Source organism: Benincasa hispida, chromosome 5 (assembly GCF_027475165.1).
Source record: "Benincasa hispida cultivar pf3 chromosome 5, pf3_genome.v1.1, whole genome shotgun sequence".
Lineage (NCBI taxonomy): Eukaryota > Viridiplantae > Streptophyta > Magnoliopsida > Cucurbitales > Cucurbitaceae > Benincasa > Benincasa hispida.
The window spans coordinates 52,308,336-52,380,424 of NC_143482.1; the positions used below are offsets into that span (position 1 = coordinate 52,308,336).

A 72,089-nucleotide genomic window follows, 5' to 3' on the forward strand; every position below is an offset into this window, starting at 1 on the left:
GCATGCGATCGATTCCTACGTTAGCTACAAAAATAAACAATTGAATGCATAATAACGCATAATAGTGGGTTAGCCGAGATTCTTAATGTCGATAGATGCAAACTCATTTTCTCATGAATTCTAAGTATAATCGCCGCATCTTCTACTTAACAACCCTCATAATTATAAATAAAAGGCCTATAATGACGTGCATTTCTACCCATCATCATTAACTTTGAATGTAAAATAATTAAATAACCAGAGGCATCATCCCATAAACCTCCATTAATCCACAAAACTATTTAACACTTAAACAGAATGCAGACATGCTTTATCTACCAAGAGTGTAAATGTTATTCTATACAACAATGGATTTGGAATATCAAAAACTGACTCTGATACCAATTGAAGGAACTCTTATCAAAGAGTACCTATGAGCAGAAGCAAGATCGTTCCAAATTTATTATGACAGAAATACAAGCATTCACAAATATACATACACGTTATGCATTTTAGAACAAATTACGGCATGCTTTCAACAAATTAAATACAAAGGAACAAAAGACTCACATTTGAAGAACTTTTCCTCTATTTATCTCTCGCTCTGGTCAAGAATAGCACCTCTCACTGTTGCTGCAACGCCAAGCCAATCGTTTACCAAATCTCATTGTCGCTCAGCAAACGAACAGTATTCTACACAAACAAGCAGTAATTTGGACACTACCACTCATTGACCTTGGTATTCTCGGAGTGAGAATCCAGGAGGTGTGGGCTCTGTTGGATTTGGTAGAGGGAAAAAGGAAACACGATCGTATTCAACGACCAAGCAAGTGGGAGAGTTTAGAGTCTATCATATAGACTGGTGCTTGATCATTTAGTAAAAGGTACACGATCGTTTAGGAAACAGGTTTGATCATTAAGTAAATCTTGCTCAGGCGCGCAATCGTTTAGTAAAAGCTATACGATCGTTTAGGTAGATGCGTGTGTACACAATCATTTAAACAACACGTTGAGCTGTCATGTAGGCTTTCGTTAGCTAAATGATATGCAATTATCAAGCAATACAACGATTCTCTTGCAAAATGAAAACATTTTTCATTTTATCCTTTCAGTTATGAAAATTGAATGCAACCTCCCACTTTGACGCACGATTATGGAAAAAACAGCCAACAATTATCTTATAATTGTTTTAATTACAAATAAATATAATAACTAACTTATCATATTATATTTATAACCTATAGTTTTAATATCACATCATATACAACACTTAAACCATAGTCTTTTTCTCCTTTACTTGATATAAATTATATTTATATCCTTTTTCTTCAATTAATGTATCTCATACATCATGTCAACTATATCATATATAATTGAACTAGTTTAATCATATCATATATAATCAAACTTCCTCTTGTCAATTTGAATACTTCAAACTGACCCAAAAACTGATTCTCAACTTGAATCCATTGAGCTACCAAGGGGACTTTATGGACCTGTAGTTTAAAGGTCCAACAGTACGTGAATAGCTAATTAAACTCTTTAGCCACGAGATCCACCATCTGTTAACTGCCGAGCACTCCACTAAAGACCGACAGCTGCACTCTTCTCACCACAGATATATTTCTGTGTCCATCGGATATAACCAGTCAATAGTACGATAACCCTTCAATGATGCTCGTAAGTACAGCTGGGCCAACTTACCGTTTTGCCCCTGTAGTTACATCTAACTCCTTAAGTACTACTGGCCCTTCTAATGAACAATACATCATAGTCCTACTATGAGTGGACACCTCTCAGGCCATGAGAAGGTGTGTGGCACTACATCGTTCAAGCCTTGGAATTAGCCCTTAAGGGAGCAATCTATCTACTTACACCTATTTCGGGGAAGGAGTGAATTCCATCTTGTGTAGCTGAGTTTCCATCTCCCCAATCAGACGAATCCACAAAGTGGTAGTTTTGAGTCGGCAATCTGGCCTCTTGTACCATGCAAATCAAAGGATCGCCCTCAAAGGTAGAAGTTCCCAACTCACTCAGGATTAAGGTCATTTTACCTATGGTCATCCTAGTGACAACACTTCGTGGTCCAATCTTATACAAACTCCTTTGTATAGGACACCTTCACTCGCATGTCTCCACATGAATGATCGAGATTAGACCATCTGTAGCAGGTTACAACACTTATAACTATCCATAAAGCGGGTGCATCTGTAGTGTCACTAGGATAAAGTTTCCCTCCTATATCCATATACTACAAACCATTTTAGTTATCATTTAAGGCATGATCAACCTATATGCCTCCACATACATACTTAAGTTACAACGACAACTGGAGATCTTAGCTTATTAGTTTGTGGTAAAGCAAATAAAACATCTCATGTTTCATAGACAACAATGAAGAAAATATCATATATTATTATATCATAAGCATTTGTTCAATACAAGTGTTTACAAACTACAGTACCTAACGAGAGTTTAGGGTATCAACCCCAACACCCAACTCCCCAATTAAATGAATCCCCAAAATGTTAGGCTTATTGAGTCGGAAATTTAACCACTCTCACCCATACAAATCAAAGGATCGCCTTCATAGGCAGGAGTTCACAATTCACTCAAGATTCAGGTCATTTCACCTATGGTCATCTTGGTGAAATGTAAGTCTCTATTATGAACGACATTATATAACGAGACTAGTAATTTCATGGTCTGGACTTATACAAATTCCTTTGCATAGAACTCCCCCGTTCACATGTCTTCACATGAATGATCAGGATTAGATCATTTGTAGCACTTTACAACAATTGTAACATCTACAAAGTGGGTTGTATCCGTAGTTTCACTAGGATAAGGTATACAGTCTTATCCATCTATTACAGACCATTTAGGTTATCACTTAAACATGATCCACCTGTATGTCTCTACATACATGTTTAAGCTACATATGATAACCTTAGATGTTAGTTTATTGGTTTGTGGGTTTAATGCTACTAAATGTCAAATAAAACATCTCATATTTTATTAAATAAATAAAATATTTGTACAATACAATTATAAACTACAAGACCCTACGAGATTTGAGACATCAACCCCAACAAAAAGACTTTATACAATTGTTCTAAAAAATAAGAGATAGATATTAAATTCTTTCTCATATCATAAACATAGTATACATTTTCAAGTAAAATGAATCTATCTCCGAAAAAAACTTTAGGTCTCCCACTGCTTTCACTGAGATGACTTCTCCTGTTCCAACCCTGAAAGTTATCTCGCCCTCTACAATCTGTGTCTAGGAACTACTTTTTTAATAAAAGTACAAATATGGTTAGTGGCCCTTGAATCAAGTATCCAGGTAGAGTTATTATTCTCCATTAAATATGTTTCAACAACGAGTAAATTATATTTACCTTATTTTACCTTTTTAGCTTTCTTCCCAATAAGGTATTTGGGGTAACTCCTTTTCTAGTGCCCGTCTTCGTTTAGTAGAAACATTTTCCTTTATCTGCAACTTTTCCTTTGCCTTTACTTCTTGTGGGAGCCTTTCTTTTCCCTTTGCTCTTATTCTTCATTGGAATACTCTTATTTTGTGAAGTGGAAGGTCCAAACTTTGTTTCTGAGCACGATCCCTTTTGGAACTTTTTGGAGATAACAACATTAGCTTATTCTTCTTGTCCCTTACTCTTCATAAGAGTCTGGTAAGTTTGGAGCTCGTTTAAAAGAGTTGTCAGATTATATTCAATTTTATTCATCATTACATTTGTAGAATTGCAGGAAACTATTCGAAAGAAATTCCATAATGAAACTGACTTGACTTTTTTCATTTATGACAACATCGTTTGCCTTCGCCACATTAAAGTGGACCATCATATTTAGAACATGTTCTCTAATAGAGGTTCCTTCCTTCATGCAGGAGTTGTAAACGTACTTAAGAGCATCGTGTCTGATAGATGTGGATGGTTGTCCGAACATCACTTGCAACGAATCCATGATCACCTTAGCGGTGATCATGCTCTCATGTTTTTTAGTCAAAACATCAGATATGCTTGCTAAAATATAGGCACGTGCCTTTTCATTTTCCCTTATCCATTTGTCATAGGCATCCCAAACATTTTTGTTTGCTGATGAGCCGAGACTTGGAGGACATTCCTCTATTTCTCAGATCATCAAGTACTAGTATTGTGTTTATATTTGTTTTCCATGTTGAGTAATTTTTCCATTAAACTTATCCGAAGTGAGTAGTTGATTGAATTAGACATGCTGAAAAATATAAACAAATTCTATTAATGAATGATATTAAATCCAATCAAGTTTTAGAAAAAGTAATAATGTACCCCAGTAACTCATTATTAATTTGCAACGATACTTCAATGAGTCAGTATAATCATTACCAGGGGTGGGTCAATTGTTCCTTCATTGAACCAAGAAACGTTTGACTAAATACTAATAGCAGAATAACTCTTATTCCTATAGCATTTAGTTATCGCTTTTTTGGTCAAGAACTTATAACACTTAATTCTTGTAAATGTAACACGTCATTTTCAGATCCCAATAATCGGTATCAATTAGCTATCGAGGGGCAGACAATGCTAAAGATGGATCTAAGAGACCCTATCCATTTCTGGAGTTTGCATTGTTTTGATCCCCATGTCATAACCTTTCGAATGGGTGGTTTCCTAAAAACGACACACATGCGGAATATGGGTATCTCATGGTGCAATTTAATGAAGGAAACCGTGTGATGTGTTTACATGAACAACTTCCCTTATTCACCTTGCTATTGATCCATGCAAACACTTTTTGAATGAAGCGGTTGCATAAAAATGACACGAAGCTGAGCATGAATCTCACGTTGTGAACTCTCAGGGACATGAGAGCTAAAAATAATATATCATATATATCTCCTGTTGAAGTGTTCTAGACGGTTTGGGTAAACTTTTACTTAGGTATATTTCGGTTAGTTAAATACAACCTAAGTTTAGTGTTTATCAGAGCATAACTCTTATACTAGATTTAATCTATGATGTCTAAGGGATAAACCTTTTATTACCTCATAACGCCCACGCATGCTCATAAAATTGGGTTAACATAACTCAAGAACCAGTTCAATCCCCAGATAGTAGGTGTTTTGTAACCCATCAACTTAAGTACCTCCAGCCTTAAATAAGATCTTGTCGAGTGAGTTTGTAACCGAAGTTTTACAAGATAACGACCTATCTTAACTATTAAAACAAGTCGTCATTTGTCAACCCTAGGTAAACATGTATTTATCTTTGTTATAGATTTTAAATATCAAATTTTGTAACAATTATAACTTAGACATTATCCATAACATACATCATACATTTCATAATTTAACATAACAACTTATATTAAATCTCATGAAAAACTACACATGCATACTATATATTATAACACTTAAAACATACTTTCTATGCATGTAACACGCTTTCCTATGGTGGGATTTTAAACCTACATGACATATTTTATGCAAAAACATGATTTAATTTAATTACACGTACATTCATAATGCATTATTAATTAAACACATACTGAAGTGGACCGATTTTGGTATCCTAAGTAAGCAAATGGCTAAATTATTACAATAATAAATCGATACTGCTCTGAACCACTCCCAAACACTTCGAACAATCCAAACAAGCTGAAAAACCCTTGAACCGCCTCCCATGCACCAAACCAGCCTGAAACAGACCAGAAAAAGTTGAACCAGGGCGGATTGGTTCAGTTGGACCGACTCCCTCGCCTGTGCACGCATTTTTAGAAAAAATGAAGAACAACGTCACGATGCTGTTAAAGGAGCGCCACGACACCACTTGACAGAAGCAGCAACATGATGCTTTCTTGTTGTGCTTTGCTTCGGTTTCTTCCAATTAACCTAATATCAACTTTAATGACTCTAGCAAATTTACAGGCCCTTCTTCACTCATTAAAGCCCATAAACAAGGGGCCAATTACAACAAAATTGAAGGTAAATTTTGATACCAAAATCGTAAGATATCCACTTCGGCAACTATTATGTTCATCACATGAATTAATACACACCAAGCTAAAATTAATGCAAATTGAGTGCTTAAGTCATGCTCCGATACCAATTGAAAGAGTATACAATGCATATGTGGAAGCAAACAAGATTCTAAGTACTCTAAATACATTAATTTTAGAATTAAAGTATGCATGTTCATAACAAGTAATTAAGGTTTCAAAAATACAACCTTTGTAGATTTCTAAATTAATGCAATCCCTTGCTTAATTTTGATCATGAACTCATCATTATCTATCGGAACGATACTCTTATTGATCTATTAACAAGAAGAAGATCTACGCTAGGAGAATGGACCACCATTAAAGTCTTCTCCATTATTCTCCGGCCTTAAAACAGATTGTGGGATCCAAATTGTGATTAGATTGAAGGGAACTTAGAATGAGGTCATAGTTTTTTTTTATTATTATTATTATTGAAAACGTTGGGAGAACAATGCTCCTTCAAACTGCAAGCAGAAAGGAACCTTTTCCTTATTCATTTTTCTTCTATTTATAGAAGAAACCATGCAAAATGAATTGTATCTCAAGTTGACACCAAATCAACATGCAAAATGAGTGGAATTGTTAGGTGTTCTTAGATAGTGGAGAAAATGGGAAAATCCCACTTAACTCTAATTTTAATTTAAAATAGAGTTTCATAAATTCAAATTAAAATGAAATTTAATTTAAAATAAAATTCATTTATTAAAACTAATTTAAATAAAATTAGTTCTAATAATTAATTTAAATAAAATTAACATTAAATAATTAATTAAACAAAATAATTTAATATCATATGTTAAATTAATAAAAGACCAATCCCAAACGTGAAACTTTATTCACGCGTACAATATTTAATCAAATTTAAATATTTACAACTCTTCAATTTCGTTTAATTCAACAATTCAACTATATATTATGTTATCATATCACATATAATTAACTATAATTCCCTAAGTCGAATTTGAACGTTTCAGATTCTCTCATCATACCGTCCTAAGGTTTAGTCTGATATGAGCTAGTAGAGAGATCTAATGGACCTATAGATCATGAGCTCTAACAATTCGAGATTAACCGACTAAACTTTTTAACCTAATTAACAAACATTTGTTAACTACCGGGATACTCCACTAAAACCCAATAGTTGCACTCTCCTCACTATAGATATATTTCTGCCCACTTGATTTAACCATAATTAGTAAGTCGATCCTTCACAGGTTGTTCGTAATTACAACTAAGTCAAAATTATTGTTTTACCCCTGTAATTATATCTTGCTCCTTAAGTACCACTAATCCTCTAATGAACAATTAGTTTGTGGTCCAACCATCAAATCGAGTCCCTCTCGGGCTAATGAGAGGACGAGGCCCCTTGTTCAAGACTCGGAGTTAGCACTTAAGACAATAACCTATCTATTATCCCTAGAATCGGATAGGAGTGAATTATATCTTGCAGGACTATGTCCTCAGCTATCTACCCGCTCTTACCCCTAAAATAGGAGGCTCATTAAGTTGTTGAACCACTATCACCCATGTAGATTAAAGAATAATCCCGAATAAACAGGAGTTCATAGTTAGATCAAGATTTAAATCAAGTTATCTAGGTCATTGAATTGAAATAGTCAGTCTTATCAGTAAACAGTCTTATAAAGTAAAACTGACTATTTCGTGGTCTGGTCTTATGCAAACTCATTATATAAGATGCCACACTTGCATGTCTTCACATGAACGATTTAGGATCACATTGTTTGTATCAAATGCAAAGTGAGCCACATCCATAGTATCCCCAGGTTAAGGTACCCGACCTTATCCCTATACTATAGACCGTTCTGGCTATATACTCAAACTTGATCCACTTTTATGTCTCCACATATGCTTCAAGTATTCATGCTATAGCTAGAGGTTCTTTAGTTTATTGGATTCAGGGTTAAAATAGGTGCAATTCACATATTCAATGACATTTTTACTGAATAATTGACTGCATGTCATCTTAGGCCTTTTACTTAGAATTATGAAGGTTATTAAGCAGAATATGCACAAATCATGATAGGAATTCGCGAAAAAATGAGCTTGAGTCGATCAGCATGTTAAATCTCAGCTAACTCGTTATCTTGCGTTATTATGCGTTCAATGTTCTATTTTTGTAGCTAAAATAGGAAATGGACGCAAATGCGGAAACCAGATCACCGCATGCCGAGAAACACTCCATCTCAAAGGCAAACGCATCGATAACGCATGGATGTTGCGATAATCAGCCGTATGCGTCCATCGCATGGGAGTTGAGCTCGTCAAGCGATTGCGGTCATCATGTAGAATTGTGGTATTAAGCGAATGCGGCCATTGAATGATTGCGGCTATGCGACAACGCATACTAATGGGATCAACACAAGGTTGGTGGAATGAACGCATCAATGAATCTACCTCGAGAAAAACCAAAAGATGATGCTGACATTTCACCTACCACGCCATTAGTGGCAGAGGTTCAGAAAGGACTAATGCGCTGAATGTCAGACCCAGAGAAATCCAATTAATGCTGTCGGCGACCCAAGCTCTATAAATAGAAGATGATGAGTAGAAATTCAAGTCATCCAAGGTTTTCGCCTGAGGTTCGCCTAGGGCGGATCCTTGCAATCCAGACAAACGTATAAGAAGAAAGTTGAGAGTTCTTCACTTCATTCATCCATTCTGAGTGACGATCGAAGCCTTCGACCGGAGCTAGATCTCGAGAGAGTCAGTTCCTTCGCCCATCCATGGCACCACTGGCAGACAACGCACATCCGCTGGGAGCAAGTTTTTGCTTCCAGCCAGTCATTTCTTTTTCCTTTCTTTTGTATTGTATGACATTTTGTGATTTAAGGAATTAATACAATTTATTTCCAATGCATTTCTCTATTCCTTCGACTCCATCTCCATCTTCTTTGCTTAGCATCTTTACTTTCATTGCAACACTTAGTGGGATTGCTTGGGTATCGCATACTTAGTCATGTGGATTAGGGATATGAAACATGTAGCAACCCACCGAGAGGTGTGCGTTGTGTGAGTGTGCGAATAATCTTATTTGCTTAGTGTGAAACTGCTGCAATGCCTGTCTATAGGCTAACGCATTGCTTGTCTATGAGTAAGTCAGCAACAATCAACTACCCGGGAGGGTAAGTGGTTGGACACATTAAGCAATGTATGCATCGTTTACTACAGATAGAAATAATCTTGTGTCAACCAAGTTCATGTGTTTGTCTTGTTTAATGTTGTGCCTAACACCCCTTTAGTGCTACTTGAGAGAGAGTTTAAAGAAAGAACCTAATGACTCGGAGAGAGCTAAGTTAGAATCTAGACTCGAAAAGTGAGATTAGATTGGCATAAGCAAGAGAAAGGGACTTAGAGATAAGCTCTATTTGTCAACACTGCATCGCATGCACCTTAGGGATAGGTATAATATTATGTGGTCGCCTTATTTGTGTGTGTGTGTCCCTTTGTCATCACATAAATGAGAATAGAGGCTTATGTGTAGGTCCTATAGACTTATCGCATATATCGCATGCATTCTAGCATTAGAAGCCATAGCATTCACACCGAGAGGTGGTTTACTATTATATGTGTGTTGCATGATCGCATGGCTTGCGTTGACTAAGGTTGCCCTTGCGGTCACTCTTAAGGGTTGCAATGAAATCATCTTCGCATTTTATCTATTTTCCCATACATTTATTTCATGCCAAGGTTTGTCGTATCTCTACCTTTCATGCATATTCTCATTGCGTTGTTTGTTAGATAAGAGTAGGAGTAGGATTAACTTAGCAACCTCCCTTCCATTCGTTTATTTAAACTGCCGCATGCACATCATTGCATACATATAGCTACCAGTCCCTGTGTTCGACCTCGGATTACCTGAGAAACTTGCATTGGAATTATACTTGGTTCCAACGCAAGAAAACTTGTGACAGGACGCATGGTCATCGCATACATTCATTAACGCATTATCAGTCCAACGCATGACCATCGATGCATGACTATCAATGCATATCTTAGGAACATGCATCGCATATCGCGTCCACGGGATTTTAGTTGTCGAGTAAAATTGACTTCTAATTTCCTGCCATCAAGTTTTTGGCGCCGTTGCCATAGACTTGGTAGCTAAATGTTTGTTAATTTTTATGTCTCTACGAGCAAAATTTTTATCTTAGGAGTATTGCAGCTTGTGCGTTCAGGTTGCAAACAATATTGAAGTGTAGGTGATGCGCTGAAAGCCAATGTTGACCCCAAGGTAGAAGGGCAATTAGTCGCAAAAGAGCTGAAGGTAGTTCTAAGCTCGTGGTGGCCAACATGTGCCCAACAATTACTGGAAGTTCCAATGGTCAAGGCAACTTGACCCAAGCAGTTGAGAGCAATCTCCTGCATGGAAGGCTCCTTACGGTGACAACACTCTTAATTTTCCAGGGACGTCTTCTACTCTATCCTTACTTTGGTTTCTTAGTATAGGTTATTTTTTATTTTTATTGTTATTTTGGATATATGGTTGTTTCCTTGGGTGTGGTACGTTTGCTCTTGTAAGTGCAACAATAAGTCTCCTCGGTTCGTAGTTCAACGAAAGAATTCCTTTCACCCTTTAACGCATGACCTCAATCACGTGGATTCCAACGCATGAGCGCATGCGTTGTTCCACCTAAGGTCTTTTCCTGTTATCTTGTATGCCTTATTCTTTTGAAATTCTCTTTTTCCCGATTGCGTTGTTTTGCGATGTTTCTATGATGGTACGTATAAGTTCGCTGCATCTTCTAACTAATCAACGCAAGATATTCTTTACTTTTATTACCTTCTTCAAATTTTGAAAGTCTTAAGTTTTATTTTGTGCAAACCTTTGTTCAAATATTTATTATCGCATTCTTGTAATTTTGTTTTTAGCTTTGTGGTGAGAACGCTGACAACCTCTAAGTTTGGGGGTGGCAGTAGTCTCGGAGAATTGCGTTCATTGCACTGCGGTCATTTAAAAAAAATGAAGTGAGATTTTTGGAATAATAACTCCACTGTCAATGCAATGAGGAAACCCATGTTGATAAGAGTTAAGCTGTGAAAGGCACTTGCTCAAAGTTGGATGTCCGCATGACACAAAGGGGGACAAGCCAAAACGAAGGCAAGTCGCCAGGATCAGCGTAAAAGCATAGCTCCTCTGTCTGGTGCAAGCCAAATCAAACGAGACAAGAGTTGAGTTGAATATGGAATGCAACCGAAGTTGGATGCCCGCATGACACACATGGGGGTAAGCCAAAACAAATGGCGTAACTAGGTTCAACGCCGCATTTGAATAAGCCATCGCAAAGTTTTGAAGTATTTTTGAATGAACGCATTCTCAAAAGCTAAACACAAAATTGCGGTGAATAAAGAAAAAGTTTTTGAGAAAAGACTTGTCAGATTTAAACTTAGAAGAGATCTTTTTGAAGAAGTAGCCAAAATGGAGGAGAGCATTACGGTGATTGTCAGAGGTGTGTGCAAATATATTATGAGAAGCTGGTCATCGTAAAGAAAAGCATGAAGGTGAGTTAGAATTTCTTGAGTATAACGCATGCTTGAGGACAAACATGATTTTAAGTTTGGGGTGTGACGACATGCAAAAATGCATGTCATCTTAGGCCTTTTACTTACAATTACGAAGGTTTTTAGGCAGAATATGCGACAATCATGATAGGAATTCACGAAAAAGTGAGCTTGTGTCAATCAGCATGTTGAATCTTGGCTAACTCGTTATCTTGCGTTATTATGCGTTCAATGTTCTTTTTTTGTAGCTAAAACAGGAAATGGATGCAAACATGGAAACTGGACCACCACATAGACAACTGCATGCGGAGAAACACTCCATCGCAAAGGTAAACGCATCGATCAACTCATGGATGTTGTGGTAATCAGCCGTATGCGTCCATCGTATGGGAGTTGCACTCGTCAAGCGATTGTGGTCATCATGTAGAGTTGTGGTATTAAGTGAATGCAGCCATTGAATGATTGCGGCTACGCGACAACGCATATTAATGGAATCAATGCAAGGTTGGAGGAATGAACACATCAACGCATCTACCTCGAGAAAAACCAAAAGATGATGATGACATTTCACCTACCATCTCGTTAGTGGCAGAGGTTCAGAAAGGACTAACGCGCTGAATGTCAGACTCAGAGCAGTCCAATTAATGTTGTCGGCAACCCAAGATCTATAAATAGAAGCCCATGAGTAGAAATTCAAGTCATCCAAGGTTTTCGCCTGAGGTTCGCCTAAGGCGGATCCTTGCAATCCAGAAAAACGCGTGAGAAGAAGTTTGAGAGTTCTTCACCTCCTTCATCCATTCTGAGTGATGACCGGAGCTAGATCTCGAGAGAGTCAGTTCCTTCGCCCATCCATGGTACTACCGGCAGCCTTGACGCACATCTGCTGGGAGCAAGTCTTTGCTTCCAGTCGGTCATTTCCTTTTCCTTTCTTTCTTATATTGTGTTGTATGACATTTTGTGATTAAGGAATTAATACAATTTGTTTCCAATGCATTTCTCTGTTCCTTTGACTCCATCTCCATCTTCTTTGCTTAGTATCTTATTTTCATTGCAACACTTAGTGGGATTGCTTGGGTATCGCATACTTAGTCATGTGGATTAGGGATATGAAGCATGTAGCAACCCACCGAGAGGTGTGCGTTGTGTGAATGTGTGAGTAATCTTATTTGCTTAGTGTGAAGCTGCTGCAACGCCTGTCTATAGGCTAACGCATTACTTGTCTATGAGTAAAGTCAACAACAATCAACTGCCCGGGAGGGTAAGTAATTGGACACATTAAGCAATGCATGCATTTTTCACTAGAGATAGGAATAATCTTACGTCAACCAAGTTCATACATTTGTCTTGTTTAATGTTGTGCCTAACACCCCTTTAGAACTACTCGAGAGAGAGAGTCTAAAGAAAGAACCTAATGACTCGAGAGAGCTAGGTTAGAATCTAGACTCAAGAGAGCAAAATTAGATCGGCATAAGCAAGAGATAGGGACTTAGAGATAAGCTCTGTTTGTCAACACTACATCGCATGCACCCTAAGGATAGGTATGATATTATGTGGTCACCTTATTTGTGTATGTGTCACTTTGTCATCGCATAAATGAGAATAGAGGCTTATGTGTAGGTTCTATAGACTTATCGCATATATCGCATGCGTTCTAGCATTAGAAGCCATAGCATTCGCACCGAGAGGTGGTTTACTATTGTATGTGTGTTGCATAATCGCATAGCTTGCGTTGACTAAGGTTGCCCTTGCGATCACTCTTAAGGGTTGCAATGAAATCATCTTTGCATTTTATCTATTTTCCCATACATTTATTTCATGTTAAGGTATGTCGTATCTCTACCTTTCATGCATATTCTCATTGCGTTGTCTGTTAGATAAGAGTAAGAGTAGGATTAACTTAGCAACCTCTCTTCCATTCGTTTATTTAAACCGCCGCATGCACATCACCGCATACATATAGCTACAAGTCCCTGTGTTCGACCTTGGATTACCCGAGAAACTTGCGTTGGAATTATACTTGGTTCCAGCGCAAGAAAACTTGTGACAGGATGCATGGTCATCGCATACATTCATTAACACATTATCAGTCCAACGTATGACCATCGACGCATGACTATCAACACATATCTTAGGAACATGCATCGCATACCGCATCCATGGGATTTTAGTTGTCGAGTAAAATTGACTTCTAATTTCCCGCCATCAATAACCTCAATAACAACTTTGTTGTAAAATAGAATAGGCTTATTGTTTATAAACCATGAGTTTTAGGACATACAACCCAACAATTTGGCCCGTGGTATACAGATATCGTGAATTATTTAGTATGCAAACGGATCCTAGAAGAATTCAACTTGCAGCAAAAGAAGAAATTGATACATGATTGTAAATTTATTTTTGGGATGAACCTCATTTTTATAAATGCAGACCTAATCACATTTTACGACAATGTGTCCCTGAAATTGCCTTTCAGCACATCATTTCCCAATACCATGAAGCACCATATAGTGTCATTTTGGAGGATAGTGGACTGCGGTGAAAGTGTTGTAATGTGGGTATTTTTGGCTTACATTATTCAAGGATACAAGATAGTTTATTCTTAAATGTGATCGCTGTCAACGAATTGATAACATTTCTTCTCGCAATGAAATGCCTTTAACATCTATTCATGAAAGTGAATTGTTTGATGTTTGGGGGATGGATTTCATGGGACCATTCTCTCATGCGAACATCAATACATTCTTGTAGAGGTTGACTATGTTTCAAAATGGGTTGAAGCTATCTCTTGTGCAAAGAATGATGTTGTAATCGTCTCAAAATTTATCTTGAAGAATATCTTCATGCGATTTGGTACTCCAAGAGCACTAATAAGTGACAAAGGTATGCACTTAATGAAGGGGCTGGAATTCCCATAGCGGAAGCTTACGAATGCCTTGTGTCTTAAATTTTGTTTGTAAAACTCAATAAAACAGAGAGATGGAAATAAGAGGATAAACATACACCCTTAAGCATGCTTTCTACTGGAAAAATAGAGAGGAAAGGGATAAGGAAAAATATGCCCTTGAAGAAACACTTTCTTCACACATCCTCTCCATAGCAAGAGATCACAAACAAGACTCATTCTTCTTGATCCCAAACACTACAAACATAATAATTGAACAAACATTAGTTCTCAAATACTACCATTAGAACTTCCTTGTTATTCTCAAAGTGAGGATCACAAAAAGTCTGGTGGGCTTCTGTAGGTTAATTTTGGTGTAAGGAAGAAGTCTTCTCTTTGAGAGAAAATACAGAGGAGAAAAAGATGAAAACACAGAGAATTTTTTCTGTCAAAATTGATTTCACGTTAAAAGTGAATCTTTTTTCCCACCATCAATTCCTCTGCCACACTTATGAGAGATGAATAAATGGGAGAGTTAATAACTCCCTTCACAATTAAAAAAAAAATCCCAAAGAATTATTTTGAATTCAAAATTCAAATTAATATTAACAAACTTAAAACAATTCAAACCATAATGTATAACCTATAGTTTATTATATCACATATAATATAATATATAGTTTGTAATCTCTCATATCACATATCTCCACATAAACGATTAGGATCACATCGTTTATAACACTTTACAACTATTGTAAGAATTACAAAGTGGGCCATATTTATAGTGTCGTCAGGATAAGGCACCAAACCTTATCTATATACTATAGACCATTTAGGTTATTAGTTAAAGATAATCCACTTGTATGTCAATCACATACATATTTAAGTTACATAAAATAACCTCAGATTTTAGTTTATTAGATTAGGTTAATGCAAACTAAATGTCAAATAAAACAACTCCTTATTTTATTAAATAAATAATTTGTGTACAAAATTTATAAACTACGAGAACAATGAGATTTAATGCACCAACCCCAATAGATTACACTCAGCATGAACCTTGTGATGTTAAAGAGACTTTAAAATATTATCATTAGAAGAAAGCCATGGAGGCAGAATATAATGCATTGATGAAGAATAATACATGGGTCTTGGTTCCCAAACCCTTTGATAAGAAAATTATAGGGTGTAAATGAGTTTTCAAAATAAAAAGAATCTCAGGTGGCTCCATTGTGCAATATAAGGCTAAGTTAGGTTTTCATCAAACACCTAATATTGATTATACTGAAACTTTTAGTCCAGTCATGAAAATTGTTTCTATTCATATATTTCTTACTTTTGCATTAATGAAATGATGGACTATTCATCAACCTGATGTTAATAATTCATTTGTTCTTGATTTTCTTCATGAATCTGTCTATCTAGACCAACTCCCTAGCTTCCAAGTTTTTGGTTCTACATCTCTTGTCTGTTATCTTAAGAAAGTCGTAATGGGCTAAAATAGGCCTCAGGAGCTTGGTATGGAGACTGAGTTCATGCTTACATCAACTTGGGTTCAAGATTTCACAAGCTGACACTTCTTTACTAATGCATGTCACTTATGCTACTTGTTCTTATATTTTAATATATGTTGATGATATCATTGTTCTAGGCAGTTTTCATCTGGTATAAATGATTTGATTCACTCTTCGAATAATAATTTTGCTCTAAAAGACCTTGGACGTCTCAGTTTCTTTTTAGGAATTGAAGTGTTCGACCTTACAATTGGGATCTTTTTCCTTCTCAGTCCAAATATATATTGGACCTATTGAATTGCACAAAAATGGTTGAGGCTAAACCAATAGCCACTCCTATGATAAGTGGTCTTATTAAGTCTACTCATCAAGGTGAATCTTTTTCTGATCCCTATTTGTATAGAAGTATTGGTGGAGCACCTCAATATGCTACTACTACACGACCAAAAATTTCTTCTAGTGTGAACAACTTGTCAATTCATGCACTCACTTACTCTTTTACATTTGCAATTAGTTAAAAGGAACTTTATCTCATGGTATGCTTCTTCAAGCTCCAGGTGAGCTAAATTTGTATAGATTTGCTAATGTTAATTGGGCTTCTAACTCGAATGATAGAAAATCTATCTATGATTTGTGTGTGTGTATTTTTTTTTTTTTTTTGTGGGAATTTGGTTGCTTGGGGTTCCAAATAGCAATGCATTATATCTCATTTCGGTACTGAAGTAGAATATCGATGCCTTGCGCTTGGGGCTACTGAAACGGTATGGATTCGTTCCCTTCTAAATGAACTTTATATTGATTTAACTCACCTTCGTATTTTGTGGTGTGTCAATCTTAGTGTTGTCCACTTAAGCGTGAATCCCATTCTTCATTAGAAAATGAAACATGTAGAACTAGATATATACTATGTTTGCGATCTTGTATTGAACTAGATATATACGATGTTTGTGATCTTGTATCTAAAAAGAAGATAATAGTGCGACATCTTCCAACCTTGGAGCAGATCGCTTATTTCCTAACCAAACCTTTGTCCGCTACCAGTTTTATGAAGCTAAAAAAGAAACTTCATGTTGTTGCTGCTAATGCAGTTTGCAGGGGTCTTAAGGCAACCCATTGAGCCCATTTTTTTTCAGTCCATTGTGTTATGTAAAAAACCCATATTATAAATGTCTGTTGTTAATAAGCCTGATTCCTTTTCCAGAAGTTCTTAATTCTATTATCTGAGGTTTAATTTAGTGTGTGTAGGGCAAGAGTTTTTTGTCCCAAGCTTTCCTATATGTAGTTGGACTCTACTCGTCAATTATGTATAACAAAAGCTAGGGTTTTCTCTTGCAAATCCTTTCCTCTCTCTATTATGTTGATTTATATTGTTAAAAGACAATGGGGACCATATTTCTAATTTTGTTCAATAACAGACAAAAAGATCTTTTAGGTTATTTCATTATCAATTTATTCAGTACATCAAGAAAAGTTATTGAAAAAGTGTATACATAGGTAATTTCATTCATGGGAAAAAAAAGCATGCACATCAAATCAAATGACTCGGGAGTAAAATTTTCAAGGATTGAAAATGGGAGATAATATACAACGTTTGATCTAAAAAAGATAAGATATGCTTTACTTAGTTATACTCTAATGAGTGGAAACATCTAATTTCTAGGATGTTTAGAATTAAACATCGATAATAGAATACATTTGAGATGAATTTTGAGGAACATGTGAATAGTTTTTCTTTTGGGTACGTTTTACAGCATTGGAAGTTGGATATAGAGTAGTGGAACACCTTTGTTTAATTTGATTTTTGTGAGAACTTTTTGTTATTTATTTTAGAAAAGGAGAAGCTATTTCTTAATGGAGGTTTTTTTATGAAATCATAACTTTTTTTTTTCTAAGAGCCAAAGATTTTCTTTTTTATTTTATTTCATATGTATAAGATTTTGATTCGAAAACATTGAGATCCTACTTAGTAACCATTTCTTTTTTTGTTTTGATCTATTTTCTCTTTATTTCTTATCATAATTTGCATCTTTCTTAAGTACCATGGTTAAATTCTTAGCCAAATTTTAAAAACAATAATAACTTTTTAAAAGCTACATTTTTTTAGTTTTTAAATTTTGGCCTAAATTTTTAAATCATTCCTAAAAAATAGATAACAAATGAAGAAATTTGGAGGTGAAAGTAGTGTTTATGAACTTAATTCTGACAAACAAAAATAAAAAAACAAAATAATTACGAAACCAACCCTAACAAACAAATTAAACCGAAAATTTCTGATCTTAAATTTTGAATATAAATATTTTAATGAATTAAAAACCATCGTTTATCTCATTGTTTCTACGCTTGATTCATTCTTCGCGGTAGGGGCGTTCAAATAACCTGATATCCCGAACAATTTGGACTACCCAACCTAAATTATAAGGGTTGGGTTGGGTTAGTTTTGTTTATGGGTTTGGTTGGATTAAACTTTTCCTATTTTTGTTGGGTTGGGTTGGGTCCTAGGTTGACTAAAAAAATTGAGTTGTCCCAGCCCACCCCGAATTATATATATATAAATATAATATATTATATATATTTTTCTTTATTTAAAATTTGATTACTTTGTAAATTTTAAATATATTTTTTAAAAAATTGTTATGATATTTGTCTCTATTTGAAGTTTGCAATAAATATTTTAGGTATTTGATATTTAGCATTTGAATTTTATGAGATTTTAGTTATTAGTCATATATTGTATACAAATTTACATATTTTTAATTAAAAAGAAAAAAACAAGTTATAATCTGACAACCCAACCCAATTTTTAAGGGTTGAGTTAGAATTTTATTTGAGTTCTTTGGTTGCCAACCTAACCAATTTGAATTTTTGGGTTGGTCCAAAAATACTTTCAACCAACTCATATGTACACCTCTTCCTTGAAATTGAGAACAATCTAGGAACAATGGGATTTAATACGACATATCGGTTCTACATTCTTGAGGCCGTGCAAAGGAGTTCACAGGAACGACTTGTCGTCAAAATGCAGATAAGATAATACAAAGAAAATGAGAAATCATATCGCTGACGTGGGCAACACGCCGAAAAGGTCAGTAACTATTTCGATACGACACCGTTCCGGGACAGCGTAACATCTTGTTCGGGAGTCGAAACCGTCGCCGCCGCCGTATAGAGGAACTCCCTCCCTCCAAATCAAAGAAACACAGGCCAGACGAAAACGGAGGCCATTGATTCAAATGGAACTTCAACACAAGCTCAAAATCGCTCTAGTTGTAGCGTCTTTCGCAGCGCTTACGATCTTATTTACTGCCGGACGGCGCCGGAAGCGAAGGAGCGTTCGTACTTCGTGTTATTTACGAGATGATCAGAAGCCTCAGTACGCATTTAAATGTGTCTTGGCTGACAATTCTTATTCACAGTTCAAGCACTTGAAGCTCAATCCGAATAAAGGTCTAGATAGTCTGTTAGTTACTCTATTTCAAATTTGATATTGTGTTTAGCTTGCAGAGACTGTGCTGTTTTTAGTAGCAAATGGACTGTTTACTGAAGGAATGTTGTTTTTCATTGTTTGTTTGGGAAAAGATGGTTGAAGTTCTTTTTAAGCTGAATATTTTCCATGGAGCAACAGGATGTAGGGAAATGGAAATCTGAAAGATTCTGTATATATATATATATATTATTAAATAGTTAGTGGATTCTGTAAGGATTGTTGGTTACAAATCTTCATCAATGGCTATTGTTTGTCTTCTCGTCAATCTTCATGTACTACTTTTGTAAAAGATTTTGCAATGGGAGTTGTCATGTTGTTATAAGGAGGTTGACTGAGTGAAATGGGTTATTTTGCAGATCATGATGTAAACTCGCATCCCTACGAGTCAGAAATACTATCATTGCTAGAAAATTCGAAGCCTGAATTCGATTTTATTAGTGAAAGAACAGATTTAACTTTGAGTGACACTTATGTTTGGGTTGAAACCGAGTCCCAATTGGAAGAACTCGTGGATGTGTTGAATAAAGAAACGGTATTTGCTGTTGATACCGAGCAGCACAGTCTAAGATCCTTTCTGGGTTTCACTGCTTTAATACAGGTACTTTCACGCATAAATCGATGAGTCTTTCCATGCAACCCCCGTTTCTTTAATTGTTAAGGACATTGTTTGCCTTTTTATTTTGTTTGAAGCAGATTTCTACACCCAAGGAAGATTATTTGGTTGACACTATAGCTCTACACGATTCAATGAGTCTTCTACGTCCTATCTTTGCTAATAGTCGTATTTGCAAGGTATCAAAATATATGCTTGGGTGCTGGTTTAAGGGTTTGATTTCAGAAAAGCATGATATCTAAATTGAAAACAAGAAAGGTTTAAGAACACTATCGATTCGGTATTGATGAAAAAAGTGCAGCAATTACTCCTTCTGTGGAAATCTATTGATTCTCTTATTTGGATTAATATTTTATTTAGTATTAGCATACTTTTTGGTTTATAATTGCAAGGTTAATGAAATCATTTTTTGTTTATAGGTGTTTCACGGTGCTGATAATGACATTCTATGGCTACAAAGGGACTTTCATATATATGTAGTCAATTTATTTGATACTGCAAAGGTGAACATATGCTGGTCAAAGGAAACAAATGTTACCTTTGTAGAAAGGGGGAAAAAGGAAACATGCACTTCTGATATGGAAAGAGTGGGGGTCATTTTTTGTTTTTTTCATCTTGTGCTTGTTGTTAAATGTAGGCATGTGAAGTGTTATCAAAACCTCAGAAATCATTGGCCTATTTACTTGAAACTTATTGTGGTGTTGCTACGAACAAAATGTTGCAGGTTAGACATCTTGTCTTATAATTTACTGAATTGCCGATGTGGTATCAAAATCAACATCTTGACAATCTAATTTCAGATATAACTCAATCATTATTATCTAGTTACACTAGTGGTGGTAGAGCATGTTTTAATGATTAATATTTTAATTATACCCATTCTACTTTTGGCGTCAACTTGAATAAGGTAAGGATTGATTCATATCCAATCTTGTTGTACATATAACATTTTCAGTCTCGCTTATTTGTGGTTACTCATTAATGGTCAGCGAGAAGATTGGAGACAACGACCCTTACCTGCAGATATGGTGCAATATGCTAGGACAGATGCCCACTATCTCCTATATATTGCAAACTGTTTACTCTCTGAGCTGAAACAGGTTAATGGTATGTCTTGGATCTTGCCTTTGTGTTTGGTGTCATTCATTTGCTGTATGACCTGTTTACATGTAACATGCAAATGTGGAGAAAATAACAGTGGAGAAAAGGTGAATACTATTGATTTCAAAGAATAAGGAAGCAAATAGGATTGTACACGAGTAATGTGCAGAAAGATTTTATTTACTTAACCTTGTGCAATTTGCATAATAAACTCGATGATGAAATTATTACCCATGAATTTTGGTGAGAACTATATTTCTCTTTCATCTTGTAAAAGTGTGAAAAGTTTAATCCAAAAGTGGTTTTAGAAATTAATTCTACGGATTTGTTTTTATAGTCGTTAGATAGATTGTAGGATTAGGATAAAGTTTGTATAAATTATCAATTGGTATTAAAATTTTATTTACTATGTTCGTCTTTTCTTTATATTTTTTTTTCCCCAATTATACACTTTCAATTAAGGAACGTTCTTCGATATTCAACATCTCTGTTGATATTTTCTTAATTTTGAGGGCCTGATATTTTGTTGACGTTGACTTTATGCTTATACTCCTACTATTCCATATGTCGTGTGATGACTTTGACATTGTCATCTTCAATTACTCCAAACATTCGGGGGAAAATGTTTACTTTCCATATGTAGGCTTACTTTTTTTGGCCAGAGCTGAAGTAGTTAACAATTTTAGTTGGTTAACTTCAAATTATACCTTCTTCCATATCATCAGATATCTAAATGCATTAATGTATCAGAAAACACTTCCACCGATGATAAATTCAATTTTCTTCTCGAGGCTAGTCGGCGATCAAACATGACTTGTTTGCAACTCTATTCAAAAGAGACTGAAGGTTCTCCTGGAGAGTCTGCTGCATCATCAATATCTTCCCGTCATTTAAACAGTCAAGGTGGTAGTATGTTAGTTTCCTGTAAAACTCAGGTAAGCCGTTTCCTTGACAACTTTGATGCTGTAACATTTGAAGCAGTATCACGATACAAATTTATGATATTTTATCACCAAACTTTGAACTTTCAGTTTCAGGATCATGTGAGGAGATTATGTGCTTGGCGAGACTTAATGGTTAGTAGTTTTATCGAAAAAGAATCAAGAAACATAATTATTCTTTAAAATTTTTATAATTATTTTGTGCGCCTCCTGATCCTTTGTCTTTTTGCTTCAAGTACACAACTCCTGTATTTTCTTTTTATAAATAAATAAAAAGGCTTGTTTCCCTTTCAAAAAAAAATAATTATTATTATTTTGTTTTGAATTATTCCTAATTTGTTATCTTCGATTAAAAATTTTAAGTAACCTCTTTTGTACATGGTAATAGCTCATGCTTAATTTTTATAGGATGGAAGGTAGAGTTTGGTTCACTAAGTGCTTTAAACTACTACTAGGTGGCCATGGAATTTCATTCATTAATGTAAATATTTGATGGGAGGGCATTTTCATGTCATAGTTGTTATAGTTGTTATGATGGTGTGGTCCAAAATGTCTTCTTTTGGAATTTGGAGGACCATTGACTTTTCCACCAACGTCTAAAAGCAGTCTTACCCGCATCATCTAATGTGACAATATTGTAAACTGACCGTTCACTGTACCTGCTTCCACAGTAGTTGGTTGCTTAGGCGGAGAAGTAACCTTCCAGATGGTGAACCAGAAGATTGGATCTCTGTGATGGACTCCGTAAATCATTATACTTTAGTGAGGGTTTAAACTTACTTTTATGAAGACCAGATAATTATGGAGTGACCTGGGCCCAATCATTATATAGTCATCTAACAAATAAAGCAAACAGTTTTACTAATTAGGTGACTAGAGTTACAAGGAGGAATAAATATACTAAAAAGTAAAATTCTTTATTCGGTCTCTAGTTCTAAAAGGATTGAATACGGCAGACATGATTGAAAAGAGAAATAATTTCAATTGCCTCTCTCCAAGTTGGCTAAAAGTTAGACATCATGAAGGGCAGATATCCCTTGTCATTTCATCATGAAACCTGACACCCTACCGCCCATGCTACTAGTTCCTTTTGCTTAAAAGGACCATAATAGATAAATCGACTATAATTGTAGCTCTAAAAAGAAATTTCTTATTGACGGTATGGGCGTATTTATGTTAGTAATCCTTAGTGTGCCTTTGCTAAGTATTCTTTCATTAGATTAATGACAAAACAAAAGTTTCATTATGGCTGCTTACTGGAAATTGAGATTGCCATTTCATTTCAGGCCCGAGTTCATGATGAGAACCTGAGATATGTCTTGTCAGATCAGGCCATTGTAGCGCTTGCTAATCAAGTGTCAAAAAATACGGGGGAATTATATGCAACTATAGCACAAGCTGATTTGAATGTAGATTTGAGTTCGAGTCTATATCTTCCATCTCCCTCCCCTGTTGTTTGCAGCCATTTGGATGATATCCACTGTCTCCTCCATGACAAGTCTGGCGACCTTGATGATATCTTTTTGGGGATTTTACAGAACTGCATAGGTTCTAATGGTAGCTGCCCCCTTTCTATATTTAATTATGCACTATTGGTTAAGTATAATCTAAAAATGATGACAATATCTAAACAAAGTGATAGAAAGAATGCAAAGCAAATATCTAAAAAAGCTTCTAGAGAGCTTTTTGTGCAGAAGTTTTCCTGCAAGTCTCCAGTTTATCATAATTGTAGGATTTATGCAAATGATGGACGCTTGCTTTGCTACTGTGATCGGCGAAAACTCGAATGGTTGGTTAGCATCTCTAGTTTCATTTATGTTAGATTGTAACCGTTAATGCACGTTTGACACCCACCAATTATCTTCAAATTTAAACAGGTACTTGCGCCGAGAGTTGGCAGAGCTTATTGCTGATGATCCTCCTGCCATAAAGCTTCTTTTTGAACCTAAAGGCCGTCCAGAAGATGAGGGCAATGACTTCTATATCCAGAGTAAAAAAAATATATGTGTTGGCTGTGGTGAAGGAAACCACTATTTACGCTATCGAATTATCCCCTCATGCTACAGAATACACTTTCCTGAGCATTTAAAAAGTCATCGTTCTCATGACATTGTGCTACTCTGTGTGGACTGCCATGAAGCTGCCCATGCTGCTGCTGAGAAGCACAAGAGAGAGCTTGCTGCAGAATTTGGAATTCCTCTTTTTGTTCGTAGAGTGGTTGATACTAAGGAAGCGTTTGATATGGCTGAGCCATCAGACTCGGGAACCGATGTTCAGGAGGAAGGTGTGTCACCTTTAGAATTGAGAACAGCTGCTATGGCCCTATTGAGGCATGGACCAAGAATGCCATCAAAGCGTCAAGAGGAACTCATGCTTGTACGGCCTATGGGATATATAATTTACAATCTGTTATATTCTTGAGATAGTTATTATATATATGTCTTTGTATGTGTGTGCATGTGATTTATAAATAACATTCAGTTCATTGTTTGTGATACTAATAGTCAGCATGGATCATCCGCTATCCTAGCCATTTAATAGATCTTTGGTTTCATTATATTAAATACTTAGTGCTTAATAGAGTTCCATCCTTGTAGAAATTTTTTATTTTAGATTTTCTCGATACTATAGAATTTTAATCATCAATTGTACCAATTAGCACGTTTTCATATTTTCCATCGGAATAAGACTGTGCAAAGGATTCTGAATATCTATTATTCATTAGTATGCATTGGTACTGGCCATTTGAAGATAACTGTTTTTAGTTATGTAATCCTCATTATTCTGGTATCGTTAATTATCATCCCCTCTTGAATTCGTAACATATCTTTTCCTCACACCTATTTTTGTTGTGTTTTCAGATTGTCATGAGATACTATGGGCGGAGGGAGATATCTGAAGAAGATTTGGAAAAGGCTCTGCTCGTTGGCATGAGTCCTCATGAGAAAAGACGACTCCAGAAGAAAAAGGGTCTGGCTCTCAAACACTCTGCACATAGTGTTTTTCCAGCTGCTGAGCATCAGAATGGTGGTTGTAACATTGACACGTCCACTGTGGTCAATTCATCAGTTGGTATGTGTGGAGTAGTTCACTTTTTGCTAACCGCATTTCACAAAAGATAAAATATCATTAATAGAGGGTGGAAAATAAGTATTTCAAGCAGTCATTCTTTCTGTTCTAATTCAAGGCGTGATGGTGATGCTTATGCAGATGTTAAGAATCACATGAACGCAGATAGTGGTAGCGTGTCTGAAACATGTCTGCCTGGGGGAGAGGTCAGCTTTTCTGATGATGGCTATGCTAAAACTGTTCAACCGAAATTCAATCCAAAATTATCACTCTTGGGACATGGACCACATGGTAAACTAGTTGTGGATCATCTACTGAGGGAATATGGCGAGGATGGTATCCGACAGTTTTGTCAAAGGTGGAGACAAGTGTTTGTTGCTGCTATTCAGCCTCGTTTCTTACCCGCTGGTTGGGATGTCAATCATAGGTACACTGAATTACTTGATTTAAACTCTAAACATCAAAATGGGAGCTCATATGGACCATCTCTTTTATGCTAAAGTTTCCTTATCTTATGTAAAACACGATTATGATTATCGTTTCCTAATACTACCATGTACATCAATATGTTATTTCAGTCCCTAAGTAAACTTGGGAGGTATTTGGAGTTGTGAAGTTGGAAGAGTTGTTTAGTCGTGGGGCACACAGTATATGGAGTTACTAAGGCACAAAATTGAAGTTCTATAGTTGTAGACCCTCGAACTCCTTGTGCCAAACAAGAAGTGGAATTCACAACCCCACTCCCTTCAACTCCAACTCCTTGGCCCAAACACTCCCTTAAGCATTTTTCGGGTCTTTCACTCGACTTTATTGTTCTCACAATCACATTGTGACCTTCCTAATTTCCAATCAAGGTATCATTTTCATAGCATCACCATCACCATACTTTCTAGTTCTTGACAGTCACTTTATTTAATGAATGGTAAATATCATTCAGTTAAGAAAACTCTTGAAATACAGTAATTTAATATCGAGAGTGGTAAATGTAGTTAGAAATAAATCTTTTCTCATACACTGCTTATATTTTACAACGATGATGATAAAGATAAAAGAATATAAGTTAAGCTGCTGAGATTTAATAAAAAAGACGAGGTTATTTTTATCCTGTTGTTGTTGCTTTACCTTTGGGGAATCAAGTTCATATAGTAAGTTCTTTTACTTAAACCTTGTTTCTTGCTTGGTTTCTCTTGACATCTTGTTTGTGATAGGTTTCAATTTTCATACACCTGCTTGCAGATCTATATTAATTATCATTTGAGCTATTTTGACCATGGAAATCAATTACTGTTACGACATGAATGCTTACAACTATGGATTTACTTGGTTGTCGATGCTTCAAATCATACTTTAAACTGTATCTTTAATAAATATTTATATAAATTTTATCGCACTGTTGACCAAGCATGTAAAGGTGGAGACAATTGTTGCGAATGATTTCTCCTCGTGCTTAATCTCTAAGTTGTGTTGTTATGTTCAGATTGTCATGACATGAGTGGAATGGTCGGATTTATGGACACTGAACAATTTTCAATTTGTTTTTCATTCCAGTGGTAAAAGGGACTTCGGCGAATTTAGTTTGTACAATCCTATAAAGAAAGCTTCCCTTGCTAATGAGTAGAACAATTTGAAGTACTGCAGCAGTGCCCATGTTGCAAGTAAAATCTCTCCATTTCAATGTTGTACGTTATATTTTATTATCTTTAAATTTCTCTGCGGTGAGGAAGTTGATTTATTCAATTTTGTGCAGATCGTTTGTATTATAAGATTAAGATGGCGGCCTTGTCGTTGTCCCCATCTTGTGAGCCTTTCATCATCTCCCTTATAACTTAAAGACCATGCTTGGCTTGGCATCTTTTTGACGAAGTATTCTTGCACTGTTTAATATAGGTTAAGGGATATAATTTGCAAGGGAAAGAAATTTCAGTAGAGCTTAGCTACCATTTAAATGGAATTCATGACTAAACTCACTTCAGGTAAACCATCAGCCTCCTGTTTCTCTAATCATAAAGTTAATATCACATGACTTTAGCTAAACATATAAATGTTGATTAATCTTTTAGGGCCTGTTTGTTTCAAAGATATTGCCAGGAATTTTAGACATACATTTAATATTTGTTTTATAGAATTTTACTTTTTAAAATCAGGATATTATTATCCAAGAAACTTTTAAATCTATATGGCATGAAATTTTTAGTATTCTCCATACTTGTGGGATTTTTATACTTGGAGATGAATAAAGTCAGATTAATTAATATATTAATATCTATTCATTTTAATTAATTATTAAATATAAATATATTATCTAGATTTAATAAATTTCAACTAATACATTTATCAGTAATATTTTATGTTATCTTTAATTATATAATATAAATTTTAGGGTTGTTTTTAAATATAGAAAAATGAATCAAAATATTTACAAAACATAGCAAAATTTTAAAACTATTAATGATATACGTTGATAGACACTGATAGACGCTGACCAATGACATTGTTAGACACTGATAGAGTGTCTATCAATGTTTATCATTCATAGTTTCGAAATTTTGCTATATTTTGTAAATATTTTTAGCAGTTTTATCATTTGAAATAATTTTCCTAAATTTTATTATTGATTATTAATATTCTAATTAATTAATATTTATTTAATTATTTTTATTAATTAAATAAAATAATTTAAATAATATTTAATTAAAAATATTCATTTATTGATATTTTAAGTGATTAAGTAATTAATCAATACAACAAAGTAATTAAATTTAATTATGACTACATTACTTGTTTTCTTACCTTTGATTAAATAATTGTTTAGTTTTAATTTCTATATACAAAATTGGTAAATCAAACACATAGCATTAATTATCCTGCAAATCCAAACACAAAAATTAATTATCTCAGACATTTAAATTCCAGACATTTAACATCCATGTCCATAAAACAATATCTATTATCCAAATTACTCCTTAGTTAATTCTTAATTTAGTCGTTTAACCTTTTGAAAAAAATCAAAGTGTTAATGTCAAGATTTTCGAGTAAGACCTTCATAAATAAATAAGTTAAATTTATTAACCTAAAGCAATTGTATCATTAAATTATTGTTTTAAGTATTGGAATGGCATGCCTGTATTATGTTCAAATATCAATAAAATAATACTTCAATGAACATCAACCCTTTTTTTTTTTTTTTTTTCAAATTAATGGAAAAAAGACTAAATTTAGAATTCTATATACATTGGAGGTAAAACTGAACTCTAGAGGACTAAGATCAAATTGAGAATGATCTAAAAGCTTAAAACAACATGGTTTTTTTAACCCACGATTTTTATTTCTATTTAAAGGTTCAGATATCAACATCTTCTTAAAATCATTGGGGGCAAACAAGTGCAGAATGTTCTCTGCTATATTGGATAATACATGATACTAATATTTTTTTTATAAATTAGGATTCTTTCACTAACCATTTGGGTTTTAGAAATTGAGTTTATAAATATTACTCTCAAGTTTCACCTATAAGTTTTTATGTTTTTGTTATTGAAACCAAGTCAAGTTTTGAAAACTTCAAAATATTAGTTTTAGAAAATTTGTTACTTTTTTTTAGAATTTGATTAGGAGATCATTTGTTTTTCTAAAGAAATGTGAAACCGTAATTAAAAAATTGAGAGGAAAGAAATCATAAATCTCAAAACAAAAAATATCCCAACATCCCAACACCTCAGATATTTTCCTCCCAAGTTGAACAATTTTAACTTTTCGATAAATTTGACATGTATGCTTTGAAAAGTAAATTAGATGACAAAGAACTAGTTGGTAAATGTGTTGAATTTTAGAACAAAATACAAAATCTCTATCTAAGGTAGATATTATACCTAATTAGGCAACATTGTGTAACATCTAAATTAGTAGAAGTATCATTAGCTTGACATTAGGGATGCTTTGTTGAGACAGTATTGTCTTAGCCATTGACAGAAAAGGACAGTCTAACAAATAACAAATAGTCTTTCATGGTGGAATTTTACTATAGTTTTCTATTAATAATGGCAGGGACCAGCAATTTAATTCAACTTTGTGTGGGAGAAACAGGCTAACAATCATCAGGTAAAGTATCTGGGCAATCATGAGCTGTAAGAGATTGAGATTTTAAATGTATAGCTAATTTAGTCACATCCACTATCTAGAAACATGCATTCAGTGGATGGCTGGATATCTCACACTGTCCTACACATTATTTGTCTCTCTCTCTTCTCCATAGTTTGATGGTCAGCTTCAAGCCAATTAAACAAACACGCTAAAATATTACAGGTAAACATTACATTTATTTTATTTTTATTCTCTTGGCTTATATCATTAAGGGCAAATTGTAAAGACCGTAGTTGTAATAATATCCTTAAACTTTTAATTTCTAAAATTGAATCCTCGAACATATACAAATGTAAAAATTAGATCTTCAAACTTACCTTGTATAAATTTGAGGGTTCAATTTTTATCATTTGTAGGTTTAATTTTTACGATTATCATAAGCTTGAGGGTCAAATTTTTATTAAAAATTTGAGGGTATAATTGCAACTACCACCATACTTCAGTGGTGGTTTTTGCAATTTGTTCTATCATTAATCTAGATTCTGGTTAGTTTTGATTTAAATATGGTGCAAGTTTTCTTGTCCATAACTTTGAAATTGGGTCATTTAGAGCCTCGTTTGATAATCATTATATTTTTTGATCTTCTATTTGTAAAATTAAGCTTATATAAACACTATTTCCCTACTTTTTCTGTTTTCTTGCTTTATTTTGCCTACTTTTTAAAACCATTTAAAAAAACCTAAGTCAATTTTAAAAAAAAAAAAAACTATAAAACAAGTAATCTTTAAAAACTTGATTTTATTTTTGAAATTTGGTTTAGAATGCAAATATGTTTTTAAGGAATAGGAAAATGCTATCCAAAAATTGTAAAGAAACAAGCATAATTTTCAAAAATAGAAAATAATAAACAAACAAAACTTAAATTTTTTCCTATATTTTAAAAGTCAATGGACTAAATTGCAATTATTGGAGTAGAGTTGACCTCTTAAAAAATCAAAGATCAAAAGAACACATCTAGGGATGAATTTGAGCCTTTGAGGTAAGGATTTTGGGTCCATGAATTTGGTTTCTTATGGTCAAGTTTGCAAAACTCATAAAATATTCAAAGGCCAAAAAAATATTAAAACACTCAATATGTTTCCTTACATTTATAAACATTTCCCAATTTTAATTTATCTATGAATATATATTGAAGAAGCGTATAGGTATCATGTTAGGTAAGCCACCCACTCCCACTCCCACATGAAGCCTTACTGACATATTATTCCAAAGTCTTAGGATTTAAAAGACGTAAAAAAACATATGATTATAGAGAGAGTGTGAGATGGAAAGGCAGCTGAGAAGCTGAGGGGTTAGAAATTATAAGGAACAATGAAGCCACATGGTTGTCGGCAGGATATGTAGATGGAAGATGGCCTTTGCCTTAGCCTGTCTTTGGGGCCTACGCTCGTGGGTTGTGACCCTCTTTCTTCCATACATGGCCTCAAAGCCATTATCATTTTTATTGTCTATTGGCCTTCCATAAACCTATTCTACACCAAGCCCTTATGTTACAAATCATTTTCTAATGAAGTTTCTAAGCACTGCAAGAAACATTCTAAACTGTTTTAAGTTGCCCCATCTTCAAGATTTTGGTATTCTACATGAAATGAGGTTATGGAAACACTCCAATTCTAAGGGGGGGAAACAATCAGTTGTGTTTGTGTTTTATGTTCTCGGTGTTTTCAAATGTGTGTTTAGTAGTAGATGTTAGAAATTGAAACTTAATTTAAAATATTATTCAAGATGAGTTTTTGAGGATATATTTATAAATCATATAAGACTGTGTTTGATTTAACTTTTTAAATGTTTATCCTTGAAAATAAGTCATTTTGGAAAAAATTGAATTGTTTGACAACTGTTTAAAATAGCTTTTGAAATACTTTCAAAATGTGTTTTAAACAGTTTTTATCAAAAGAGTTTAAATGACTGTTTACGTAAAAATGATTTTTCTAAAAAACAATTTTTTTTCTCTAATCATTCCAAATAGATCATAAATATTCGTAGGAACATGTTATAAATATCGTATGAGAGTTGTTTTCCTTAGAATATTATATAATTTATAATGTATTATGTTATACATATTTTAATTTTAAAAAATAAAATGGGTTTATAACATAGATTGATATAGTTGTCAAAGCTTTTACTTTTTTTTTTTTTTTAACTTTTTAATGTAATTCTATATTTAAAAAAAAAAAAATAGATCCCAAATTTGGATACATTAAAAATAGGGTAATTATTTTAAATGTTGAAATTGTTGAAAATATTTTCAGACATTGATAGACACTGATAGACATCTATCAGTGTTTATCATTGACAGACAGTGACATTTTGTTATATTTGTAAATAAGTTGGCTCATTATCCCGTATTTGAAAATAACCTTTAAAAACATTTAAAAAATGTTATTTTTAAATAGTTCACTGTTTAGATCACCTCATCCAAAAACAAATTAAAAAGTACTTTTTCCCTTTTAAGAACTAAATAGGCTAACTTTTTTATTAATTAAAAAAAACCCTCTAAACTTCATATTTTGTGTAAAAAATATCCTTGAACTTTCAAAAATTTTAAAAATACCCTTAAACTTTCAAAAGTTTTAAAAATACTCTTTTTACTTTCAAAAAGAGTTTAAAAAATATCATTGTCGTTAGTTTTGGATGAAAACCATTAAAGTTTTGTTTTAAGAATATCCATGAACTTTCAAAAGTTTCAAAAATATCCTTAACTTAGAAAAAGTTAAAAAAATACCTTCATTGTTAGTATATAAACAGAAACCGTTATTCCGTTGTTGCAAAAATAACTTTAAATTTTTCTTAAAAAAGTTTATAAACGCTCCTATCGTTAATAGGGTGATCAAATTTTTTGAAGTTGTCTTAAATTCGAAAAAAATCAATTTTAAAACAAATTAGATATCCTTGTTTTTCTCATATAGACATTCTCATTTTTCTCTTAATTTTTTAATTCTTAGTTTACACCAATTTTCTCAACAACCAAAATAAAAACTAAAATTTTAAACCATTAATAAAAATAGGCAACAAAAGAAGAAATTTGGAGGTGGAAGTAGTGTCTATAGGTTTAAGTTTTAAACATAAAAAACTAAAAACCAAATAGTTAACAAACGGTTGTAGTAAATATCTAAAAGTAGATATAATATAAAATTATTTGAAACTTAATTTTTAAAACTTATTTTCATATAATATAGACAACAAGAAATTAAAATGTTACTAAACAAGTCCTCAAAATTATATGGGTACAATTAGTATATAATTTTCAAATTTGGTGGATAAAGCATACATATTTAGCTTAATTGGTTAAGAGTAAAACATTATATATTGGTCTTAGAAACTTGCTTTTTTTTGGGATTCACAGACCACATTGGTGAAGTCGAGATGAAAAAGAAAAAGAAAAAGAAAAAGTTTGTGAAGTAAAAAACTTTTCCAATCATGAAGCAAATGGGTCCAAATTTCTCTGGTTCAATAAATGTATTATAGTGTTTTAAGAAGCATGCATACCCTACACAAGGACAGTTAATTAACTTGGGTGGATTGACAAAAACTAGTGGGTATGATTGAAAGTTAATCATCTAATAATCCCACAAGGATGAGATATTTGCTTGGTAAAGCAACTAAGAAACAATGGTGGAAGAATCCATCATTCTTCTTAATCCTTGTTAGTTATCATTTTGTAAACAACTTGGCTGCTTCATCCTAATTGTTGGATTACGCTGTCTCTAACTTTTTAACATAAAATAAAAGTCAAATCTTATGTCAAACAGTAAAAGAGATGATAAACGAAAATGAGTAAGAAACTTTGAAATCATTGTGAAGAGTTGAATCGCATCAACCAAGTTTACCTTTTATCTAAACATCGTATTCTATGTTGGACTAGAAACACGGTCCCAATTACTTTTGAAGTGAAGGAAGGATTGTTTCCATCCCTGTTTGATCTTTCACTTTGATCATCCTCTTAAATTTGTTAAATTGTAACAATTGTACTCTTAAATATTGCAAAATGCACACAGCACATTTGAACTAGAAGTCGTAGCTGATCTAATAATAACAATAATTTTCACTTAAAAAAACAAGGTGAATATATTCTCCCAAAATTAATAGAAGGAAGACTAGGGCGTTTGGCCCATTGAGTGAAGTCAATAAGTCGGGAGTTAATATATTAGAGTTAGTAAGTTTGTGTTTAGAGTGTACAGAATTGTAAGATTGAGTTACTTGATAATTGTGAAAAGTATATTAAAAAAGTATGATGAGTTACTTGGTAAATGTGGAAAGTAGAAATAGAGGGGAAGATGGAGTTCCTTGGTAAACGTGAAAAGTATAAAAAAAAATGGGAAGATGAAGTAAAGATGTGTAAGTTCAATAGTGTTTACGATCAAAGTTGGGTTGTTTGTACCAACTTAATAAGTTAGTGAGCTATACGACCCCTAATAATTTATTGGTAATTATTATTATTATTATTATTATTATTATTATTATTATTATTATTATTATTATTTGGGAGAAGTTAACCCTAATCAAACAAATGAGACTTATTTATCAAAACAGCTAAAATAAAATAAATCTAAAATTACGTAACCAAAATTGTACTTGAAAAAAAGTATTTCAATCTATTTAATTTTGCCATTTTCAAATTTTAGTATAACAAAAAAATTGGGTTAATTAACTTGTAACAATTCCTTAATGAGGAGCTTTGATTGTCACAATCTTTTAAGATATGATTCTACCATTTGCCATATTTAAGACAAACAATAAAATCTGGTAAGCTTAAAAAGTTAGAAAATGATGAAAATGAATATAATTCAAAAGAGGTAAAACTTATACTACCATGCGATTAGAAGTTTGACTCTACTAACGAGAGATCTCGTGTGATTGTGACAACCTAACCATATCAAGGATGGCTTTTGTAACTTTCCCAAAGAAAACTAAAACATGTCTGGTTAGATTTGAAAGATAGAATTCGAAAAAACCAAACAATACAAAAACAAGTTAGAAATTGGTAAACAACATGCAAAAATGAATGATGTATATCCTTGAACAGTATACTTTGTTGTATTAGTAATTATCAGTTGTCTTTTCAAGGTAAAAACTTAGAAACACAGTATCTCTCTGCAGTGTGAAATCCAATCTCTGTTTGTTCTTGAAAAGTTACTCAAGAATCTTCTCTCTGTTGTTATTTACACTTATTACAAACTGACAATATCTCTAAGATCCAGGCCAGGAGTAATAAGAAGAAGAAAAAAGGTGGATTTGAGTTGGTAGCTGGTGGGCAAAAGGCAGAGCCACAAAGGGATTAGGTGGGTTTTTTTTTTTTTTTTTTTTTTTTTGTGCAGAGAAGGCGTAAGCAATGAGAGTGGGTGCTGGAAAATGGCAGCCTTGGGTTGCTGTTCGAGTTTTCAAAAGTGCAATCTAAACTGCCATTGCAAGATAGGCATCTTTCTTTTCTTTCTTTCTGCTATGGCTACATTCCAAGCAAGCAATGCTCCTCCTAAACTTGCTAATCAATTTTGCAGGATTCTTAATTCCTTCCCCTCTCTCCTTTTCTTCAAATTATGGAAATTGCATGTTTAGGGATGCCACGAATCCCATGGCGTAACGTGTTAGAGTCTTATTAAACACAATCTTTAAGTCCAGGTAACCTAATTATATGGGGGTATATATGAAACGGTATGATCCATTTCATATATAAATCTACATATTTGTTATAATGGACCATATTGATTTACCTTTTACTTTTAGTATGGTAAGATTGTTTATTAATGGTCTGAGAAATTTATAATTAGTAATAAATTTGGATTATCGTATTTGCAAGTTCGACACACACAAAGGGAAAAAAATCATTTATACCTCTAAACTTTGAGGTTGTATGAATGGATTATTAAAGTTGTAAGTGTATAACTTTTTTAGATTTATTTGAAAAATATCGTGTGAAACTTCTAATTGTTTTAAATAAACTTTTAAATTGTCTTAAGTGAATCATTTTAGACCATTTATTAAGTTTAAATTAGAAAATCGTTAAACGCATTAATTCTTATATGTGTAGGCTTTTTCAAATGTTGGATCAATAGAATGGATTATTAAAGTTGGTGCATGGATGAATACCATCCTAATTAAGAGTCCAAATTTATTCGCTTATGAAAACTTAAGAGTTTAATTGAAAAGATTATAAGTTTTACATGATGTTTATCAAAACAATACGTTAATGAATTATATAAAATGCTATTTAAATTTTATAATTTAAATTAATATAATTATTAGCTCAAAGTTTTAATTGATACAATTTTCAAAATTAAAATTAGGTATATAGATTGATATTTACTCGGGAAAAAGCTAATTTGTAAATATGTTAATTTTGACAATTTTTGTCATATTTTTATTTATATATTTTTGCTTATTTGTCTTAATCCTCGTATATGGCGTACATCACCAACAAATGTGGGGTTAGATATCTTGATGACTATTTATTAACTTTTCAAACCTTTTATATTTGTATTTTTCATGTGTTAGATCTGCAATTATTTTGGGTAATTATGATAAGTAATTATCTTCATCAGTCTTTTGAGATGTGCTTTGAGCTCACTTAAAGATTCGTTTTGATTGACTTGAGAAAAAAATATTTTTCAAAACACTCATTTTTATTTAAACACTTTATATAAGAACGGATTAAAATATACTTGAAAATTTATTTTGGGTGATTGTCAAGTATTCAAATTTTATCCAAAATGACTTATGTTTTAAAATTAAATACTTGAAAATGTATTTTAAAGGCACCTTAAATTTTTGTTTCCATGCTTTGAAATTGACTTTGGAAGACATTCTAGGAGAGAATTTCAAATACTACGGTATTATAGATGCTATTTCCTAATTAGTTATCACGTCAACATTTTTTCAAAGTTTAGGTGTTAGATCGACATCCTTTTAAAATTGTGACTATTTCTATTACCTTTAAAGAAATATTTATAAAGATAAAATTATAATACTAGAAAATTTCCCAACTCTCTAATGGTATTTGTCCATTATTTTCTTTTTCTTGATAAGGTTTCATATTTGCCTTATTTTTTAAAACTTAATTATAAATATGTATTTTTCTCAAAATAATTATAAATATACAAACTATTAATTTATTATTTCACTTTTTAGCAAATGCCTGAATTTAAAACTTCTCAAAATTCAACAATTCAACCAATTGTACAACGTATTATGCTAACGTAAAATATATATATATTTGTTTAACATTTCTGTAAGTCGGTGACACGAACAATGACCTGATTTAAAATGTTTTCTTTTGAAAAAGCAAAATTAACAGAATAAAATAAGGTTTACCAAATTATATTGAGACAAATTAGAAATTAATTAATAAAAATTGAATGATCAACAGATAAATATAGAATAAATATTGAAAATTTTCTCGATTATCCAAAACCGGCCAACAAAAACACGACTTCCAAAAGAACCAATGCAAAAATACGTAAAAATTGTTTAATGTCGATTTTTGTGTCATAATAAGATATATTAATATAAATTAATTTGATTAATTTGATAATGACAGCACCTCAAAGGAAAATACTTTGGAGGGAAATCCAACACAAATATCCAAGAATCTTTATCCTAAAAAATAAAGAAAGAAAGAAAGGGAAAAATAATAATAATAATAACAATAATTTTGGGTACAAAATTCTTAAACACAGAGAGAGAATTTTAAATTGTAAAAAGAAAATAAAAAAAAAATCGAGTCGTGAAAGCCAGAGAGGATGGCCCAAATATATATTTTTTTTTTCAAATGATGACACGTGTCAGCTTTGCTTATAAGATGGGAGAGATCTCTCGCTAAAACTTTCGCAGCTCCACGTGACCGAGGGGCGACATGTCACGTGATTCATTGTACTTGAATGGTCCAAGAGAGCTTTTTCTACTTCCACCCAATTATCATGTGCCACGTTTGTTTTTTCTTTTTTCTCCATCACGTGCATATTTTTTTTCAATTACAAGTTTGTCCATTGTTAATTCTGATCGTAGCTTAGTAAATGTGATACTAACGGAGTGTTGAAATCATCGACATGCGTTGATTTGAGTTAGTATATTATACCAATTCAATGTTTGGCCTACCAACTTTAAATGTTGGTGTAGTTGAATTGGTATATTTTATTAACTCACCTAGTTCACCCCAACTCTCTCTTCTTTCAATATTTTCAATGGTTCCATTCATTGGTCACTATCTGCGATTATCGCTGTCACATTCCGTAAATCAACTCTGGTCTCTGACAACCACCTTTGATGAAAATTTCGACAATCGACTCCGATGACCACCTCGCGCGACCAACTCTGACGACCAATTCCAGGCATTGGCAACCACCTCCGATGACACTCCATTGATCCAACTCCGACAACAACCACCTCGCGCGACCAACTTCGATGACCAATTTCAAGCTTTGACAACCATCTTTGTAGGCTCTGACAACCACCTTCGACTACAAACTCTGACAATTAGATGAACAACTTCGATGACCACTTTTGAGCAAGCAACTCTGATGACCATCTCAAAGCTTCGACAACCACCTCCGATGACAAACTCCAGCAACCAACTCCAATACCACCTTCATGCGACCAACTTCAAGCTCCGAAACCACTTCCGACTACAAACTCCAACGAAAATCATCTTCAATAATCGACTTCGACAACCATTAATGACTATCAAAGTACATTATAGGATTGTTGATTATATAAATAATAGTATTTTTTCTACACTAAATGCAATATTTATACGTAAAAATTCATAAGATATGTTTTTAATTTAATTGAATTCACATATCAAATGAGTGTTAAGAATGTTTTAAAAAATATGTATGTAGTTGAAAAATATGTAACATACAACAAAATACCATAAAATGAAGATTTTTTTTTCTTGAAATATTTTATAGCATTTTAAAATGTTACATTTTCTTGAAAAATAGAGATTTGTTCTCTGATGATCCTCTAAATTTAGAGAAATTGAAAGTGAAATTGTTGAAGAAATGTGATGACATTCTATTGGTTGTTATGATGTGAGAGATTCAATTAAAATAATTTATGACATAATAAAAATACAGAGCAACAAAGAACAAAAAGAAGACGATGATGATGAAATTCATGGAGAAAAATTAGGAATCGAAAGTTTCGGTTTCTTTTCTGTTGCTCATTTTATTTAACCATATTTTACAAGAAATGTGGTGGGTTATTATTGTTTATACAAAAAATAAATAAATAAAAGCTTTAAAAATTAAAAGAAAAAAATGCAATCCATATTTTATTTAAACAAAGATTAGTAGAATTATTGAATAAAAAGTTTCAAAATAAAAAATAGTAATCATAAAAGTAAATTATTTGGAGTTTAAAAAACTGTACTACATACTCCGCACATATGAACTCAACTCTACACCCAAAATACAGATATATAAATTCAGACTAAATAATTCTGCACTTAAACACAGAAACCTATAAACTCTACAGATATATGAATTCCAGACATTTTATCTCAACTTAGTATCTCGAACAGTTCTTAATTTTCATTTCTAAGGTTGATTGTTTAATCTCACACACTCGTATTTATTGAACTAAAAAAAGTTGGGTTAAATATGTTTTTCAACCTCAAAAGAACATATACAAACCTTAATAATGGTTAGCATGACACTATTTCACTCTTTTTTATTTTTCTCTTCTAAATATAAAAGTATAGACTGTATTTGGGATTTTTATTTTAGAAGTAATAGAAGTGATTATAAATGATTTTTTTTTTTTTTGTTTGGTAAGACGAATTATAAATAAATCCACTAAAATCACTTCTAAATCACATGGTCATTTAATACATTTTTTAAAATAGTCATTTACTAGCTTTTTAGATTATCTTAAAAGCAAAGGTAAATTTTAATTTTTGTCATTTAAATTAAAATTTATTTTTATATGTCGATTTAAAATAATTGCTTAATAATTATAAATTATATAAAAAAAAATAATATAAGTCCATTTTAGTTATTATATCTACAAAACCATAATCTAGTATTTATTTACCAAACACTTAAAAATTATAATCAACTTGTTCAAGTATAAAGTTGGAATTTATGAAACATTAATATTCTTATTACAACTAATTTTACAAAAAAACACAACTGCCAACAATTATTCTAAAAGCTATAACAATCTCAGACGACGTCTTATTTTGTTCTAAGATGTCTGATGATTTATCAATAATGCAAAATAGTGTTGATAGTTTCTTGAACCTTTTTTTTTCCATTTAATAACTTATGAGATATAAATTATATTGACTCACAGATCTCGTTAGGTTGGTCTTTTGTCGCACACGAGTTTGAGCTTACTTGTAAGAGAATTCCCACCGACCACCGATGTGGTGTCAAGTCAACACACTTTGATGCCTAAGTTAGTACACGAAGCATTTAGTTCGGTTAAACACAATATTGCTCATCCCTTTAGGTGGTGGAATGAGACTATTTATAAAGTACATGGTTGGATATGTACTTTGAGACATATGTGCAATGCTAGCGGTGTCGGTATAGGTATAGTTGTCGAAGTTGCAGGGTTTTGGTCGATGAGCTCGACTCAATTATTTTCCTTTTGGTGAAACTGACATGGCTCAGTAGGACCGACCCAAGACATGAGGCCACATTTTTCTATTTTGTGATGCAGAGATTCCAAAGATTTTCTTGGACTTGGGTCTGCCTCATGAATTTAGACCTTGCCTTGGATAACCTCTAACAAATTGAGAGTTTACCGACGAATTAGACATTAACTTTCGGAATTCATTAGCCATAAAAATAAAAATTTAAAGATTTATTTAAAACAATTTTGAAAGATGATTGATTAAAGCTGGTAATTTAACCTCTTTTTTTTTTCAAAAAAGTTTTTTTATGTCTATTTTGTTGGCCAAGCTTCTTGTTTTTGCCTTTTGCTGAGTTATCCCCACAAAGCTTTATCATTTTTGCCCACTTTTATTACTTATTTGAAATATGAAACTCTTCAAAAACTCCAATGTCATTACGTGCCATAAAAAGTTGGTCTAAACATCCCTCATGCCCTAATTTATGTATAAAGATAGTTTGACTTTGATTTAATATTTGACCATACGATCAAATAATCTAATTTATTTAAGTTTGTAACAATACACTACTTTATAAAATTAAAAAAAAAAAAAGAAAAAAGAATTACAATAATTTATAACTAATCAACCATTTCTTCCGTTCAAGATGCCCTTTATCATGTGAATCTAGCAATTTTAAAATGCATTTTTCTAAAAATAATTTTATACACATAAATATTGCAAATTCATATTTGGTTGATTAAATAAATTATGGAAGCACAAGAAAGTTAGAGATGAAAGCAAAATTAACCCAAACAAAAATTTTAAGGAAATGATATTGACATATAACCTTTATTTGATGTTCATATGCATCAATGCCCTGTTCCCCCTCCTTGTACTATTTGATTCCTAAACATGCCTCTCTCTTATGAGCATTGTTTTTCTTTCTTTTTTTTTTTTTTTTTTTTTTTCTTTTCTTGAGTAAATAGATAAATCTTTAAGGAATCTTGAAGGTGACTTCTATTTTAAAGGGAAATATATGTTTTTAATCTCGATGTTTTGGATCTAGTTTCAATTTGGTTTTTAGATTTCAAAATTTTACACAACTTGTCCTTAAATTTTGAGTTTAATTTAATTTAGTCACTAAATTTCAAAATATTACAATTTTATATTTGATATTTGAGTTTTGTTTCGATTTGGTCACTAGATCTCAAGATTTACACCGTTAAACTCAATATTTCACTAAATATTCATTTAGTCAATAGTGTGTTAATGTCTACTAATTAATTTAAATTAGTTAAAATAATTATAATTAATTCATTTTTACTATTTTTCATCGCTATTAAAAATGCTTTTAAAGCCAATAAGAGTTTAGTGACATTTGTATGTATTAAAAACTAAGAGGTTTGTCGTTCAAATCTTCTACCCTCATTTGTACTAAAAATATGTTTTTAAATTTTCAATTCATGATTATTTAAAATTATTTACAAGACATTAACACCAAAGACCTAAAGACAGTATTTAATACACAATCAGGGTTAAAAGTATAGATCTTGAAGCTATAGACCAAATCGAAACAAAAACTCAAATCTAAAGGGTAAAATTATTAAATTTTGAAACCTAAACGACTAAATTGAAATCAAACTCAAAACTTAAGAACTGTGTAACATTTTGAAAACCATAGATAAAATGGAAACTATACTCAAAATTTATGTGAAAAAAAAAGTAAACTTTCCTATTTAAATTTATTTGTTTCCATTATTTTTGTTACATTCTTATTAGAATTACGCAAGATTTACAGCTTAATTTTAGATATCCAAGATCTCAAATGGAAGCAATAATTTTCAATTAATTGAATAATCAAATGAGTAGGGTAAAAGTTCAAATATCTTAGTTCAACCTATAATAAACCTAACTTATGTAATATATCTCTTAAGATTAGTTTGAAACTTTAAAGGTGTTAGGTAAAAGATAATGCCTAAACTCACTAACTTATTAAGGGCTAAAAGTTATGGCAATAGCATAGCCAGCTAAAATTATTATACAACCAAGTAGATTTAGCTTAAAACATAAATAGAGACTAATTTTGGGAATGAATTTGTTAGGCAAATTTCAGAATGTATGTTGTGTGTACTCACAAACACATTCATACTAAAAATTGCATCTTTCTTTCATCTTTTTGAAAAATTTTGATTCTTTACTTTCCAAAGTTGAATAAATAAAAAAAACAAAGATGCATATAATTTGAAAGAACATGGTACCACATGATCTCCCATAGCTCCATGATTGATGGGAACTGAGCCCTTCTGCAAAAATCTTTTTTTTTTTTCTTTTCTCAGAAATAATATTCAAAATTTTGAAGAGCTGACAAAGGGTATTTATGTCACTTTATGGAACAGTTTGGTGGTTTGGTATTAAGTGAGAGGTTAGTTAGTCAGTCTTCCCCCCTTCCTTCCTCTGTCTTTCACTTCTCTTCAACTTCCTTTAGCTTCCAGAGAAGTTCTTCAGAGAAAAGAAAAAAAAATTAATTGGAAGTTGAAGATGATAGAAACAACCCAACCCAATTCAATCCAACCCAACGTTTTTTTTCTCTCTTTTCTTTTTTGAATCTTGTGATTCAAATCTTGTTCTACAGCTAATTTCTTCAATTTTTCAACTGTTTTATTTCCTTTTTGTAACTGGGTCTACTTGATTCAATGCTTATGGTTTTTTGTTGAGAGAAAAATTGTTTCGGGCAGCATAAATTAGAATCTGGGCAGAAGATGTCCTGGAAAATTAAGCCCGAACAATCTTCACGAAGCGTCGTTTCACAGAGATGGGCAGTTTTTCTTTGCCTGGGCAGCTTCTGTTTAGGGATGTTCTTCACCAACAGGTTCGTATTCATCTCTTTCTTCAAATTTTTCATAAAAAATTTGATGGGATTTGTTCAATTAGCTGAGTTTGGATTTTGATCAATGGGTTGAGATGTTTTTCTTAGATTCCCAGATTTTTGGGTCAAATTTGGGTGTGGGTCTGTATTTATTGGAGAAACATTGCCCATTTTTCGTTTATTAAATGCAGCCGACAGTATTAATGTTCTTGGTGTTGTGTATTTTCATTAGTTGATTTAAGGTATCTATTCTGAAAAATGGATTAACACCAGTTATAGCCCTTAGTAGGAAATTTTTATCCGTTTTGTTCCATCGTTAAGTTGCTTTCATTTTCATCCTCCTTCTGATTGGGTTTCGTGTTTGAAGAACTGTTTCTTTTCACCATTTCTTCAATGAATCAAGATTTAGCTGAAAACCTTAGATTGTTTGTGGATTTATGGCTTTGATTTCATTGTTATCATGAGTATTCACATAACATCCACCGTCAATTATGGGAAAAAGAGGTCTGTTTCGAGGAGCTTAAGATTTAGCCTTGTCGGGAAGACTGTTCCCATGTTTCTTTTTTTTATAAAAAGAGATCATATTAAAATTGCTTGCAGGATGTGGAATGTTCCAGAACCTAAAGGAATCACTAGAACAACGGCATTTGAAGCCGAAAAGTTAAAGTTAGTTTCAGAAGGTTGTGGTCCGAAATCGGTAAGCATCTTCAAAGCTGTTTTCGTGACTTGTCGAAAGAATATATGTTCAAGAAAGTAACCACATTGCCACCTTTTTTTTGTTTGTTCTTTTTGTTAATTTTCTGATCTGTTTATGTCTTCTAGTTGGATGAGAAGGAAGTAAAGCGCGTGTCGAAAGACATTTTTGGAGAAGTCTCTAAGACTCACAATGCTATACAGTGAGTGGAACTGAATTTGTTATCCTGCAAAACTGAACATGAACATGATTTGACTAGATTATATGAAGAATCAAAACTACAAATTTAATTTGATGTTGTTTTATACAGAACATTAGATAAGACAATTTCAAATTTGGAGATGGAATTGGCTGCTGCCAAAGCAGCTCAGGAGTCTATACAGAGCGGTTCGCCTTCATCGGATGATCTAAAGAATACCCAATCATCTGGGAAAAGAAGATACTTAATGGTTGTAGGGATCAATACTGCTTTTAGCAGCAGGAAAAGACGAGATTCAGTTCGCGCGACATGGATGCCCCAAGGTTAGGGATCAATACTGTTGTTTTTCTTAAACGAACCGTATTTGTTCTTGGTTATGTTATGTGCTGATGGGAGTATTTGAAAACTTGTGGAATAGGTGAAAAGAGAAAGAAACTAGAAGAGGAGAAGGGGATTATAATTCGATTTGTCATTGGCCATAGGTATGTAATCTTTTATCATTCGATAGTAACTGCTAGCAACAAGATCCCCGGACTTTCTTGCTATAATATGGTGTAAAATCATTTGACCTTCTAGCAACAATATTTTGAATGAGCTTCTTCTTGATGATCAGTGCCACATCTGGAGGTATCCTTGACAGAGCTATTGAAGCAGAGGACAGAAAGCATGGAGATTTCCTTAGACTGGTAGCAATTGGTGTTTCTAATACAGAATTTTCCTTTCTATCGCCTGTGATGGATTCTAAAATGCTTCCATTTCTTTAAAGTAACTACGTTACGATCTTAACTGTATCTTGTTACCTACACAGGACCATGTTGAAGGGTACCTTGAATTGTCTGCCAAGACAAAGATTTATTTTGCTACAGCAGTTGCATTGTGGGATGCGGATTTCTATATCAAAGTTGACGATGATGTTCATGTAAATATAGGTAAGCAGAATCGCAAATCTATGTCAGTGACTCCCTTTTTTTCATAGGAATTGATATCTGATTTTTATATGCGATCTCCTAATAGATATCTATACATACTTGATAAGCTCAAGTCTTACATCACTTGTTATGTTACATTAAACTTCTGTCCTTCCATTTGGTTGCAGCCACACTAGGAGAAACGCTAGTCAGACATCGATCAAAACCAAGGGTTTATATTGGATGCATGAAATCTGGTCCTGTCTTGTCACAAAAGTAAGGCTATTTTACCATCATCCCTGGGTGAATGTTGAAAGTGGTCAACCTCTGGTTTCTTAACCAAACTATACATTGCAGGGGAGTTCGATACCATGAACCCGAACACTGGAAGTTTGGTGAGTCCGGTAACAAGTATTTCCGCCACGCAACAGGCCAGTTGTATGCCATTTCAAAGGATTTAGCAACCTACATATCGATAAACCAGTAAGCTTCTATCTTGTTTTGCTTCTCCGAAACCACGGATTTCGCAATCTATATCTCGAACATTTGCATTACAAATTTTACATTATGGTAATGGCTGCTATAATTGTGGGAATTCTCAGGCATGTTCTGCACAAGTATGCCAATGAAGATGTTTCCTTAGGATCTTGGTTTATTGGACTTGACGTGGAGCACATCGACGATCGGAGACTTTGTTGTGGAACTCCCCCCGGTAAATTACCATTTTTCTGAAAGTTGTTTTCTGCCATCATCCTGGTTCAAACACGCCATGTTTCTCGTCCTATAATAGATACAAGTTGTCTCTCCCACATAGGCAAAGCTCTAAAAAGTTAGCCATTGAAACCAATGAGAAGATGGATAAAATAGATAAAACCTTTAATAGAAGTTGTTTAATGCAGATTGTGAATGGAAGGCACAAGCAGGCAACATCTGTGTCGCCTCATTCGACTGGAGCTGCAGCGGGATTTGCAGGTCTGCCGAGAGGATTAAGGAAGTCCATCGTCGATGTGGAGAAGGCGAGAATACATTATGGAGTGCCACCTTCTAAAACAGAATGCTTGCTTCATCTCCTTCCAAACTCGGGAGGGTCTACGAGCTCACTAGTTCGGTTTTTGTATCAGTATAGAATTTGTATTGTATTATCATAGTACAGAGAGAGAGAGAGAGAGAGAAACCCAAAAGAAAAAAAAACAAAAAAAAAGAGAGAGAGAGATAGAGATTGGCTGTGCAAGGCAACTCCATCCATATTAGGCCTTGGAGAGTAAAGCTAAAGTAGCCAGCTGAAAAGAGCAAGAGAAGGGCTTCAACACCACCATTCTTTGTGGCTTTTAGATGTCACTTTCAGAATTTTATGGTATTCAAGCTCCTAATAAATACATTTGCTAGTAGATTTTTCAGGCTTTGCTAAGTTTTTCCCCTTGTCATTTCAATAAATTTAAAGAATGGTTAGTCAGGGGAACTCTTCTACATTATTGTTTGTCATTATGAATTATGTGAAACAACTGTTTCCTACTATAATCGATTAATAACTCAATTCGTACATAGCTCGATAAGACATTAGTTACCACTTTAAAAGTTAATAGTTCGATTCTTCATCCTACAATTTGTCCCACTAGAAAAACAAAATCAATTAACATGATTCATTTTTGTATGCAATAGAAAAGATGTTTTAAAATAGTGGCCTTATAGAAGGCTATGTGGTTCAACTAATTTAAGTAAGAGAGAAAATCAAACCCTTCACATCTAATAAGCATCGACGGATTTAGTATAGGTTCATAGGGTTCAAACCACCCTCAACTTTATATGCTCTTTATAAAAAGTTGATATGGTACCAGAATCAGTAGCTAGTCCAATGATAAATATGACTTCCACCCCATTCCTTACATTTTTTATTTTTTTTTTCAGATTTTATTTTCTTAACAATCCTTCGTAAAGTTCCTGTCAACAAAATTTTTGGATCCACCACTACTAATAAGCAATCATTTATAATATAAATAAAGTCAAATAGCCATAAGAAAATAAATAAATAAATGTTGCAAGAGCATTGGAGATTAATTTGTTGATTTTATGATGCTTATAGTCATTAATTAAATTTATACTAAAAAATAGTCATTAGTCACTAGCATATATTTTTGTAAAAAGTCCTATCTTTTGAGTTTGATGAGACGATCTATTATTTGTATACATGACTTTAGAAAATTGAAAAAAGTAATTAATTTTCTTAAGTAATGTTTTGATATATTATAATGCCTAAAGAAAGAAAAAATTAAGATGATTACTATTAATGATGATACTAAGGGAACAATTAAATAGATGTACGGACAGACATTTCTTAGTGCATGTCTCTTAATACTTCAAAGAAATTACCCAACTAATAATGACCATAGCTGTCTATGTATTTGTTTGATAGTTTTTTTTCTTTCATTGTTTACTAATAATGAAAACAAATTATAATTGTGAGCACAAATTATTTTTATTCTTTGGTAACAATCTTAGAGCATTTTCAAAATTGTTCAAATAATAAAAAATGTTAATATCTAAACTAAACCTGAAAAATTTAGCCTAATCATCAATTACATAACTAACAATTATTATTTATCAAATCAAATATAAATCCCCCCTTCATAGTTAAAAGAGAAAAAAAAAAAAAAAGTCAATTTATTTGTCTAAATAAACAAAAGAGTAAAAAGTCAATTTATACCATAAACTTTTAGAGTTGTATAATTTAAACCCTAAGATCAATTTCGATTATTGTTAGAAGTTTATAGCTATTTTCACTTTGTTTCATTTAAAATTAGTTTAAAATGACTTAAATGAAATTATTCTTTATCCAAAAGTTCCATTAAAGTAATAAGAAAAATTTATAGTACAATTCTTTCTAAATAAGTAGAAAAAAAAATAGATGAAGCAATTAGATGAAAAATTGTTCAAATTTAATGATAAACCATCACTATCTATTTGATTTATACATTTCTCTCTAATTTAAATTCGTAGTTGCATTTAAAGAGTCTCACACATTTTATGAAATTTATGTATCAACAGTTCTAAAATGAAATTATAATAGAAGATCTAAATTGGTTCCTAGAAAAAGTTTAGAAATTTAATTTTTTTTCAATTGAAAACCATTACACAAGCTTCTGAGTTTAATGTACAAAATATCTCTGTATAAAAGTTAATCTTTCACCCACACCCACACACACATATATATATATTCTTTCATAGGAGATTAGGAAAGGGAAAGGTGATAATGAGGTTCAAAAGTGACGTACCTTTAGAGAATATATACATGCAATAAAGGAAGATGTAGACACGTGATATTGGCACGGCTCAATCAAAAAGCAAAACCCAACAATCTTTTTTGAGCATTACCTTCTTATTGAACCGCACCAATATCCCGTTGAAATCAAAACTCTAAAAAATACCAATCTATAAACAAGTTCCCAAAAATAATACTACCAGAGAATCTACTGATGCCAACATGACATAACTAAGTAAATAATTAGCATATACCTTTTTATTGAGGTTGAAAATTTAAATTCTCATACTCACATTTGTTATACTAAAAAAATAATGAGCGCTTCTGAGAATTGAATCGGTTTCTAAAAGAAGAAAAAAGAGAGATAATGGAGGGGAGAAAGAGGAAAAAAAGGGATGAGGGGAAGATTTTGGGAGGAGGAAGAAGAGTGTTTAGAATATAAAGGGTTTTAGGAAATTGAATAAAAGGGAAAGAGGGAATGGAAAAAGAAGCATTAAAGAAGCATAACAACCAAATTGCAGAGGAGGTTGGGTAAATTTAATTCCACAAGAAACAACAAATCCATAAAAAGGTATTAAAAATGAAAAAAAAAAAATTGAGAAAAAAAATCTCACGGATTCATATCTGCAACTTTTAATGCTGCATTTAAAGATGATGGGTAGGAAGAGAGGTAAAGAGAATTAGGGTTTTTCTTTTTTCTTTTTCTTTTTGGATGAATTTAGGGTTAGGTTTGAGATTTAGGGTTTTAGGGTATTTTATGATGAAATTCGTAGGTTGAGTTATTTTGTGAATTAATTTCAAACATTTTGTGAAGCTGCTCCATATTGTTCACCTGTTCTTTCATTTAATATATGTCTCAAACAACAACCCAAAAATATGTCTTTTATGTTTTCTTGCAAACAAGATCCATTGTGAAACGCATTCAAAAAGTGCATTCTTAGGTTTAAAATTTGGTTGGTTCTTTCTATGGTTAATTTGTGATTTTTTAATTTGAAAATAAAATGATAAAAATGTCCCTACAATAGGTCAAAATTTGATCGAGGGCCAGAGAAGAGGTCATAATTGATGAAAAGTGGCAAATTAGGGTGAAAAGAGATGTAGACAGTACACCACGACCCTTTTTGTCAAAATTATAATCTCGAGGGTTAAAAAATTATGTTCTGAGCTCTCCAATGGTTTGTTAAGATGAAATGAGCTTTGTAATTTATATTAGGGAATATAATATAAATACGGTTGAATAATTTTTTTTTAAATTTTAGTCATTAAAGTTTAATTTAGTAATTATTTGGTTTTTTTTAAATTAAGTCTATAAATACTGCTTTTATCTATTAATTTCTATATTTTGTTGTCCATATTTTAGAATTCTTTTCAAAATCAAAACTAAAATTTGAAAAAACATAATTTTGAAAATTTTATTGTTATTTTTTAAAATTGACTAAGAATTCAAATAATTAGGTAGAAAATACAAAAATTAATGTGAGAAAAAAAATATCAATTTGTTATTTTATTTTAATCTCTAAACTTTTTTTCAAAATATCCTCTCTTTTTTTTTTTTTTTTTTTTTTTGGTTCGAAATTTAAAGAAACAATCATTTCGTGGAAAAAGCGGCTAAGAGAACAAAATTTCTAAGGGAATTTCTCAAGGAAGCACATGACACAAATTAAAGGAAGAAATGGGGATAAGCAAGGCCTCCTTTTTAAACAGTGCAATATATTCTTTTTTCTTTTTTCTTTTTTTTTTCTTTTTTTTTCTTTTTTTTTTTTTTTTGGTAATTTGATTACGCGATGAAAACTATTGAATTTTCTTTATAAAATTTAAAGATTAAAAAAAAGCCAATTGTTGAAAATCCCACTAATATTGACCGAGATGCCTACAAATAAATATACTGAATTTTCTTTTCTTTTTTCTTTTTTTTTTTTTTTTTGGCTTTGCAGTGATTGAAATTCAAAATAAATATTGAATGGGCGCACCGCATATAATATGCTTTTATAAATCAAGGATAGACAACTCTTGGAGTCCTATAATACATATTTCTTTGGTTATCAACCAACACAAAATCAACCATTTAAATATATAACTTAATTGATTGAGATATACATATGACTTCGATAGAGACGTCAAAGATTTATAACACGATATTTAGTAAAATTAAGACTTCGTTTGGAATTATTGTAGATCTCTTTTAGAAAAAATAGCTAAGAAAACAAGTATAATAATGTTAGATAAATTTTAATTTTAAATTAAAAAAATAGTTACGCTATCCTTTTTTTTTTTTTTTTTTGTAAATTAGTTATATGAACCACAATAAATTTCTTAGTTTAATTATTTTAATTTCGATATTGAATTTATGATTTATTATAATATATATTCTTAAATTTTATATGATTTGGATTTTAGCTAATTTGTTTAATTTGAATTATTTGATAAGAGTTTAAGAAAAATAATTGTCATAAACAATTGAATCAATTAAAATCTAAAAAAAATAGATACAATAAAATATATTAATATGAAAGGGTATTATTATAATATATTTATTTAAACCATTAATAAAACAACATATTTTTAGAAAAGTTGAATCTAAAAACTACTATTAGTTAAAATTTAAAAGTGAATCTATTAGATTAATTAATAATTTAATTTACGAAACAAGATAGGTTATCACTTTTTAGTATTACAAACACAATCCCAAACGATGCAAAATAAAAAAAAATAAAAAAAAAAATGTAATAAATTCATATTTTATGCATACACGGACTCGGTGGAAAGGAAGAGCGTTGTGGCATTTCATTGGGTCGAGCCCATTAAGCAATACAATGAGGCCCAATTATTATTGGGCCATATTTTGATGAATGTATTGCAATTGAAGAAAGATTTTGACCATTGCTCCATCTACTTAATAATGAGAATGAAAAATTGACAATTTGATGGTCTTTATTTAGATGTAGGAATAGAATCAATTGATATAACTCGCCATTAATTTAAAAATCACATCTTACAAAATAGGTACTCTCATTCTTCTCCTAAATCCTTCGATCAATTCATTCTCATTTTTATTACCCTGGAGCACAAAGTTTTCATTAATTACTTTAAATCCTTACATTTTCTCTCTCCTAAGCGAGATTTCAACTTTTTCTTTTTTTATATATATATATCAATTATCTTACAATTTCTCTCTCTCTTATTTTTACTATTAATTGTTTTTTATTATAACTTTTTTATTTAATTTGTCAAATATTAAACTATTATTTTTTCTCAAAAATAAATATTTGTTTTAGGTAAGATATACAACTGATATTAGCTTTTCTTTTAATGAAACTTTTCTTTAATTAGTTACTATTTAATATTAAATAGAAAACATTATTGAAAAGAAATAGCAATAAAATAAATTTAAAATTATTAATTATTATTATTATTTTAATTAAACATATTATTTATAGTACATTTTTTAAAAGTATTTAATAATGCATGTTAATTAATTAAAAATATGAAATGGCATCTTAGCATTACATCTAATTCCTAATAGTTTTAGCAAACAACATCCATAGACTTTTGATTCTCATTTTCAACAACTCCTAGCAAACAACCACAAAGGAATAACATTCCTATTTCAATTTATTTTCATGCTAATATCTTAATTTTTTTCCAATACATTCCCAATTCAATTTATACAACTTTGATCTTACTAGTTAGAACTACATACATTGCACGTCTTTCATAATGTTGAAAATCAAATATATATGTATAACTTGAGATAAGAGTCTTATATAGATATTCATTTTTTTCTTTATACATATATTAAATTTCTTCATATTACTCAAAACAAATTTTAATTAATATACTTTTTAAATTTTTTTTAGGTTTTCAAATTGAATTTTTAATCTCTTAGTTTAAATATTTAATTGTAGGAAAACAAACAAACTAATAATATTTACATTTATAATAAGAAAGCTTTAAAATAAAAACTAATTACGTTCATTAGAAATAACCTATTTCTAATAAATTTATAACTATTATTTAACTTCATTTAAAAAGGACTATTTTAATTAAAAAAAAACTATTCAAACTAAATCTCAATCCCAAACAACAGTTAAAAAGACAAATTTACGTTAAATGATAAAGAAATAAAAAAAATTTGAAAAAGATAAACACACCTTAATCAAATAAAAAAAAAATGAAGGTGTGATACCTAGCTATTTATAGTCTTCAAAAAAAATTGTAAAATGTTAGTAGAAAATTATATGAAATGCCTAAGAGCTGAAAAAAAGAAAAAAAAAATTAGAATATTAAAGAATAAGAAAAAAACACAAAAATGTAGCAATAATCGTTAAAGATTTTTTTTTTTTTTTTTTAAATACGCTAAAAAAATTATATAAAAAACTAAGGAGAGCGAGCTAACAAAATGAAAAACCAAAACTGAAAAAAGAAAAACAAGAAAAATAGGAGATACGTGATGGAAACTAAAGATTTACCTCAATTATTTATACCAAAAATTTAAATCTGAAAACCTAATTTTATTTTACAAAAAATAATTTAGATAGATTTTTTTTAAAAAAATTATTTTCACTTTATTGAAAGGGGAGTAACTTAAAAGTAGATATTAGTTAGATATAAAATGTGATTTCTTTTTAAAAAATTCTTTTATTTAATATGAAGTAGATACAGAGATAAAATGTAATTTTTTTTATAAAAGTATTTTTATTTAATGTGATTTAGATATTGTTTAGAAAAAAAAATATATGATTTTTTTCTAAAATAATTTCTTTATTTCACATGAAGTAGAAATTAATTAGTGATAAAATTTGATTTTTTTTAAATATCTTTATTTAACGTAAAATAGATATTAGTTAAAAATAAAATGTGATTTTTTTAAAAAAAAATCTTCTTATTTAACACGAAGTAGATATTAATTAGAGATAAAATGTGAAATTTTCAAAATAAACTTTTCAACTCTTTGCAAAATAAGCTATTCCAAGGCATCCTTATTTCCTACAAGTAAGGTTTTCTATTCTCTTCCAAAACTGTGAGTTTTCTCTTCCCCTCTCTATCTACTTTTCATTTTATATATCATTTCACTTTGAATATAGTTAATTAATTAATATTAATTTAACAAAAATAATGTAAATATTTATTTTAATAAATCAATAATTATCTATTAAAATATTTACTTAATTTATTTTTATAATAAGAATTTATTATATGAATGGAATATTTTTTTTACATAAATTATTAATTTATTAGCCAACACTATCTTAAATATATTTAATTAGTAAACTAAAATTAGTAGTCAAATAATTATTTATTGAGATTAATTTTAATTCAATCATTCGTTATGAACATATAATCATCACTAATTATTTATTGTGATTAATTTTTATTACTCCATTCATTATTAACATATCATATTTACAAAATACATTTTAGTATTCTTTATTAATATATCATGATTTCTATCTCATTTTCTTCCCTTTTTATATAATATATTGTCCATTAAAATATATTTTCTTATATTATTTAACTAAAATTAAAATTACTAACATTAAACTTAATTAATAATAAAAATGATTAAGTATTATATTATAATTAGTATGATGTTTAGTAAACGCATTAATTGGTTAATTTTAATTATAAATTACTCGACCTTCAAATATTTACAATTAAAATTATTATTGATTCATAATTAACTTTTTATTGATATATTGAATATTTTTTATTCTTTAAATTATTAATCTACTATAATTGTAATAAGATTTTATGTTTAATTACATAATTAAACGCAAACACAATTTTTGTTCATCAAATTTTGATAGTATTATCATGCACAACCAAACACAATTATCTTTGATTCCCAAACATCTTATTCTCAGATATCTATAAAATGTTAAACCAAAAGGCCACTTATGAATTAGTAGATATTAGTCAGGATAAAGTTTAGTTAATGATTTAAATGTGAAATTACCTAAGATAATCCTATAACCATTATCTAAAAGGAGAAATCAAAATTTCTTGCCTATAGTTGTTTTTAAATAGTATAGATTATCCATTAGCATACAAATAAACATACATGATAAAGAAAAATGTAAGATTCAAAATAGGAGTATGGGTTGAGTAATAATGTAGAAGGGTTGTTTTTGTGATAGTTTCGTCTTAAAATGGTGGGCTAAGTAAGTAAGTACAAATGGAATTGAGGAAATGTTGAGCCAATAAAAGAGGCGAAAAATAGAAGAAAGAGAGCAATGTTTAAGTTGAGAAAATGAGGTCGAGCTAAGGAGACACAAGGTTAGTGCATCAGTAAACAATGGCTTGAAATGGGGTGGCATGACCAACACTTAACCAATTCCACATGCAATCTTTGTTTATCCCTTTAGAAATGCCATTTTAAACATATGGGGAAATCCATATTCAATTAAAATGATCAATTTTAATAGTTAAGGAGAAAGACACAATGAGATCGAATAATTACGTTGATATATACATACGTCTCATTTCAAAATTCAATTTTTAAATTTTGAATTGTTTAAAAAACAATATTGTTTCTATTATTTGCTCGTTCTTGACACAAAATTTAAATATTGATTGGATCTTATATGTTATTTATTCGAAACATTCACAAAAATTATCTTATAACAATTCGATTCGATACACATCTAGTTAGTTTCATCCTATCTAACTAACTAATTTCTTTTTTTAAACCATTTCTTTTTAGAATTATCCTAAATGAGAAAATCAAAGCTAATTGATAAATTTGAATTTATCCATCTATAACTTTCTATTTTATGGAGTTGTGAAAGTAAAAAAAAAAAAAAAAACTTATAAATTGGTAAAAACTATGAAAAATATGTTTAAAGACTTGAAATTGAGAAATAAAATCGGACGTCATGCGGAGAAGCAAACAAGTTTGTGGTCATTGAATGAGATTATTCTCCAAAAAGCGAAATGCATGGATACCCATTGACCATCCACACCCCTCCAAAATAGTTCTCATCATTTTCTCCAATTTGGTCTTTATTTTCGTGGCCTTTAGCCAGGAGGCTTCTCACTCCAAAATTAATTAAATTAATTACTACTACTTATATAGTCTTAAATTTCCGTTCATTTCAAAATACGTATAGTTCAACATTAATTGACATGTACTATTTTTTTTTTTTATGAAGATTAGATATTCAATCTTCCTCTCTATATTTATCGTACTTAAAAGTACAATCGTCAAGACATATCAATATTTTCACATATTCATTCGTTGCAAAATGTCATTAATATAAATAATAAATAATAAAAATTATAATTTGTTTGAAAAGTATAATATGTTAGTCATTAATCTAAATTGTTATTATTTAATTTAGAATGTTATTTGTTAATATATATTATTGTTGTTTTTTTGTTTGTATGATTTTTTTAAATACATCAACATCGACATTTTTGTTGACATTGATATTTCAAAATGTACTTTTTATATATATATATATATATATATATATATATATATACATTGGTGTGAGTATCTTGTCAAGACCCTTCTTGCTCCTTTGACTTTTGGAGATGACTTGCAAGAGTATTCATAGTAGTGTGGTGCCGAACAAAATGCACTTTGATGCCTAAAGTTAATACACGAAGTGTTCAGTTCGGCCAAGCTCAGTCATTTCTCTTTTGGTAAAATAGAGCAAACTCGATTTGTCGACCTAGGACTCGAGGGCATGACTTTCTTTTTTGGACGTGCGTACTTCATTTAGATTTCAAGATGTCTTTAGACTTGAGCCTTGTCTTGGACAACAATGAACAAATTCTCACCATTTTCCTTGAAGAAAGAAATTGAAAAAACAAGTAGAAACACTTAGAATCGAAAATCTCCAAAGGTTTTTGATGTGAATGGAAAAAGATATACAAAATGAAACATGTTTGTTTAGTTTCTCTAATACCAAAATTTGGAATAATCGATGATAAAAGACCTAGTTTCTTATACAAAAGGTTAGAAAAAAAAAAGAATTTAAATTTAATCTATCTAAATTGATGGGTCAATTTAAAATATCATCTAGATGGGTGATTCTCACTCGAAATTCAATAGATAAAGGATTTTTGTTTTATCATATTTTCACGATATTTCACGTATAATTGTAAAATAGTTATAAATGTGGTGAAAGAAAAAAAGTTGTACAACAAACCAAGTCTCACATTGTTTGTAAATTTGATACATCTAAAGCTAAACTACTACACATTTAAACTATATACACAACAACATGCATTACAAGTTAAGTTCTTTTTTTTTTTTTTTTTTTATGTTCTTTGTTTTTTTTTTTTTTTTTTGTTCTTTTTGTTGATATGTATAACTAGCTAATTCACACACAACACCTTCAAACCAGCACATTTTGTAAAACCCAAACGAAAAAGATTGAACACATAAACCAACCCAATGAAACCAACAGATATTCATCTCAACCCTTTGAACCTCACACACAAAGTTCATAACTTTTTGTTCATTCCATTCTTGCCTTGTTGAAGGAATAATAGGCCCATTTCAATGGAAGCGCTCCGATCCTCCCATCTCCTAGCAAATACTAGGCATGTTGTTCCAACAAGACGACCCAAGGCTCCATTCGAGCACCGGCGACGATACAACCGCCGATGGCAAAGTAACATTCTGCCGCGGCTCGTCTCCTCCCGGGTTGCTATTCGACTCGCACAACGACGGCCCCTTATGCATGTTTATCCCGAGGTCGTCGTCGCTGCTTCCTGGGTACCACTCCGGTACCGGCATTCCCGATTGGAAGTTGTTGAGTAGGCTCATTAAGTCATCGTCGTCCATTGAATCCATCTCTTCTAATGGTTCCGTTCTTGATCTTTTTCCTGTATTTACTTCAAAAGGTTATTCAAATCATACAAACTTTACTCTTCCATTGGCAATATCATATAGAATAATTAAAATTTTATTTTCTTTCCCTCTAGTTTGTGTTTAAAATTGAAAATGAGAAACTCACGAGATGATGAATGGGAGGAGCTGAACTCATCGGAATGATTTTCAGTGGCGGTGGCGTCTCCGCCACTGCTTCCTAAAACTGATTCTACATATAAATTAGCATCTTCTTCCTCTGTAAATCCTTGGTCTATCCTCTGTTTCATCTCCCCGGCAGAGGAGCTTTCTTCTTTCGATTGTTTCCCATTACGAGACCGAGCTTCAGCCTCCAACAGTACAACGTCAAGCAATCCGCTGTTGGCCGCCACCATAATCCCCTCGCCGCCGCTGGTCCCGGAGGAAGCCGGAGTGGTGGAGTGCGGCGGCGTTTGGATTGAAGGAAGCTCTGGTTCCAACCCCGGAATCAGGTGATGGTAAGGAGCTCCAAGAAACATCGAATTCAGACCCGAATTAGAATTACACACATAACCTCCATAACTCAACTGCAAAGTAGCTTGCGGTGGAGGCGAGAAGGATTGATTCATCTGTTGCCCAATTTGCGGAAATGGAGAAACAGGGGAAAGAGGCAAAGCAAATCCACCACCGTTGTTGTTTTCAGGAAAAAACTTGAATTGACTTGTGGGTGTTGCGTAAAACGACGACCCATCATTGAAATTCTTCTGGTAATTGTTCATAGTCGAAGAGAAGTTGAAAATCGAGACGGAATTTGGATGGTGATTGTTGAAATCTGGTTTATGACGAACAACAGAGAAATTAGTAGCAACCGCAGCAGCAGAGGCAGAGTTATGGTTTTGTTGTTGTTGGTGGTGGTGGTGATGGTGATGGTGATGCCGGAGGTGAAACGCCGTCGCTTCCTGTTGAATTTCAAGAGGGTAAAGCGGCAGACCGGCTCTTTGGCGACGTTTCATTCGGGTGTTCCAGTAATTCTTAATTTCGTTGTCAGTTCTTCCTGGTAACTGAAACACAAAAACAGGGTATGTCAGAGATGACGATTGTATTATGAGAATTAATGGCGAATTTGAGAGTCAAAAGTACCAGACAAAACCAAACTCCAATTTCCAAATAAAAGTTGACGACATAAAGAATCACAAACCAAACAAAACAATAACATTTCTTTTAAAAAAAACATAGCAATTGAAATTGAAACCTGAGCAGCCATGCGAGCCCATTTATTGCCAAGTTTAGCATGAAGTTCAATGATAATCCTTTCTTCCTCTTGAGAAAATGAGCCTTTTTTAAGATTAGGCCGTAAATGGTTAGCCCAACGCAGCCTACAACTCTTCCCACATCGAGCCAATCCCGTATGTTTTTGAACCGCGTTCCAATTCCCTTCCCCATGTTTCTTCACATATTCAATCAAGATCCCATCTTCCGCCGCCGTCCACGGCCCTTTCTTCAATGCCCTCCCTCCTCCGTTCTCTCCACCACCACCGCCACCGCCGCCACTACCTGCATGATGTTGATGATCCCCTTCGCTTTTCCCAGCTTTCTCCCCTTTGCTCTGAACCATTATTTTCTTTTTCCTTTTTTTTTCCCACCCCAAATTTACTTCTTTTTTTCTTCAACCAGCCCACAAACTTCCTTCGTGGACCGTGATTGGAAAAAAATTTGGTTATAATTAGATTTTCAACGAGAGATTTTTAATCAATCCCCACCACCCAAAAAAAAAAAAAACCCTTACTTTTCAAGCTCTAATTCCCTTGAGAAAAACAAGAAATTTTGAACCTTTTATTTTGGGTTCGTATTTGTTTTGTGTTTAGACTTAGAGAAGGAAAAAAAGAAGAAGAAGAAGATTTTAAAAATTAAAAAAAAAAATGATTAAGAAGAAAAAGGAAAAGAAAAAAGAAAAAAGAGAAGAGAAAGAGAGTGTAGAAAAGAAGAGAAATGAAGAGTGGCTTTTTATTTAGAGGGAGGAGCTGCCATTTCGCTCCGGATTGCATGCTAAATGCTACGTCCGTCGACGCGTTTTCTCTTTCCATTTTTGCCCTTCCTCTCTTCACTTCACTTCTCTCTCTTTTACCTTCTTCTTCAACCCCTTTCTCGGTATTTCACTACTTTTCTTTTTCGTAATTTAATAATAAAAGTTTTCTTCTTCTAAATTCTTTACCCTAGATAAAATCACAACGGTAATTCGGATAACACATACCAAGAATTTCACTGTAAAAGCCCTAAATATTGTAAGATTATTACCTTCACAATCGTTGGTTTTAACCATTTAATACTATATAATGTAATATTTTGTGTAATAATGCCCGTTTTAGAATATCACGAGTTGTTCAAATTTGTTAAATATAATATATTTTTATAAACATTTTATTCGTTCCTAATTATTTGAGTTTATTAATCTGTTTGTCTTTCTGTTTTTTAGTACAATTCTACGTTGTGGGTTTGTTTGTTTTATTCTTATTTTTTCTTTATTTACAAAAAGAATGAGTAAAGTTTTGGTGTTGCATGAAAACTTTTTTCTATTTTAGAGATGGATATATTTTTTAAATATTAAATTTTTATCGGGAGTAGTGAGTGCGAGAATGATTGACACTTTGATGATCAGTCGATATACAAAGCCAAAAGAGCATATTTCAAACTCTTTTATATGTATCTAACGGTCATCCGTAAAATATGTAATGAATTCTGTAACGTTTGTTTCTTTTTGGATTCTATTACGGGAATATTGCATTTCTTTTGTAATTAATATTTTTCCAATACTTTTTTTTCTTGCGTAGTGTAAATGTCTTTCCATTTCACTCTATATTGATTTTTTACTATATTTATTGATCAACATTTGTAATATAAATGACATTTTTTTTTGTTTTCTTGTGCTTTTATATAGATGTATATATGAATTATTTTGGAACACGTGTTTGTATACAAATAATTCATCACTCTCGCATTCATGTGCATGCATGTATATATATACATCTAGAAATATTAGCATATTTATGAAAATATATGATAATTAATGAAAAACACATACATTTAACACCGAAATCAAACTTTGCAACTAGTTAGTGCAATAGTATTATCTTGATTAAGATTTGAATCTCTACTCCCATGTTTATAAGGTTACTTTTAAAAAATTAATAAATAATAATCATAATTATATGAAATTAGCTCTAAATTTGCCATCTTGAATATATAACTCACTTTTGTCTTAAAAAATTATATATTCGAATCAATTCATGCACAGATGAACTCAAAAAATGATATAATATTGATCAAAAGGGTTAAAATTTCGAATCTCACCCTGTTGAATTAAAAAAAAAAAAAAAGAAGGAATACTCAATACAACTGCATATATGGAAAAATATGTCTTATTAATAGCCAAATATAAGAACAACATTCTCTGAATTCGCAAAAATATAAAAAAAAAATTAAAATATTATGCATGCCTATTTAAACATTTTTTTTAATCTTCCGCATAACTGATAGAACAATGATAATTTAAAGTCTTTTTTTTTAAAAAAAAAAACATTTAAACATAATTTTAGTATAATTGTTCACTAAGTGTATTTTTTGTTTTGGAAGATCTAATCTAGTCTTCGGTGAATTTCAATCTTAAATAGTAAAAAAAAAGTAAAAATAAAAAATAATCTTAGATAATCATTTTGTTTTTTTAAAAAAATAAATAAATTCATTTCCTTTTAATTTCTTACCATGTTTTACATTTTACTTAAGTACGAGAGTTGTATTTTAGTCAAATTCAAAAAATAAACACAATTTTAAAAACTACTTTTTTAGTTTTTAAAATTTAGCTTGATTTTTAAAAACGTTGGCAAAAAGTAAATAGAAAAGTAAGAAATTAAGAAATAGAAGGAATATTTATAGATTTAATTCTTAAAAACTCAAAATAAAAAATCAGATGATCGTAAAACGGGCCTTGAGAATGGATTAGAAGAGGTATCAAATTCTTAGGGAAGGCAATATTAAACTAGATTTTCCAAATTCCAAATAATTCTTTTTTAGCGACAAATTACCAAATAGTTGAAAATGTGATTTTCTTTGAACTAATTTATAATCAAAATAAATGATATATTGTTTTATTATATTTTATCAATAATTGTTTGCTCATTTCTGGTTCAAACTACCATGTTAGAAAAAGAGATATATAAGTAATACGTAATTATATTTTCTATCAACAGTTTACTTGTCTATTCAGTAATTTTCAAAATCTACATTCATTCATGCCTATCAATTGACAGAGATAAACCTGAATCACTAATAAATGAAAATGTGAGGTATGTTAGTGATAAACAATAAAAGTGATATAATATAATAATACTTACAATAAAAGTGGTATATCAAGGATAACTACAGAGATGCTATGTATCTCTTTTTTTAAATTTAATCTAAAAAATGATAATTCAAATATGAAATTTGTTGACCAAAAATAGAGATATATATTTTAATTAGTTGAACTATACTTAAGTTGACCTATAAATATAGTGTATTAGTGACATATTATAAAAATTATACCAATGACATAAGAGTAAAAATGAAATTACGTAAAAATATCTATAGGTGTGCGGAAAGTTTTAAAAAAGTATACCATAAGTGCAACATCATTATCCTGTTACTATATTAGAAAATATATAAAAATTAAATTTTAATTGACAATTTCGGCGATAAGAAGAGAAGATAGTGGGCCGAAATTGAAAATGGGCCGAGAGAAGGTTTGGTTTCACTAGTACGTGGCCCAAAGTACAAGTAGGCCAATTCTAGCCCAATTGTTGCCTTGCCCAATGCCCATCTGTCTATATTGCTATTTAGCCCCCATATTCAACTTTAGCTTCAGTTTCAATTCAGTGCCAGTTTTGAATGATTGTTTTAAGTCTTTAAAACACTTGTTTCTGAAAAAAAAAAAAAAAAAAAATTAAAAATACATTTCTAAGCTCTTAAGTAGTATTTAGGGTGTGGGTATGAGTTGATATGAATTAAGATTATTACTAGTTGGAGGTAGTTTATACCCATGTCTACTAATTTAGTAACATTGCGCTCAGCCCTTATCACCACCAATGTCCCTGTTACCACTCCGGTCACCACCTCCAATGCCCAACTCCAACGACTTCTGTTGGTGACCACCTTTGATCACCATTGCCAGTGACTAACTCCAGCCACATTTGACCACTATTGTTGGCAACCATCTCCACCAACTCCGACAACTATTATTTTAAATTATTGGTTCGTAGTATTTTATAATTATCCTTTATAGTAATTTAACATTCACAAAAACGCTTTTAACATATGACAAAACAAACAAACTTGTATGTAAAAACGTTTTTTTAGGAAAAGTTGTCAAACACCTGATTGTTTTTATTTTAAATAATTTTTTATCAAAAGGGTTTAAATGAAAATGACGTTCGAAAAACATTTTTTTAAGTTAATCCAAATAGAAAGTATCATGGGAAAAAGAAAAGTACGAATTGGAGTTTGGGAGATTGAAAGCATTTGTCGAACATATCTATCAGATAGAGAATTTAGATGGACACTCATGTAAATTTTTTGTGTAAGTGGACTTGGTCGCTATTTGTTGGCTCATATAGGGTATGTTTGACTTACCAACATGAGTTGAGTTGAGTTGGTTTGATATACTAATTCAATGTTTGGTCTACCAACTTTAAATGTTCGTGACCATCTCTTTCTTATTATCTTTAGGATTATTATCTTCACAATCGTTGGTTTTAACCATTTAATAATGTTTAATGTAATCTTTTGTGTAATAATGCCTGTTTTAGAATATTACGAGTTGTTCAAATTTGTCAAAAATAATATTTTTTTATAAACATTTTATTCATTTAAAATTATTTGAGTTTATTAATCCGTTTGTCTTTTTGTTTTTTACTACAATTGTAAGTTATGGGTTTGTTTGTTTTATTATTATTTTTCTTTATTTACAAAAAGAATTGAGTAAAGTTTTGGGTGGTGCAGGAAGACTTTTTAATTCTAGAGATGGATATATTTTTTTTAATATAAAATTTTCATCCGATAGTGGATGCGTGAATGATTGACACTTTGATGGTTAGTCGATATACAAAGCTAAAAGAGCATATTCAAACTCTTTTATATGTATCTAACGATCATCCGTAAAATATATAACGAATTCTGTAACGTTTGTTTCTTTCTGGATTTTATTACGAGAATATGTATTTCTTTCATAATTAATATTTTTTCGAAGTTTTTTTTGCTTTAGTAGCGTAAATGTCTTTCCATTTCATGCTGTATTGATTTTTGGCCGTATTTATTGATCAACATTAGTTGTAACTAGGGAGAATTTGTTTGTACCAATTGTTGATTATAGTGGACTTTTTTATTTCGGTCCGTGGTTTTTTACTCCTCACATCGAGGGAGTTTTTCCACGTTAAAATTACTTGTGCCCCTACTTGATTATTGTCGATGTTTCTAGTTGACTAGTATTCTATTAGATCACACAAGAGTGGAATAATTGATCCAAAAGATATAGTGTTTATCCCAACAAAATTTTTGAATCTCCATCCTCATGCATATATATGCTTTGATGAATTAGAAAATGTATGGACAATTGCATATATGGAAAAATGAGTCCTATTAATTGCCAACTATAACAACATTCTCTGAATTCGCAAAAATAGAAAAAATTTTATTTAATCATTTTTTTTTGAAGAAATTGTCAGAAAAAGCATCTTTTAACTTTTCATCTTACAAAACTAGCACCCTTTATTAAAATTCGTTCCAATAGTTTTTCTCGGTCCATCTCGGTCGAAATTGACCATCGAGATTTAGTTAAAAAATACATTTTCTAACCTATTGATTGTTTTGATCCTTTTGGGTCTTTTTTGGTACATCTTGGTAGATTAAAGAACAAGATTCTAATATTTTTTCTAAGTATACCCAAATTTTATACCAACTCTTATATTTTTAATTTTTTTTTTCAAATTGGATATCTTTACCAAATATATATCAAAATCTTAAATAAATCTTTAACCCAATTTATAATTTCCAAATCAATTTATTAATGATTTCAAGTGAATTTTTTTAGATGGATCTCAGATGATTGGCTTTTATTTTTAAAATTTAGGAAATATTAAATATTTCAAAAAAAATATATAGGTAAGATATGAAAAATATATAAAATTTCGTATTAATTTTAGGTAGATTAATATCGAGATTTTATATATTTTTCGCATTTTACCTAATATTTTTTGCAAAATTTTAAAATAAAAATGAAATAATCCATCTGAAAAAATCTAATTGATAAATTTATTTGAAAATTTTAAAATTTTCATCATTGTGGAAACAGAAATTTGTCAAAAATTATGTATTAAATCTTTGGAGATGTACTGAGAAAGGTCCAAAAAGGCAAAAAAAAAAAAAAACTTATAAATTAGATTTTTTTTTAAAAAAAAACTAAATCTTAGTGATCAACCTCGTCCAAGATGGATCGAGAAAAACTATTTGAACGAAATTTAAAAAAAGATACTAATTTTATAAGATGAAAACTTAAATGTGCCATTTTCGATATTTTTCCCTTTTTTTTACCTTCAGTATAACCGATAGAACAATGATAATTTAAAGTGTTTTTTTTTAAAAAAAACATTTAAACATATTTTTAGTATATTGTTGACAAGTGTACTTTTTGTTTTTGAAAAATGGGCTATAATATGAAGTAAAAGGCTCGGGTGAATTTCAAACTTCATCGTAGGAAAACAAACAAAATTGAATATCTTAAACTCTCATTTTATTTTTTATTTTTTATTTTTAAAAATTAAGTCTATTTTCTCTTAATTTGTTACAATATTTTACATTTCACTTAAATATGTTTTACATTTTACTTAAAGTAAAATAGTTATATTTTTAGTCGAATTCTAAAACCAAACACAAAATTTTAAAAAATATTTTGTATAGTTTTAAAAATTTAGTTTGATTTTTGAAAATATTGATAAAAAATAAATAGAAATGTAAGAAATTAAAAAGTAGATTGAATATTTATAGGATTAATTTTTATAAACAACCAAATGTAGGCCTTAAGGATTGGTTAGAAGAGGCATCAAATTCTTGGGGAAGGTAATGTCAAAAGTTACTGTTACGAAATAGTTGAAAAGATGATTTTTTTTTAACTAATTTATAATCGAGTTTACCAAACACTGAAAATAATTAAATTTTAGTCAGGTTCAATTTTAGTACTTACACAAAATGTCTCTAAGTACATCTTAAATCTCACTCATTTGCGGTTAGATCTATCATTCATCATCGTATCAATAGACATATAGGATTCATTTTCTATCAATAAAATTATTTGTATATTAATTTATTATTTGACCTATCATCGATATATAATATCAATAGATCAATGAAAAACAACTATATAAATGATATATTGTTTTATTATGTTTTATCAATAACTATATGCTCATTTCCTGTTTGAACAATCAAGGTTATATTTAAAGTTAAAAAAAAAGGTATACGAGTAATACGTAATTGTATTTTCTATCAACAATGGTTTACTTGCCAATTCAGTAATTTTTAAAGTCTACGCTCATCCATAACTATCAATTAATATAGAAATAAACATGAGTCACTAATAGATGTAAAAGCGAGGTATGTTAGTCATAAACAACAAAAATGATATAACAATATTTACAATAAAAGTTGTACATTAGGGTTACTATAGATTTGTTATATATCTCCTTTTTCTTTTAGTTCAATTTGAGAAATAGAATTTAAATACGAAATTTGTTGATAAAGATAGAGATATATATTTTAATTAATTGAACTATACTATATCTATAAATATAATATATTAGTGATATATTATAAAAATTATATACCAACGACATAGGAGTAAAAATGAAATTACGTAAAGATATCTATAGGTGTGCGGAAAGTTTTTAAAAATATACCATATTTGCAACATCATTATCCTGTTACTATATTAAAATATATATAAAAATTAAATTTTAATTGACAATTTCGGCGTTAAGAAGAGAAGATAGTGGGCCGAAATTGAAAATGGGCCGAGAGGGAAGGTTTAGTTTCATTAGTACGTGGCCCAAAGTACAAGTAGGTCAATTCTAGCCCAATTGTTGCCTTACCCAATGCCCATCTGTTACTATATTGCAATTTAGTCCCCATATTTAACTTTAGCTTTAGTTTCATTCAGTGCCTGTTTTGAATGATTATTTAAGTGTTTAAAGCACTTTTTCTTTTCTTTTCTTTTCTTTTTTTTTTTTTTTAAAGAAAGAATCTTAAAAATACATTTCTAAGCGGTTAAGGAGTGTTCGAGGTGAGAGTATGAGTTGCTATGAGTTAGGATTATTAATGTTTGGAGGTCCAATTTTATATGTCATCGATGTTTTATACCTACGTCTACTAACTTAATAACAGTGTGCCCAACCCTCATCGCCACCAACATTTCCATTACCACTTTAGCTACCACCTCCAATGACCAACTCTAGTAACTTCTGCTGGTGACCACCTCTGACCATCACCAGTGGCTAACTCCAACCAGATCCGATCACCACCATTGACGACCACCTCTACCAACTCCGATAACCATTATCTTAAATTATTAGTTCATACTTCATAGTATTTTATACTGTCGTTTATAAATTATAGTAATTTACATTAATACAAACACTTTTAACATATAACAAATCAAACAAACTTGTATATAAAAACATTTTTGAGAAAGAGTTGTCAAACACAAGTGTTTTTATTTTTAAACAAATTTTATAAAAAAATATTTAAATTAAAATGACGTTTGAAAAATATTTTTTTCCAAATTAGAAACTTGTATCATGACAAAAGATAAGTACGAACTGGAGTTTGGGAGGCGGAAGGAATTTATCGAACATATTTATCAGATAGAGGATTTGGATGGACGTTTATATACAATTTTTGTGTAAGTGGACTTGATCATTTGTTGGCTCATATCATATATATATTTTTTTGTATCATATAACTAGACAAGAAAATTTGACCATTGTTACATATTTTTGTGCCAACCATGTACATAACAATTAATAAGGTCATTGTAGTTCAACTACATTCCGAAGATCTTACAATATAAATTCAAATTTGTTTTGTTCTAATGAATTCAATATAATTATAAAAACATCCCATGCACAAATTTATAAAATGATTGCTTAAATTAAAATAGTACTTAATAGTAATTTAACATTAATAAAAACATTTTAAAATAAAAACGCTTATTAGTTCATAGTATTTTGTAGTCCTCCTTTATAGTAATTTAGTATTAATAAAAACACTTTTAACATATAACAAAATAAACAAACTTGTATGTAAAAACATTTTTGAGGAAGAGTTGTCAAACGCATGAGTGTTTTTATTTTAAACATTTTTTTTTATCAAAAGTGTTTAAATGTAAATGACGTTTGAATTTTTTTTTTAAGTTAATCAAAATAGAAACTTGTATCATGGAAAAAAGATAAGCAAGAATTGGAGTTTGGAAGACGGAAGGAATTTGTCGAACATGTCTATTAGATAGAGGATTTGGATGGACCCTTATGTAAACTTTTTGTGTAAGTGGACTTGGCCTTTTGTTGACTCATATCATATAGAGGGTGTTTGGCTCATCAACATGAGTTGAGTTGAGTTGATATGATATACCAACTCAATATTTGCCCCACAAACTTTAAATATTGGTGGAGTTGAGATGGTCTATTTTACTAACTCACACCAACTCTCCATTCTTCCATCATTTTCAAAGGCTTCACCCATCGGCCACTATCGGTGATTATTGTTGTCACACTCCGAGAACCAACTCTGAGCTTCGACAACCACTTTTGATGACAACTCTAACAACCAACTTCAGACTCCGATGACAATTCTAGTGACCAACTCCGATAACAATCTTCGCACAACCAACTCCGAAGACTAATTCCGACAACCACATTGGATGACCACCTCTTCCTTATTATATTTAGGATTATTATCTTCACAATCGTTGGTTTTAACCATTTAATACTATATAATGTAATATTTTGTGTAATAATGCCTGTTTTAGAATATTACGAGTTGTTCAAATTTGTTAAAAATAACATATTTTTATAAACATTTTATTCATTTAAAATTATTTGAGTTTATTAATCTGTTTGTCTTTCTGTTTTTTTACTACAATTCTAAGTTGTGGGTTTGTTGGTTTTATTATCATTTTTTCTTTATTTACAAAAAGAATGAGTAAAGTTTTGGTGTTGCATGAAAACTTTTCTATTCCAGAGATGATATATTTTTTTTAATATGAAAATTTGAACATATTTCAAACTCATAATTAATATTTTTTCAATATTTTTTTCCCCTTTAATAATATAAATGTCTTTCCATTTCACTCTGTATTGATTTTTTACTGTATTTATTGATCAACATTTGTAATATAAATGACATTTTTCTTGGCTTTCTTGTGATTTTATAGATTTATATATGAATTATTTTGGAACATGTATTTATATACAAATAATTCATCACTCTTGCATTCATATATTCATGCATGTATATATATATATGTAGAAATATTAGTATATCTATGAAAATAATGTTAATTAATAAAAAAACAAATACATTTAAGATGGAAAAATTAAACTTTGCAACTACTTAGCACAACGGTATTTTCTCCATTAGGTTTGAATTTCTACTCAACACTTTTATAAGGTTACTTTTCAAATATTAATAAATAATAATCATAATATATATGAAGTTAACTCTAAGTTCGCCACCATGAACATGTAACTCACTTTTGTCCTAAAAACAATATATTAGAATCTCGATTCATGCACAGGTGAACTAAAAAATGATATAACATCGATCAAAAGGGCCAAGACTGTTGGGTTATTTCACTTTTAAGGTGAAAAGCCCATTAAAGGCCCATTTGGGGTCATTAAACGGAAGAGAACAAAATTCAAGAAAACTTCATTCCGACCGGCAACGTTTTTCAGCCATTTGCAGATTGATTTGTGATCTTATCCAATCTGAACGGTGGAGATTTTGGCTACCTACAGATAAATACAGTAGATAGTTGATTGCCACTTCAATTGAGACATTTCTAATTTTATTTTTCTCTATTTGTTGTCGTTTATTGTCGAGATTGTTAAACTTTGAGATATTTGTTGAGTATACTTTTAGTTGTGACTAAGAAGAACTTGTTTGTACCTATTGTTGATTATAGTGGAGTTTTTTACTTCAGTCCGTGGTTTTTTACTCCTCACATCTAGAGAGTTTTCCACGTTAAAATTCGGTGTCCTTTTTTTTATTATTGTTGTTGTTTCTAGTTGATTAGTATTCTATTAGATTGACATAAGAGTGGGATAATTGATCCAAAAGATATAATATTTACCCCAATAAAGTGGTATTAGAGCGTTGGTTAAATTAATTGTGATTGTCTTGTGTTGAATAATGGATATTAGTTCAACTAAGATGGTTACCCTTAATAGGTCAAATTATCATGTTTGGAGAAGAAAATGGAAGATATTTTATATGTGAATGATTGCATCTTCAAATTTTTTTGAAGAGAAGCCTGGCGATAAAACATATAAGAAATGGGAATTATGTCATAGGAAAGTATGTGGGATTATGAGTATAACATCCCCAAATTTTTAGGTAATTTCTATTTCATTATCTCAAATTATTTGGAATTGTACTTTGAATTTTAGAAATTAAATTGATTTATTTTGAGGAGATATCCCATTTAAAACAAAGATGAAAACTAAAATTTGGTACTATAATTGTGTATTAAATACAATCCGCCAAATTTGGAAATTATGAATTTTATGAAAAAATTCAAAATTTGTAAGACAAACTAGAGAAGATAAATAAACTCTCATAAATTTAATGGAAATAAAAAATTTATTTTGTGATGGGTTTTGAAAATTTTGCAAAAAACTACTTCACATGATTTCTATATTTTTTTCCCCATATCTGTGTCTCTTTTATTTATTTATTTTTTTTTTTAACAAAAAAGGCTAGAAATTAATAGGGTACTATGGACTTTTAGGCTTGATTTTTATGTAATATCGTAACATATTAGACTATTCATAAAAGAACGTTGGATTTAAGTCATATAGTAATTTGGCCTATTTAATTCGGTTATTAGTGTAAAAAATCATAGTTTTTTTTTTTTTTTTTTTAATCATATAATTGGACTAGAGAATGTAACCATTTGTTACCTATTTTTTTTATGGCAATCATGTACATGATCATTAATAGAGTCATTATAGTATAATTACATTTTGAAGTTATTCCACTTACCATATAAATCCAAATATATTTTGTTCCAATAAATCCAATATAACTATAAAAAACGTCACAAGCACAAATTTATAAAATGATTTTTTAAACTTTAAAAAAAATTGAGTGCTGATCCAAAACTAAACCCTAAACCCATTTCCCCAATAATAAATATACGTGTTTTCCTTATATATAACCAATAATAACTCAATATGATAGGAACGATTGAGGAAGTTTGCCTAAGGATGAGAGTTTAAATTTTCTAAAACTACATAGTTTATTGCATAATACATAATCTAAATCAATGCCCAAATTGAAAATTCAAAATGATATGGACCAAATTTCAAAACACATCCAATTGATAGAGAATTAAATTAGTAATTTAAGGCTCATTTGGATTGAAAATTATTTTTTTTTAAAATTTTTTTTTTATTTAAATATTTTTAATAAAAACAGTTTAAAATACTGATTATCAAATACTTTTTTTTTTTAAAAAAAGACTTATTATTAAATTAAACACTTGAAAATATAATTTAAACATACCCTATTCTACATGCAATTTATAAATTATTTCCTTTTTTCAAAATTATCTCTCTACCTATTCCTTTTAGTTAAATCTCTCCTTCATAACTATTTTGACTCTGATAACAATTTCTTTTTATTAGTTTTTTTTTTTTTAATTTTTAAAATTTATGCTCTTGTTTATTTCCTAACTTATAATGTTTTTGTATTAAATAAATATTTGAATGGATCTTAATCAACTTCTAAAACAAAAAATAAATTCTCAAAACTATTCATTTTTAATCTTCAAAACAACATCAAACTTTATAAAATAAAAAATCAAATAGTTATCAAGTAAAATCTTACATAATTTTAGGTTTTTTGACTTCGAAAAATCATGTTTCCTATAAAACACAATACATTAAATATTTTAACATCCCCTTGTAAGCAAAGGTGATGGTTGAACCACTCGTATAAAAGTCCATTGGACTTCTTTAGCCTAGTTAGTACTTAAGAATGTTTTCTATAATAATATATTGAGATTGAGAAACCATAATATGAATCTCCTTACCCAACACATGTGTTCTCTCTAATTTATCAAGTCACGTTCTAACTCCGAATCATTCATTTTTTCAAATAATTTTTATTATCTTGCTTTAAGAAACATTTGAATTCTTGACCATATTATAAAAAAAAAAAAAAAAAATTTAAATTAACTTTTTAAGGTTTTAACACTTGGCCGAAATTTTGAAAACGTTTCTAAATATAGATATAAAAAAATAATAAAGAAATCATGTGCTCCCAAAATAGTGTGCATAAGTTATTTTTTAAGTAAAATTTTAAAATCAAATGGTTATTATAAAACTATGGAGTCTAAAAAATTGTGGAATAGAGAATCGAGCTATTTCGGATTTTTAAAATGAGTGTCTTATTCAATAAATTATCTTGAAATGACCTATCTAACTCTAACGTTCATACTTTCAAGTCTTAAGAAAATTTCGAATATTGTATATTTAACAATCTAATTTGTGCAAAACTCTAGTAGGTAAAAAACAATTATTATTCCAAACATGAATAGTTTCATCTTTCCCCTCAATTATTGAAGTAAAAAAAAATGACAAAGTGTTACTCAACAATCTTAGTCTACTCATTAAAAGTTTGGTTTTGATTTTTTTGTGTGTACAGTGTGAAAGAGCTCCTACATAAAGTCTAGTCATAGTGCAACAACCCCTTTTAATGACCTATCAACTTCAAAACCTAAATTGTTGTGGTGGCACAATTGATGACTCTTTAGACCCATGTGGAGCCAAGTCATTTTACTATAATATAAAAAATTGGTCCATTAATCAAATCCATCCCTACCTTAATCCCAATTGCTTGCCAATAAAATTTCCCAACTTTGAGGTCCCCTACATTATTTTCTAGACTCTTTCATAATTTTAAGTATATTATATATCCCATTGATGTTTTTTCATTCAAAAAGAATAAATAAGTTGAGTTATTAGTCTCTACTTCCTTTTTAACTTCTGTAGTTTTGTATATATCTATTTAATTACTATATACACTAAAAAAAATGTTGTTTCTGACTTTATAATTATATTATAATCTTTATATAGTTTTAGGTAGTTATCAATATTAATTAAATGAAAACTTTATACACTAAATAGTGTTTGATCTTCAAAAAAAAAAAAAAAAAAAATTCTCAAGTTATTGAA

General features: G+C 30.9%; 3 protein-coding genes across 4 annotated transcripts; 2 read left to right on the forward strand and 1 right to left on the reverse strand.

The window, feature by feature from the left end:
* Positions 1-19,030: 19,030 nt before the first annotated feature.
* On the forward strand, positions 19,031-35,045 carry LOC120077790 (Polynucleotidyl transferase, ribonuclease H fold protein with HRDC domain-containing protein). Of its 2 annotated transcripts, XM_090313879.1 has the most exons (19): positions 19,031-19,377; positions 19,774-20,015; positions 20,111-20,209; positions 20,450-20,533; positions 20,668-20,754; positions 21,020-21,137; positions 21,882-22,066; positions 22,163-22,207; positions 23,359-23,861; positions 23,950-24,448; positions 24,934-25,144; positions 25,283-25,568; positions 26,690-26,796; positions 26,889-26,939; positions 27,029-27,114; positions 29,183-29,236; positions 29,391-29,440; positions 34,480-34,560; positions 34,777-35,045. In XM_090313879.1, exons 1-13 carry the CDS (start codon positions 19,164-19,166, stop codon positions 26,757-26,759), a joined length of 2,643 nt encoding a protein of 880 aa, XP_090170005.1. In that variant the 5' UTR covers positions 19,031-19,163; the 3' UTR covers positions 26,760-26,796; positions 26,889-26,939; positions 27,029-27,114; positions 29,183-29,236; positions 29,391-29,440; positions 34,480-34,560; positions 34,777-35,045. The 2 variants fall into 2 exon arrangements, with proteins under 2 accessions (XP_090170005.1, XP_038887746.2); XM_039031818.2 differs by having other exon boundaries at positions 29,317-29,440; positions 34,480-35,045.
* A 7,051-nt stretch (positions 35,046-42,096) lies between these two features.
* LOC120078801 (putative beta-1,3-galactosyltransferase 2) lies at positions 42,097-45,953 on the forward strand. The gene is made up of 11 exons (XM_039033124.2): positions 42,097-42,702; positions 43,300-43,396; positions 43,522-43,595; positions 43,704-43,915; positions 44,011-44,074; positions 44,206-44,278; positions 44,401-44,521; positions 44,689-44,776; positions 44,858-44,983; positions 45,103-45,212; positions 45,400-45,953. The coding sequence occupies exons 1-11, from the start codon at positions 42,593-42,595 to the stop codon at positions 45,546-45,548; spliced, it is 1,224 nt and encodes a 407-aa protein (XP_038889052.2). The 5' UTR covers positions 42,097-42,592; the 3' UTR covers positions 45,549-45,953.
* Positions 45,954-55,923: 9,970 nt separating this feature from the next.
* Positions 55,924-58,495, reverse strand: MYB101 (myb domain protein 101). The gene is made up of 3 exons (XM_039032750.2): positions 57,809-58,495; positions 56,726-57,617; positions 55,924-56,594 (listed from the first exon to the last, which is right to left on the reverse strand). Exons 1-3 carry the CDS (start codon positions 58,169-58,171, stop codon positions 56,296-56,298), a joined length of 1,554 nt encoding a protein of 517 aa, XP_038888678.1. The 5' UTR covers positions 58,172-58,495; the 3' UTR covers positions 55,924-56,295.
* Positions 58,496-72,089: the final 13,594 nt, after the last annotated feature.

Bases quoted from the DNA above. Each gene is read 5' to 3' on its own strand.
- LOC120077790 (XM_039031818.2), top strand. From the start codon at position 19,164: ATGGAACTTCAACACAAGCTCAAAATCGCTCTAGTTGTAGCGTCTTTC. The intron at 19,378-19,773 runs GTCTAGATAGTC...GTTATTTTGCAG, and splicing joins GAAGCTCAATCCGAATAAAG to ATCATGATGTAAACTCGCAT. The intron at 20,534-20,667 runs GTGAACATATGC...TGTTAAATGTAG, and splicing joins ATTTATTTGATACTGCAAAG to GCATGTGAAGTGTTATCAAA.
- LOC120078801 (XM_039033124.2), top strand. From the start codon at position 42,593: ATGTCCTGGAAAATTAAGCCCGAACAATCTTCACGAAGCGTCGTTTCA. The intron at 43,596-43,703 runs GTGAGTGGAACT...TGTTTTATACAG, and splicing joins AAGACTCACAATGCTATACA to AACATTAGATAAGACAATTT. The intron at 45,213-45,399 runs GTAAATTACCAT...TGTTTAATGCAG, and splicing joins TTGTTGTGGAACTCCCCCCG to ATTGTGAATGGAAGGCACAA.
- MYB101 (XM_039032750.2), bottom strand. From the start codon at position 58,171: ATGGTTCAGAGCAAAGGGGAGAAAGCTGGGAAAAGCGAAGGGGATCAT. The intron at 57,618-57,808 runs GTTTCAATTTCA...TTTGTGTTTCAG, and splicing joins GGGCTCGCATGGCTGCTCAG to TTACCAGGAAGAACTGACAA. The intron at 56,595-56,725 runs GTGAGTTTCTCA...AAGTAAATACAG, and splicing joins CTCCTCCCATTCATCATCTC to GAAAAAGATCAAGAACGGAA.